Source organism: Neofelis nebulosa, chromosome X (assembly GCF_028018385.1).
Source record: "Neofelis nebulosa isolate mNeoNeb1 chromosome X, mNeoNeb1.pri, whole genome shotgun sequence".
Taxonomy (NCBI): domain Eukaryota; kingdom Metazoa; phylum Chordata; class Mammalia; order Carnivora; family Felidae; genus Neofelis; species Neofelis nebulosa.
In genome coordinates this window covers 84,677,936-84,750,024 of record NC_080800.1, presented here as the reverse complement: position 1 = coordinate 84,750,024, position 72,089 = coordinate 84,677,936, and the positions used below count along the sequence as shown (strand labels likewise).

The following is a 72,089-nucleotide window of genomic DNA, read 5'->3' as shown; positions in this document are numbered from 1 at the left end:
ATGCTCTGTCTCTCTCTGTCTCAAAAATAAATAAAAACATTTAAAAATTTTAAAAAAATAATAAAGTGTATGTTGTTAATGATTTGTACTGCACCACTCTCCTATACCTGCCCTGACAGACATGCAGGTAACTGACCCAGGATTGGGCTGTTGCTGGTATAATACCAATAACTAGCATCCATATACCACTCTACCTTGAACCAAGTGTTTTTACGTGCCATTTCATCTGACACTAACAAGAACTTCATAAAGTTGGTAGAAGTGAGGTCCTGACTCTATGCTATGCTCCAACTTAAGCTCTGTGGGAACAAGAACTATGTCTTTTTGCCCTTATTATTCCCCATAGAACTTAGCACTTAGTAGGCAGTTTCAAGTGGTCAGATCAATATGGCAGCATGGTTGAAACTACTGGCTCTGGATCCAAACAACCTGTACTTGAAGCCCAACTCTACCTCTGTGGGTCCCTGAGAAGTTAGTTCGGCTCTTTGAGCCTCAGATACCTCATCTGCAAAATGGGAGCAATAACAGAGCTTTCTTCAGATGGCTGTTGGAAGGATCAAAAGAGATAATGCATATAAAGCCCTTAGCACAATGTCTGGCCTGTGCCCAAGAAATGAGTTATACTTGGTATTGCTTGCATGTGTGGAAGCCCAGTTAATAGAAAAGAATTTTAAGTAGTCAAAGCAAGAGTTAAGATATAAAATCATGGGGATTATTTTTCCATCAAAAAGATAGCTAGAACAGTGTATGCACATGTCGTATACTCTACGTCTAAAGTTCTCTTTTGGCCAGCAAAACAGTGGATGCAGGATTAACGTGAGAGATGGCTAATGTTCAGAAAAAGACAAGCACCCCGAATAAGGGTCCTTGCCCCGTATTTATTTAAATCAGAAGGCTTACAAACGTGATTGCTGTGTACAAAGAGACAAAGAAACTGTGAAGATTAACTTGGGGACGTGAGTGAAAAAGGGGGGTTTTGAAGATATACAGTGTTTGGAGTTTGGGTCAATATAAAACAAAATCCGAGTGCAGGGCAGATGGGTAGATGGTTGTTAACAGCAGACGGGACGAGTCGTGCCTGTTTATCTTAGCTAGCCTAGGGGATAAGGCAGATAGGGGAAATAACTTCAGGGTTAACAAGGCACCTTTTCCTCTGTTAACCATCTCTGCTCTGTGCTGTTTTGCCTGCAGTGCAGCAGTCCACAGTTCAATTGGCCAATTTACCCAACGTGGCCCTATTTTCCTGTGAAAGCAGCTTTCTTCTATAATACTAAATTTGGGGTGTTTTCACCCTGAATATTTAATCTTGTTATTCCTTTGTATTGGGCACCTTTGTGCCATTTCTTTTTAAAGCCTTTGCCTCTCTCTCTCTCTCTCTCTCTCTCTCTCTATTTTGGGGGCTCTGCACCCCCTCTCTATTTGGGGGTGCTTTTACACCTCCCTAATCCTGGCACCTTTGTGCCTCCCTATTCTCGAGGTGTCTTTGCACCCCCCTATTCTTGGAGTGCCGATCTGGTTTACCCAAACTCGGGTGTGACCATTTTATGACTTTGTATTTCTTTATGCCTTGTTAACCCATTGGTGTAAAACCAGGGGATTCCTAAGCTTATCCCCTGCATGCACAGAAAGAGATTTGCACAGACATAGGCCTAGTTCCAGGAAAGGAGCAGAGCTCTAAGGGTGAAGAGGAAAAGGTACAAGGGAAGAACAGCCCAAAATAGATTCAGGAACCCGTTGCTTGGCCTGGAAACCTGAAACTTCCGAAGTCGGCTCCTCTGAATATTATTTCCCCATTCAAAAATGTGAGCTCAATTATGTTAGGATCAAAAACTCTGGCATGAGCTGCAAACAGCTGGGCTCTTGCTATAAATTCCCTGCTGTGACCAAAGCATAATGAAGTTAGGGCTTTTTCATGTGCATTTTTTTTAACCCGAGAAAGGAAAATATAGCTCTCCAAAGTAAAGAAATGCAACTGCCCCTGTTAGATTCTATTCAAATCTATTTAAATCCAGAAATGGCAAGCCCTTGCCAGGTAAAGCTAAAAGAATTCTCAAGCATACTGGTGATGTGGAAAAGGGGCACACAGGCTTAACAAAACAAGAGCATAGCTGTGAAAGGCCAGAAATGCCCACTTCTCTTCTCCAAACCCTGGGCCTGAACCACTTACCACTACCTTTCTGTATTGCTCTGAAGAGGCCATCAAATAGCCCTGCTACTTATCTCTACCCCTCACCACCCCCTCACCACTGGCCACTGGGCTTGGCATGCAAATAAAGGCACCACGGTAAATGCATCTTTCCCCTAGCTCAGTAGCATCTCTTCGTGGATGCCCAGAAAGCGTTGTTGTTCCTTTAATCTGTTGTCTTTCTGGATCACAAAAGATCTATCAGGAAGTCATAAAGTGCTGAGACATGACCTGGACCTGGGAGGAGAGGAAAGGGTAAGGAATGTAATCCCAAACAGAAGTGACACAGTACTGCCTTAGGCTGGAGAAAAGGCTCAAGTATATGGACCATTTAAAACCAACTTCCTGGAGTGAAGGGCAAAATATTTTACCCAACAAGACACTGGTCATATTTTTACTTCATCTCACAGTGATTTGTGAAAATTTGGGGCTGTCCCCCCAAAGAAACATTTATGGTGACAAAACAGTTTTCTCAGCCCAATATTACTGATTGGCTGTACCACATATAAACAATCCTGTACTGGTAGCTATCTTTTCATGTATCATACCTTATGTCTTCATGGAAGTCTACGGTTGAATCCTGTGCTTTCTATAGAAGTCCCCAAGACCTAAGAGGCTGTGATGCATTGGAAACAAGTCTTGGGGGAGCTGAGTCTAAATCTTTGCTTGGCACATGGTAGGTATATGGCATAGACTCGGTTTCAGGGCTTCTCTGGACTCCAGGAGGCCCATCTGTGTAAGACAGATGCTTTTATAAGGCCAGGAACATTCTAGAACTGGAGGAGGTAAACTTGGGATGCAAGAAGCCACAAGATGCATATGATCTTCCTGGAGTATTCATTTTACTCAAAGAGTGAGAAGAGAGGGGACAAAATTATTTGTGTATCAAAACAAACTCAGCAATATTATAGAGTAAAAGGCAAAATTCTCAGGATGCTTTTAAAGATTGAGCATGAAAATTAAAAGTAAATTAGTGATGATTTAAGATAGCACATTGGGAAAATTCCTGGTTCTTACTAGATACACAATAAATATTCATTAAACTGCACTACTGATTCTCACATATCTTTAGGTCAAATAAAAACAGGAAAAAAGGTACTATTAATCAAGTTCAGTCTTAGTCTTACCATGAAAAACTTCCAGAAAACAAATCTCAGATAAAACTGCCAGAAGACAGGGGTGCCTGGGTGGCTCAGTCAGGTAAGCGTCCGACTTCAGTTCAGGTCATGATCTCACAGTCTGTGAGTTCAAGCCCCATGTCAGGTTGTCAGGCTCTGTGCTGACAGCTCAGAGCCTGGAGCCTGCTTCGGATTCTGTGTCTCTCTCTGCCCCTCCCCTGATCATGCTCTGTCTTTCTCTGTCTCAAAAATAAATAAAAACATTTAAAATTTTTTTTAAAAAACTGCCAGAAGACAGGTACCACATCTGCCCAACTTCGCACATGACCTATACACTTTTGATAAGGGTAAACATATTTTACAACTGCCTATATGATCTGACCCCTGACTACCTCTCCAGCCTCCTTTATGCTACTTCTCATTCTTCAAACTCTAAGCCCTGGGAATCATGAACCTTTGTACATCCCTTAGCTAGCTGAATTTCCTCAAAACTCCATGTAGGAAATTCTCTCCTCCTGGCTTCCATTTTGTATTTGGTTATAAAATCATGTGCTGGGAATAATGGGAGAGGTCATGGGGTTTCCTTGACGAAACCACTGAAGTTTTAAAATAGCCTCTGTAGGGAGACAACAAGAAGCCCAGTGAGATTAACACCTTCAGAGGCCAGCAAAAGAGAACTTTCTCATCTTGCAGCTCCAATAGGTAAAGAGATTGCTAAGGAGCCACAGAAAAGGTAAGGATCCATGTGAGAAGGGGTGTGCCCAGAGAGAGTCCCTCCTGTATGTATTGTATTCAGGGCAGATACCTTGGAGTAACCTAGTCTCGTGGACTTTAGAAAAGACCACTCAACATGACTTATAAGGCTCTTTGGGTCCTGGTAGTCCCTCACCCCCTTCTTCAGGAAATCATATGTTTGTCATATTCTCTATCATCCATTAGCCTTTGCCCATTCTCCCTGGAAATATGCTTCCTTATTCTCCATCTTTCTTTGTGTGACCAACACCATTCGTTCTTTATATTTCAATTTTGCATTCCTTCATTAATTCATTCACTCATTCAACATATATGTACTGAAATTCTTCCATGTGATTGGCACCGGAGATATAACAGTGGACAAGACAAATGAGATGACTGCCTTCATAGAGTTCATAGAGTTTATAGTCTAGGGGAGAAAGACAATAAATAAGAAAAATAAACAAGATAATTTACATAATGAATCAAGCAAGGTGATGTACTTGAGAGTGCCTAGATGGTGGACTTAAATTGAAAGGTGATTGTAGTGCATTGAATGGTAGCCCCCCAAAAGATATGCTTACCCAGAATCTCAGAATGTGACCTTACTTGGAATAAGCCTTTGCAGATATAAGTTAGGTAAATATTTCAAGACAAAGTCATCCTGGATTAATGTGGGCTCTAAACCCAAAAATGAACTTCCTTATAAGAAACAGAGAAGGAGAAGATACAGACATACAGACCCAGAAGAAGGCCATGTGAACATGGAGGCAGAGATTGGAGTGATGCTGCCACAAACCTGGAACCACCAGAAACTGAAAAAGGAAAGGAAAGATTCTCTACTAGAGCCTTCAGGAGGACTTCCCTGCTGACATCTAGATTTTGGACTTTGAGCCTCCAGAATTATGAAATAATTTTCTGTTGCTTTAAGTCAATTGTGGTAATTTGACATGGTAGCCCTAGGAGACTAACACAGCCAGGGAAAGTTTCCCTAAGGACATAATTTTTAGGCTGAATCTGGAGTGATGAGAAGTAGCCAGCCATGGGAAAATCTGGGGAAAGTACACTCCACATAGAGAAAAGTAAGTGCAAAGGTCCTGAGGCAAGGACAAGCTTGACATGTTTAAGTAACAGAGATAACACCAGATGGCTGAACAGAGGGGGGCGGGGAGGAAGAGAAGTTGATACAAAAGAAGATCGTGCAGGGTTTGTAGGCCATAGTAAGGAATGTGGGTTTTATTCTACATGTGATGAAAAGCTTGAAAGCAATCACACATAGAATTAAACCCAAATTCCTTACTATAATTAAAAGACCCTCCAAGATTTGGCCTATGCCAACCTCTATCATTCTCACTTACTTTGTTCCATTCTCACATAATTTTTTCAATAAGAATAACTATTCCTTCCTTCAGAGTCTTCACATTTTCTGTTCCCTCTGTCCTGGAATGTTCTTTCCCCAGAACTATGCTTGTCTGGCTCCTTCAAATGATTGAGGGGTAAGCTCACATGTCACCTCTTAGAGAAGTCTACTTAACAGCCAATTATGCTTTCAATTAACCTGTGTCATTATTTCATGTCACTCATCACTTTTGAGATTATTTTATGAATCTATTTACTTGTTTGATGTCTATCTTCCTCATGTGATTGCAAGCTCTATGGAGGTAAGAGTATTTGAACTGTACTTTTAGGATTAAAATGAGTGTGCCTAAAAGATACATGAGAAAGGGGAATGTTCCCAGAACTGAAAAACTAACCACTTCAGAACTGTTGTAATATATAGAAAGAGGGTAAGTTGAGAGAAATAAGAAGTAATGGAGGATAAAGCAATTGTGCTTTTTTAAATGTTTTATTTATTTTTGAGAAAGCACAAGCAGGGGAGGGGCAAAGAAACAGAGACAGAGGATCTGAAGTGGGCTCTTCACTGACAGCAGTGAGCCGATGTAGGGCTTGAACTCATGGAACTGTGAGATGATGACCTGAGCCGAAGTCAGGTGCTCAGCTGACTGAGCCACCCAGGTGCCCCACACCTGCACTTTTAAAAATACCACATTGGCTGCTGAATTGTAGTGGGCCAACAGTGTAAGAATACAGACCATTTATTCATTCAAGATTATGTATTGACCACCCACTACATGTCAGGCATTGTTCGGAATTTCTCAACAAATGAAATAGACTAAAGTTTTTATCCTCTTGGAGCTTGTGACTTAGTGGGACAACCTTTATAACTACTGCAGGTGATGATGACTGGTACTAATGGTGAGACAGTGGAGATAGGGAGAAGTGATTGAATTTAGGATGTGTTTTAAGGGGAGGTAGAGTTGGTAGATCTAGATCTTGATGATGGATAGTCTAGATTGGACATCACTTCCTCCACAAGGTCTTCCCTGGGATTCCCCAATATTAGATCAGGAATCACAGCTCTCCATGTTTATTCTTTTCTACACACCCTGTATTACAAATACTCGTTCACTAGTCTGTCTTACCTGTATCTTATGACATTACATCAGAACCCATGGCATAATATTTGCCACAGAATAGGTATTCAATAAATTTATTAATGAAATAAACTTATTTCATGCTAATATTTATCATTATCAAATAAAATTACTAAATATATAAACCAAGTCTTTTATCAAGGTAGTATTCACTGCCCATCCAGCAAAAAAATCTCTTTTAATCTGCTGTTGTTTTATTCTGGTCTTTGATACAAAAATTTCCTTTCTAGATTGATATGATAAGAACTTCCATTTAAACTATGAAAAAATTTGTGCTAAGACTGGAAAATGACATCATCTCATTATGACAATTGCACCTGATTGAACATTGCACAATGTCAGAAAATTAAAAGTTCAAGATTATAAATATAGCGTCAGAGAGCACATTTATAAGAAATCAAATATTCAATCAAGCTATTATGACATTTAAAAGGTCAATGGCCAAAAGCAGTCCACATCTTTAGGTAATGGTCAATGCAGTTCTATAGCACCAGTCACAGCTCAGAAAATACTTTAAAATAAATTTTAATGGAATTCAAATTTACGGGATCCCAAACAGCAAAAAAAAAAATTCAACAAGAAACACAAAAAAATATGGCATACAGCTATACACGAAAGCCTAGAAGGTAAGGATGTTGCTGATATTTTAAAACACATCCCTCAAAACTCAGAAGATGGTGGCACAGGAGGACTCTGGGCTCACTGCGTCCTGCTGATCACTTAGATTCGATCCACATCTGCCTAAATAACCCAGAAAACCACCAGAAGACTAGCACAATAGACTATCCCAACAAAGCAGCACCACAAGCTTGGCAGTGTGCAAGTAACCCAGACAGGAGCCACACCACTCCACAGTGAGTCTTGCCCCTAGGAGAGGGGAAGATAAGGTACACACGAGTCTGACTTTGGCCCCAGTGGTTGGCTGGGGGCAGACATCAGGACTGACTGTCGCCCAGCCCACCAACACAGTTTCTCACAATAGCACAGGCGATGTGCCCTGCAGTTTGGAGCTACTGTAGGGACCACCCAAAATGATGAAATGGAAGAATTCTCCTCAAAAGAAACTTCAGGTAGTAGTGACAACTAACAAATTGATTAAAAATGATTTAAGCAATATAAAAGGCCAAGAATTTAGAATAATAGTCTTAAAATTAATCGATGGGCTTGAAAAAAGCATAGAGGACAGCAGAGAATCTATTGCTACAGAGATCAAGGGACTAAGAAATGGTCATGAGGAGCTAAAAAATGCTATAAATGAGGTGCAAAATAAAATGGAGGCAGTCATAACATGCATTGAAGAGGCAGAGGAGAGAATAGGTGAATTAGAAGATAAAATTATGGAAAAAGAGGAAGCTGAGAAAAAGAGAGATAAAAAAATCCAGGAGTATGAGAGGAGAATGAGAGAACAAAGTGATGCAATCAAACAGAACAATATCCGTATCCTAGGAATTCCAGAAGCAGAAGAGAGAGAGAAAGGGGCTGAAGGTGTACTTGAACATATCGTAGCTGAGAATTTCCCTGATCTGGGGAAGGAAAAAGGCATTGAAATCCAAGAGGCACAGAGAATTCCCTTCAGACGTAACTTGAACCGATCTTCTGCAAGACATATCATATTGAAACTGGCAAAATACAAGGATAAAAAGAAAATTCTGAAAGCAGCCAGGGATAAACAGGCTCTAACCTACAAAGAGAAACCCATAAGACTAGTGGCAGACCTATTTACTGAAACTTGGCAGGCCAGAAAATAATGGCAGGAAATATTCAATGTGATGAACAGAAAAAAAATATGCAGCTGAGAATCCTTTATCCAGCAAGTCTGTCATTCAGAATAGAAGGAGAGATAAAAGTTTTCCCTAACAAACAAAAACTGAAGGAATTCATCACCACTAAACCAGCCCTACAAGAGATCCTAAGGGTGATTCTGTGAGTAAAATGTTGCAAGGACCACAAAATACCAGACATCACTACAAGCATGAAACCTACAGACATCACAATGACTCTAAACCCATATCTTTCAATAATAACACTGAATTTAAATGGACTAAATGCTCCAAGCAAAAGAAATAGAGTATCAGAATGGATAAAAAAAAAATACCCATCTATTTGCTGTCTACAAGAGACTCATTTCAGACCTAGGCCATCTTCAGATTGAAAGTGAGGGGATGGAGAACTATCTATCATGCTATTGGAAGTCAAAAGAAAGATGGAGTAGCCATACTTATATCAGACAAACTAGACTTTAAATTAAAGGCTGTAACAAGAGATGAAGAAGGGCATTATATAATAATTACAGGGACTATCCATCAGGAAGAGCTAACAATTATAAATGTCTATCTGCTGAATACGAGAGCCCCCAAATATATAAAACAATTAATCACAAACGTAATCAACCTTATTGATAAGAATATAGTAATTGCAGGGGACTTTAATACTCCACTTACAACAACGGATAGATCATCTAGACACACTGTCAATAAAATAAAAAGGGCCCTGAATGATACATTGGATCAGATGGACTTGACAGATATATTTAGAACTCTGCATCCCAAAGCAACAGAATATACTTTCTTCTCAAGTGCACATGGAACATTCTCCAAGATAGATCACATAGTGGGTCACAAAACAACCCATCATAAGTATAAAAGAATTTAGATCATACCATGCACACTTTCAGGCCACAATGCTATGAAACCTGATCAACCACAGGAAAAAGACTGGAAAACCTCCAAAAGCATGGAGGTTAAAGAACACCCAACTAAAGAATGAATGGGTCAACCAGGCAATTAGACAAGAAATTTAAAAATATATGGAAAAAAGTGAAAATGAAAAGACAACAATAATAAAGCTTTGGGATCGAGCAAAAGCAGTCCTGAAAGGAAAATACATTGATATCCAAGCCTATCTCAAGAGACAAGAAAAATCCCAAATACACAATCTAACAGCACACCTAAAGGAACTAGAGGCAGAACAGCAAAGATAACCCAAACCCAGCAGAAGAGGAGAATTAATAAAGATCAGAGCAGAAATAAACAATATAGAATCTAAAAAAACTGCAGAGCAGATCAATGAAACCAAGAGTTGTTCTTTGAAAAAATAAACAAAGTTGATAAACGTCTAGCCAGGCTTCTCAAAAAGAAAAGGGAGATGACCCAAATAGATAAAATAATGAATGAAAATGGAATTATGACAACCAATCCCTCAGAAATACAAGCAATTATCAGGGAATGCTATGAAAAATTAAATGCCAACAAACTGGACAACCTGGAAGAAATGGACAAATTCCTAAGCACCCACGCACTTCCAGACCTCAGACAGGAAGAAATAGAAAACTTGAACAGACCCATAACCAGAGAAGAAATTGAATCAGTTATCAAAAATCTCCCAAAAAATAAGTGTCCAGGACCAGATGGCTTCCCTGGGGAATTCTACCAGACATTTAAAGCAGAGATAATACCTACCCTTCTCAAGCTGTTCCAAAATATAGAAAGGGAAGGAAAACTTCCAAACTCATTCTATGAAGCCAGCATTACTTTGCTTCCTAAACAAGACAGACACCTAGCAAAAGAAGAGAACTACAGGCCAATATCCCTGATGAATATGGATGCTAAAATTCTCAATAAAATACTAGCAAATCAAATTCAACAGCATATAAAAAGAGTTATTCACCATGATCAAGTGGGATTCATTCCTGGGCTGCAGGGCTGGTTCAGCACTCACAAATCAATGTGATACATCACATTAATAAAAGAAAAGATAAGAACCATATGATCCTGTCAATCGATGCAGAAAAACATTTGACAAAATTCATCATTCTTTCTTAACAAAAACCCTCAAGAAATTCAGGATAGAAGGAACATACTTAAACATTATAAAAGCCATTGATGAAAAGCCCCCAGCTAACATCATCCTCAATGGGGAAAAACTGAGAGCTTTTTCCCTGAGATCCAGAACACGACAGGGATGTCCACTATCACCGCTGTTGTTTAACATAGTGTTGGAAGTTCTAGCATCAGCAATCAGACAACAAAAGGAAATCAAAGGCATTAAAATTAGCAGTCATGATGTCAAGCTTTCACTTTTTGCAGATGACGTGATATTATACATGGAAAACCCGATAGACTCCACCAAAAGTCTGCTAGAACTGACATGAATTCAGCAAAGTCACAGGATACAAAACTAATGTACAGAAATCAGTTGCATTCTTATACACTAATAATGAAGCAACAGAAAGACAAATAAAGAAACTGATCCCATTCACAATTGCACCAAGAATCATAAAATACCTAGGAATAAACCTAACCAAGGATGTAAAAGATCTGTATGCTCAAAACTATAGAAAGCTTATGAAGGAAATTGAAGAAGATATAAAGAAATGGAAAAACATTCCGTGCTCTTCGATTGGAGGAATATTGTTAAAATGTCAATACTACTCAAAGCTATCTACACATTCAGTGCAATCCCAATCAAAATTGCACCAGCATTCTTCTTGAAGCTAGAACAAGCAATCCTAAAATTTGTATGGAACCACAAAGACCCTGAATAGCCAAAGAAATATTGAAGAAGAAGACCAAAGTGGGAGGCATCACAATCCCAAACTTTAGCCTCTACTACAAAGCTGTAATCATCAAGACAGCATGGTATTGGCACAAAAACAGACACATAGACCCATCTAATAGAATAGAGACTCCAGAATTGGACCCACAAAAGTATGGCCAACTAATCTTTGACAAAGCAGGAAAGAATATCCAATAGAAAAAGTCTCTTTAACAAATGGTGCTGGGAGAACTGGACAGCAACATGCAGAAGGTTGAAACTAGACCACTTTCTCACACCATTCACCAAAATAAACTCAAAATGGATAAAGGACCTGAATGTGAGACAGGAAACCATCAAAACCCTAGAGGAGAAAGCAGGAAAAAACCTCTCTGACCTTAGCCGTAGCAATTTCTTACTTGACATATCCCCAAAGGCAAGGGAATTAAAAGCAAAAATGAACTATTGGGACCTCAAGAAGATAAAAAGCTTCTGCACAGCAAAGGAAACAATCAACAAAACTAAAAGGCAACAAATGGAATGGGAAAAGATATTTGCAAATGACATATCGGACAAAGGGCTAGTATCCAAAATCTATAAAGAGCTCACGAAACTCCACACCTGAAGAACAAATAGTCCAGTGAAGAAATGGGCAGAAGACATGAATAGACACTTCTCTAATGAATACATCCAGATGGCCAAAAGGCACATGTAAAGATGGTCAATGTCGCTCCTCCTCAGGGAAATACAAATCAAAACCACACTCAGATATCACCTCATACTAGTCAGAGTGGCTAAAATGAACAAATCAGGAGACTATAGATGCTGGAGAGGATGTGGAGAAATGGGAACCCTCTTGCACTTTTGGTGAGAATGCAAACTGGTGCAGCTTCTCTGGAAAACAGTGTGGAGGTTCCTCAAAAAATTAAAAATAGATTTACCCTAGGACCCAGCAATAGCACTGCTAGGAACTTACCCAAGGGATACAGGAGTGCTGATGCATAGGGGCACGTGTACCCCAATGTTTATAGCAGCACTTTCAACAATAGCCCAATTATGGAAAGAGCCTAAATGTCTATCAATTGATGAATGGAGAAAGAAATTGTGGTTTATATACACAATGGAATACTACATGGCAATGAGAAAGAATGAAATCTGGTCTTTTGTAGCAACATGGATGGAACTGGAGAGTGTTGTGCTAACTGAAATAACCCATACAGAGAAAGACAGATACCATATGGTTTCACTCTTATGTGGATCCCGAGAAACTTAACAGAAGACCATGGGGGAATGGAAGGAGAAAAATAAAAAGTTAGAGAGGGAGGGAGCCAAACCATAAGAGACTATTAAAAACTGAGAACAAACTGAGGGTTGATGGGGGATGGGAGGGAGGGGAGGGTGGGTGATGGGTATTGAAGAGGGCACCTTTTGGGATGAGCACTGGGTGTTGTATGGAAACAATTTGACAATAAATTTCATATTAAAATAAATAAGTAAGTAAATAAATAAATAAATAAATAAATCACATCCCTCAATATTTCTAACTATAAATATCTTGTACTATAGAACTTATCCAGTTACCCAGTGGAATTTGAAGCTTGCTTTTCAGTGGCTGATATCCAGTGATTGGTTTCAAATCTGCATTTCCATTATAAATGATTATAATATAAATGAGGGTTTTTTTTCTGTCCAGTATTTGTGCATCCCCTACCCAGAGTAATGATCTATATGAAAACATGTTAAATCTGATTATAGCAGCCAAAAATATTCTAGAGAAACAAGGAGCTTAGTTAGGTGCCACGTGAATTTGTCTCATGAACTCCTGTCCACTACCCCTTTCTCTAGCCAAAGCTTCCAAAGCACCTTCCATATGAATAATTGTCATTTCACAGTTTATGTAACCCAAAAAGGGGTCATTTGGCTGTTCCCTAGGGTCACACAGTAACTAAACTACAGTTGAGACTAAAACTCAGAAACTTTGCCTTTTGATTCTCAAAGGATGATTAGAAAACAAAAGAGAGGAAGATCCAAGATGGAGAAACAGCATGGTTTTTTTGTATCTCGCATACATGAAGTACAGCCAGATCAACACTAAACCATCCTGCACACCTAGAAAACTGATTTGAGGATTAACACAACAATCTGCACAGTCTGAACCACAGAACTCAGCAGGTACATGGCATGGAGAGGTTATCTGGGGAAGAGAGAAGCCGTGGAGTGCAGGGAGCTGTTTTTGCTTGTGGAGAGAGGATGGAGATGGGGGGAGAGTATAGGAAAAGCACGCCCCCCCTCAAAAGCAGCTGGAGAGAAAGTGGAAAAGTGGAAACAGCTGCAGGGACTGAACCATAGAAGGGAGAAAGGAGAAAGAAGAGGGTTTAAATTCCATTAAGACTCTATAAACAGGGGTATCACAGAGTCTGAAACTCTGCAGCTCAATACCTGGTGGTGCTCTGGTGGGAAGAGCAAATCCCCAGGAGCAGAGTGAGGTCTGGGCGGTCCTCAGGCCACACAGGGAGAGGTGTTTCCTCTGCTGGGAGGACATTTGGTAGAGGCTGTGTGGCCATCCCATAGGCAAAGATTCCAGCAGGCCCCAGAGAACAACCACATTCGTTGGTGCTAGAACAAGGTCATTAGGGGTGAAGCCTGGTGCCAGATGTGTGTTGTGATTTTCCACAATCCCTGAAATGCTGCAACTACATGATTGCGTGAACTTTTTCTGGGGTGAGCTTACACCCAGCCACAGTCTCTAGGCATCAGCAGCAGCATGGTCCTGTGAACGTTCCTGGGAGCGACCATCACCTGGCCATTGCTTGGTGAGACCCTGCCACAGAAGGTCTGAGTGGGTCAAAGCCGCAGTCCCTCAGAAGTGAGAGATTGGGAAACACAGCCACATCTAGGATAAAACTCAGGAGGAAGGTGCCACCTGGCAACCTGACGGCTTGGTCACGGACAGTGTAAAAGCAAGGAGTGGAGGGACAGGTGCACTATTGCTGATGGGGAGAGCAGAGTTCCGATACTAGAGTCTGGGTAGCGGGAGGACCCCATTTTCACCCCTCCCACAATGGCGCATACACACCTACAAGCACCACAAGAATCCACCAGTAAGCTAAGGAACACCATCTAGTGGAGAACAGAGCTGTTACACTTAGCCCCACCCAACTGGGCCAATCTTGCTCCTCAGGAACACCACAAGTCTCTCCACCTGCTTAGTTTATGGACTATAAAGCACTTCATAGTTTGACTTCTAGGGGAAAAGGATGTAATTTCAATCATTTTTCAGTCTGTTTGCTGGTAGATCTATTCAATTTTCTTTTTTTTCTCTTTTTCATTCCTTTCCTTAAATATAGAGGAAAAAACACATTTTTACTTCCAATTTTTATTAATAATATTTTATTTAATTTTTCGTACTATATTTTTGACCTTTTTGTAAGTTTTTCATTCTATTTTACTTCCGTCATTTCCTTTTATTCTATTTCACTGTATTCATTTTTTCAAATTTTCAAAAGTTGTCCTTTTTTTTCTTCCCTTTTTTCTCTAATCTATCCAGCTCCTTTCAACAACCAGAACAAAACATACCTAGGATATGCCATCATTTATTTTATTTGTGTATGTGTTGTTGTTGTTCTTTTTAATTTTTTAATTTTAATTTTTTTACCTTATTAATTCTTTTTCTTTATTCAAAATGACAAAATGAAGAAATTCACTCCAAAAGAAAGAACAGGAAGAAATGACAGCCAGGGATTTAATCAACACAGATAGAGCAAAATGTCTGAACCAGAATTTAGAATCATGATAATAAGAATACTAGCTGGGGTCGAAAATAGATAAGAAACCCTCTTTGCAGAGATAAAAGAAGTAAAAGCTAGTCAGGATGAAATAAAAAATGCTATACCTGAGCTGTAATCTCAAATAGATGCCATGGTGGCAAGGATGGATGAGGCAGAGCAGTGAATCAGAAATATAGAGGACAAACACAAGAATAATGAAGCAGAAAAAAAGAGGGAGACTAAGGCAAAAGAGCATGATTTAAGAATTAGAGAAATTAGTAACTCATTAAAAAGGAGCAACATCAGAATCATAAGGGTCCCAGAAGATGAAGAGAGAGAAAAAGGGGTAGAAGGGTTATGTGAGCAAATCATAGCAGAAAATTTTCCTAACCTGGGGAAAGACACAGACATCAAAATCCAGGAAGAACAGAAGACTCCCATTAGATTCAACAAAACCCGACCATCAACAAGGCATATCATAGACAAATTCACAAAATATTCAGACGAGGAAAGAATCATGAAAAGAGCAGGGAAAAAAGTCCTTAGTGAACAAGGGAAGAAAGATCAGGTTTGTAACAGACCTATCCACAGAAACTTGACAGGCCAGAAAGGAGTGGCAGGATATATTCAATGTGCTGAACTTGAAAATATGCACCCAAGAATTCCTTATTCAGTAAGGCTGTCATTCAAAATAGAAGGAGAGGTTAAAAGTTTCCCAGACATGGGGCACCTGGGTGGCTCAGTCGGTTGAGTGTCCGACTTCAGCTCAGGTCATGATCTCACAGTTCGTGGGTTTGAGCCCCGCATCGGGCTCTGTGCTGACTGCTTGCTCAGAGCCTGGAGCCTGCTTCAGATTCTGTGTCTCCTTCTCTCTCTGCCCCTCCCCCACTCATGCTTTGTCTCACTCTGTTTCTTAAAAAAAATAAATAAATAAATGTAAAAAAAAAATGTTTCCCAGACAAACAAAAATTAAAGGAGTTCGTGACCACTAAACCAGCCCTGCAAGAAATTTCAAGGGGGGTTCTCTGAAGGGAGAAAAGACAGAAAAAAAAGACCAAAAGCAGCAAACACTAGAAAGGACCAGAGAACACCACCAGAAACTCCAAATCTACAAGAAACATAATGGCAATAAATTCATATCTTTCAATACTCATTCTAAACATCAAAGGACTAAATGCTCCTATCAAAAGACATAGGGTAACAGAATGGATAAGAAAACAAGACCCATCTATATGCTGTTTACAAGAGACCTGTTTTAGACCTAAAGACACCTTCAGATTGAAAATAAAGGGATGGAGAACCACCTATCATGCTAATGGTCAACAAAAGAAAGCCAGAGTAGCCATACTTATATAAGACAAGCTAGACTTTAAAAAAAGACTGTAACAAGAGATGAAGAGAGCATTATATCATTATTAAGGAGTCTACCCACCAAAAACACCTAACATTGTAAACACTTATGCTCCAAAAGTGGGAGAACTCAAATATATCAATTAACCACAAACATAAAGATACTCATTGATAATAATACCATTATAGTAGGGGACTTCAACACCCCACTTACAGCAATGGACAGATCATCTAAACAGAAAATCAACAAGGAAAGAATGGCTTTGAATGACACACTGGACCAGATGGACTTAACAGATATATTCAGAACATTTCATCTTAAAACAGCAGAATGTACATTCTTCTCCAGTGAACATGGAATGTTCTCCAGAATAGATCTCATACTGGGTCACAAATCAGCCCTCAACAAGTACAAAAAGATCAAGATCATACCGTGCATATTTTCAGACCACAATGCTATGAAACTTGAAATCAACCACAAGAAAAAATTTGGAAAGGTAACAAATACTTGGAGATTAAAGAATGAATGGGCTAACCAAGAAGTTAAAGATGAAATTAAAAAGTACATGGAAGCCAAAGAAAATGATAACACCACAGCCCAAAACCTCTGGGATGCAGCAAAGGTGGTCATAAGAGGAAAGTATATAGCAATCCAGGCATTCCTAAAGAAGGAAGAAAGGTCTTAGAAACACAACCTAACCTTACACCTTAAAGAGCTGGAAAAAGAACAGCAAATAAAACCTCAAACCAGCAGAAGACATGAAATAATAAATATTAGAGCAGAAATCAATGCTATTGAAACCAAGAAAAAAAAACAGTAGAACAGGTTAATGAAACCAGAAGCTAGTTCTTTGAAAGAATTAAAAAAATTGATAAACCACTAGCCAGTTTGATCAAAAAGAAAAAGGAAAGGACCCTAATAAATAAAATCAAGAATGAAAGATGAGAGATCACAACCAACAGAGCAGAAATACAAACAATAAAAAGAGAATATTATGAGCAATTATAAGTCAATAAAATGTGCAATCTGGAAAAAATGGACAAATCCCTAGAAACATATAAACTACCAAAACTGAAACAGGAAGAAATAGAAAATTTGAACAGACCCATAACCAGTAAAGAAATTGAATTAGTATTCAAAAATCTCCTAAAACCATGAGTCCAGGACCAGATGGCTTTCCAGGGGAATTCTCCCAAACATTTAAGGAAGAGTTAACACCTATTCTCTTCAAGTTGTTACAAAAAATAGAAACAGAAGGAAAACTTCCAAATTCTTTCTATGAAGCCAGCATTACCTTGATTCCAAAGCCAAAGACCCCACTAAAAAGTAGAACTATAGACGAATCTCCCTGATGAACATGGATGCAAAAATCTTCAACAAAATACTAGCCAACCAGATCCAACAATATATTAAAAGAAATATTCACCAGGACCAAGTGGGATTTAAACCTGGGATGCAGTGTTGGTTCAATATCCACAAAATAATCAATGTGATTCATTGCATCAATAAAAGAAAGAAGAACCACATGATCCTCTCAATAGATGCAGAGAAAGCATTTGACAAAATACAGCATCATTTCTTAATAAAAACCCTCAAGAAAGTAAGGATAGGAGGATCATACCTCAAGATCATAAAAGCCATATATGAAAGACCCAATGCAAATATCATCCTCAATGGGGAAAAACTGAGAGTTTTCCCCCTAAGGTCAGGAACAAGACAGGGATGTCCGCTCTCACCACTGTTATTCAACATAGTATTGGAAGTCTCAGCCTCAGCAATCAGACAACACAAAGAAATAAAAGGAATCCAAATCAGCCAGGAGGAAGTTAAACTTTTGCTCTTCGCAGATAACATGATACTCTATATGGAAAACCCACAAGATTCCACCAAAAAACTGCTAGAACTGATCCATGAATTCAGCAACGTCACAAGATATTAAATCAATGCACAGAAATTGGTTGCATTCCTATACAACAATAATGCAGCATCAAAAGAGAAATCAATGAATCGATTCCATTTACAATTGCACCAAATGCCATAAAACAGCTAGGAATAAATCTAACCAAAGAGGTGAAAACTCTATACACTGAAAACCACAGAAAGCTTATGACTGAAAACTATAGAAAGTGTATGAAAGAAATTAAAGAAGACCCCAAAAAATGGAAAAAAAGATTCCATGCTCCTGGATAAGAAGAACAAATATTGTTAAAATGTCAATACTACCCAAAGCAATCTACATATTCAATGCAATCTCTATCAAAATAACACCAGCATCTGTGAAGAATCACAGAGCTAGAACAAACAATCCTAAAATTTGTATGGAACCAGAAAAGACCAAGAATAGCCAAAGCAATCTTGAAAAAGAAAACCAAAGCAGGAGGCATCACAATCCCAGACTTCAAGTTGTATTACAAAGCTGTAATCATCAAGACAGTATGATACTGGCACAAGAACAGACACTCAGATCAATGGAACAGAATAAAGAACCCAGAAATGGACCCACAAACATATGGCCAACTAATCTTTGACAAAGCAGGAAAGAATATCCAATGGAATAAAGACAGTCTCTTAAGAAAGTGGTGCTGGGAAAACTGGACAGCAACATGCAGAAGAATGAACCTGGACCACTTTCTTACACCATACACAAAAATAAACTCAAAATGGATGAAAGACCTCAATGTAAGACAGGAAGCCATCAAAATCCTAGAGGAGGGGCGCCTGGGTGACTCAGTCGGTTAAGCGGCCGACTTCGGCTCAGGTCATGATCTCGCGGTCCGTGAGTTCAAGCCCCGCGTCGGACTCTGTGCTGACAGCTCAGAGCCCGGAGCCTGCTTCAGATTCTGTGTCTCCCTCTCTCTGACCCTCCCCCGTTCATGCTCTGTCTCTCTCTGTCTCAAAAATAAATAAAACGTTAAAAAAAAAATTAAAAAAAAAAAAAAACAAAATCCTAGAGGAGAAAACAGGCAAAAACCTCTTTGATCTTGGCCACAGCAACTTCTTACTCAACACATCTCTGGAGGCAAGGGAAACAAAAGCAAAAATGAACTACTGGGACCTCATCAAAATAAAGCTTCTGCACAGCGAAGGAAACAATCGGCAAAACTAAAAGGCAACCGATGGAATGGGAAAAGATATTTGCAAATGACATATCAGATAAAGGGTTAGTATTCAAAATCTAAAAAGAACTTATCAACTCAACACCCAGAAAACAAATAATCCAGTGAAGAAATGGGCAAAAGGCATGAATAGACACTTCTCCAAAGAAGACCTCCAGAAGGCCAACCAACACATGAAAAGATGCTTAATGTCACTCATCATCAGGGAAATACAAATCAAAACTATAATGAGATATCACCTCACAACAGTCAGAATGGCTAACACTAACAACTCAGGCAACAACAGATGTTGGAGAGGATGCAGAGAAAGAGGATCTCTTTTGCACTGTTGGTGGGAATGCAAGCTGATGCAGCCACTCTGGAAAACAGCATGGGGGTTTCCTCAAAAAATTAAAAATAGAACTAATCTATGACCCAGCAATTGCACTACTAGGTATTTATCCAAGGTATACAGGTGTGCTGTTTCCAAGGGGTACATGCACCCCAATGTTTATAGCTGCACTATCGACAATAGCCAAAGTATGGAAAGAGTGCAAATGTCCACCAATGGAAGAATGGATAAAGAAGATGTGGTATATATATATACAATGGAGTATTACTCAGCAATCAAAAAGAATGAAATCTTGGATGGTTCTAGATGGTATTATGTTATGAGAAATTAGTCAGAGAAAGAAAAATATCATATGACTTCACTCATATGAGGACTTTAAGATACAAAACAGATGAATATGAGGGAAGGGAAGCAAAAATAATATAAAAACATAGAGGAAGACAAAACATTAGAGACTCCTAAATATGGAGAACAAACAGAGGGTTACTGGAAAGGGTGTGGAAGGGGGATGGGCTAAATGGGTAAGGGGTATTAAGGAATCTACTCCTGAAATCATTATTGCACTATATGCTAACTAACTTGGATGTAAATTTAAAAATATATATTAAAAGAAAAGAAAAGGAAAAGAAAAGAAAGAAAAGAAAAGAAAGAAAAGAAAAGAAAAGAAAAGAAAAGAAAAGAAAAGAAAAGAAAAGAAAAAGAAAACAACAGGAACAGAAAATTTAAAAAACTAACCTGGGGGCTCAGTAATCAAGATCCTCATGAATCAAAACATTCCTCTGGAAAAAATTCCACCTTGTCTCAGCCCAAAGTTTCTGAAATCCCAGCCCCTCCATAAAACATTCCTAGATTGATCAGAAGAGAGGGGATGGTTTTTCCAGGTTCCTTGCTTTTTTCTCACCCCATAAGTGAAGTTCCCATGAGCCTATAAGAAAACTGACCTTATTTTCATGTAGAATTTTCAACATTAGTTATTCTCATATCTGTGTGTCAAAACCCATGGCCAAAACAAAGAAACATCATGTGCATTGAGTAGGATGTAACATGATTTCTATGATATTCCCGCCCCAAATGCATAACCTGATCCTCATTATGAAGAAACATCAGACAGATTCAAATTCAGGGACATTCTATTAAATACTTGGCCTATACTCTAAAAATGCAAAGGTCACGAAAGACAAGACTAAGGAACTATTTTAGATTAAAGAAGACTAAACAGACACAAGTAAATGCAATGCCATGAGTGATACTGGATACCGTGTATTTTCTATGTATATTTCCTTTTGTTTTATGTTTATTTCTTTTGAGAGACAGAGAGACTAGAGAGAGAATCCCAAGCAGACTCTGCACCGTCAGCGCAGAGCCCATTGCCGGGCTCACGAATCATGACCCTAACCAAAGTCAAGAGTTGGGTGCCTAACTGACTGAGCCACCCTATATATTTTCTATAAAGGATGTTAGTAGCACAATTTGCAAAGTTGAATCAAGTCTGAAGACTGGAAAATAGTACTGTATCAATGTTAATTTCCTGGTTTTAATCATTGTATTGTGGTTATATAAGCAAATTTTCTTGTTTTTAGAAAATACACATGGAAGTATTTAAGGATAAAGGAGCCTCATGTCTGTAACATTCTCAAACAGATCAAAAAAATATACATATTTATAATTAGAGAATGATAGAACAAATGGGCTAAAATTCTAACTTTGGGAGAATATGGATGAAGAGTATATGGGAGTTATTTGTACTATCTTTGCAACTTTTCCATAAATCTGAAATTATTCCAAAATAAAAAATGTTTATAATATCTGTGGTTATTCATCCTTGTTGCTCCAGGATGTTTTAGATGGAAAACCCATACACACAACATCTTCTGTGCCTCTATAGGTAGCTCCAGCTAATTTAAGAAACACATAATAATATTTAAACCTAAGAAATAATTTAAGTTCAGTTTAATTTCAAAAATAGACCTACCCCACGCAGCACGTGAGGAGGAGGCAATGCAGGCAGTCCAAAATAAACCTGGCAAGATTATTACGAAGATGCTACACCAATCAGCTTGAGAATTGGCACCCTAGAGGGAATAGTACCATCTCCGCACAGGTTGCCCAGCCAGGTGCCTACCAACTTGCCAAGTACCAGTGCCAATTCCGAGATGTTTGTCCACAGCGCCAACTTCCATCAAAAGCCATTGCTGCAGTATTTCATTTGGCCACCTGAGGGCGCGCTAAAATTACTTTTTCTAACTGTGGGATTTCCAGGCACTGAGGAGGGAAGTGTATAGGAGGTAGGAGTCCCAGGTGTCTTCAGGCCCCTTTGCAGAGTCTTGATGGGGTAGAAAAGAGAAGAAGTGGTAGCTCTGACCTTTAGAAAACCGTGTTGCCCTCAGAGTTCAGCTTCGTTGTCTTCTACCTGCATTACCTGCCCCCTTTTGCCTTATTGTCAGAGTGCTTTCTATACCCCTACACCCCTTTCTCTTCTCCAGCTATCCAGAACCCTCTTGGTCCCTTTCACCTTATTCCACAGTTTTACCCAAAGCACTCAATCCCACTCAGTGTAAGACTGATAATGATGGTAATCACCATAGCAGAATGTCACAGCATAAGAAACTGATAATGGTGATAATCATGATAGCAGAATGTGCTCCTCTCAAGAGAGATTTGAATGTTTGCAGGAATCCATGTCTTAAACTATAGGATTAGGCTCAGATTAGAAATTCAAGCCTCAAAGCTGATGGAAAAGAATGTGAGGGACCACAGGAGCTTTTATTACCCTCGAAAAATCATACTTTGAGTGACAAAAAGGGAGCTAAGTTATCATCCAGCTAAGCAAGGGAACAGGGTGCCTGGGACTTGTGGGACTTGGTGGGGAACATCTGAGTTTCCAGACTGAAAACTGAATTCTAGAAAAGTGCTGTCTGGAAGGCAGGAAAGCAGTTGGAGTGAAGAACAGTCACCACTAGGGGACTTGGCAAATCTCCAGGGTTCTCACAGCCTTAAAAAAAAATGTGTAATACAACTGTAAAGAAAAGATTGCTGACTCTTTTGTAGTTGCCCTTCTTCTAACCTCTAAAAGCAGAAATCTCCTTTATTTGAAAGCAGAGAGGAAATCTGGGTGTGATAGAGCAATCCTGGCAGTTAAGACTTCTGGAGAAATTGGTGGTGTCATGAAATTAAGTCTATCTAAGGGAACACTCATTTCCTAGAATAATGTTCTTTTAAAACGTCTAGTGTCCACCATTTATTTTAAGAGATACTGATTATCAATACATACCTTAAATAACCAATTTAAAAACTTGTAAACTCATCCATTTATTCATTCAATAATTATACACTTGATTTTAGGTGCCTTTTAAAAAGTTTAATTTAGGCCAAACCTTTTTAACCTGTTGTATGTGTGAATAAACTTCATGCATTATCCATCAAATTCTGTGCCCCAGGCTGGTCTGTCTGCTCCAAAACCCACTCCCTAGCCCATTCTGCCATGATTTGTTGAGATTTCCCTCCAGTGAGGCAAAGCAATGAATGCTTCTGTTCACCCAAAATGGTGAAACTATATGGTGAAATGTTTTAGACTACTAACTCCTGGAAAGCAGGTGTGCCTCTTTCATTAAGGAGACCGTCCCTTGTCATTGAGATCCCTATACTTTATACATCTCTGATACTGTGTATTTTGAGTAAGTAAATGCGTAAATACATTTTTGTGAGTTTGTGATGTTGTTTTTTTTAATGTTTATTTATTTCGAGATAGAAAGAGAGAGAGAGTGGGGGGGGAGGGAAAGCAAGAGGGGGAAAGAGAGAATCTGAAGCAGGCTCCATGCTGCCAGCACAGAACCAGATGCTGGGCTTGAACTCACGAACCATGAGATCATGAGATCATGAGATCATGAGATCATGAGATCATGAGATCATGACATGAGCTGAAGTTGGATGCTTAACCAACTGAGCCACCCAGATGCCCTAAAGTTTGTGGTATTTTTTAAAGGAGTTATGAAGTAACACACCACCTGAAGCTGGCAAATGCCTATCACACACTCAACTCTGTAACATCATTTTCTTATTGAAGTTCCAGTCCAAATCACTTTTCTAAAAATACAGGAAGGCAAATAGCTAAAATACTGCCAAAGTCAACGTTTGGGAATGTACTTGCTCCCGTAATAAAATCTTCCACATTATACATCTCATACCTTCCATTTAACTTACAATTAACTTGAAACAATTATGCCCATAAGATTCATAGCGTGAATATTCTTTTATGCCTGAAAGTAGTGTGATGTTAACAAACAAAAACACCCACAGCATGCCTCAGAACTGGATGTAAATTATCACAGAGTTTATGTCTAAGCCAAGCTGTGAGGTCCCTGTACTTTTTTGTTGCCCTCTCCTCCTCTGTGCCAGGAGGACACTGCTTATCTTTCAGGACTGAGCTTAAGGGTCCTTGTCCTCTGTGAAGCCTTTCCTTTGTACAGACCTTCCCCTCTGCCAGCAGATTTGTCTAGTAGTTCCCTCCGCCCATCCCCTGCTGTGCCGCTACTGGCTTCAGGGCAAGCCCTTAGCACCCCATTCATATTTGTCTGCTTACACATCTGTCTCCTTTGCCAAAACCCAGGCTGTATTTGTATTTATGGCCTCTCTTCCTCTCTCAGCACCTGGAATTCCATAAGCCTTCAGTATGTAGCCATATATTTGTATGTTTTCATCATTGTGCATTATGTACTTCCACTTGTCAGCTCTTTTTATTCTAGCCTTGTAATTGATTCTACAGTTAGAGCAAACTACACATGAGCAAACTCAGGACAGAAGCTTGATTGTTCAGCAGAGGGAGACCCAAAGCCCTGATCAGTTCTGGGGTGGCTTGGCAGATCACCTCTTCAAACTGCAGCCTTGGCACCAACCTTTTCCAATGACCCTTTCTCCCTGCACAGGAAATTTGTCCATTATCAAGCCTAGCACAACTCAATGTCTGGACATAGGTGGAAGCTGGAAGCACAGGGCCAGCCACAGGGTCTTTCCAACAAAAGATGTGTTCAGTTTGTAATTTAAGATGAAACAGCAGGTGAATAGCAGTGTCAGCAATGAGCACTCAACAAAGCACAAAAATCCCAAGAATAAAAATTATTGTTTTTGTTGTTGCTATAGATAACATGATGTGAGTGCTATGTGCCAAGCACTATGCTAAGTGCTTTGCCTACGATTTAATTTTCAAAATAACTCTATGAGATAGAGACCATTATCACCTCTACCTCACAGATAAATAACCTAGGGCTCAAAGAGGTTAATGTAACTTTCCTCTTCATCTCAATAGTAAGTGGTGGAGCCAGAATTCAAAGTCCAGTTTGTTTACTACAAAGTACCCACACATATCTAGTGCACTATACTTCCTTCTATAGGGAGATACCAAAAAGTCATAAATCAGGGAAGAAACTGAGACCAGTAAATGTGCTCAAATTAGAAACAAGAACATGGGTTGTTCACTGTACAGTTGATTTTTTTAAAAGGGATTCAATACTGCACCCAACATTCTCTCTCATACCACTCTTTAGGAAACACTGAGGTTAAAAAAAAAAGGCATTGTCTCCAGAAGGCCCCTGGTTCCACTGTAAATATTTGCAAATATATAAACTTAGCACCTTTAATTATGACAGAGTTGAGTATTTATTGAACTAATGGGCTTTCATAATTGGAGCTCTGAAAGGACAGGACACAGGACAAGTATCAAAGGCCAAGGGAAGTCTTTAAGATATCATGCTGGAGGGGTACCTGGGTGGCTCAGTTCGTTAAGCATCCAACTTCAGCTCAGGTCATGATCTTATGGTTTGTGAGTTTGAGACTTGCATTGGGCTCTCTGCTGTCAGCACAGAGCCCACTTTGGATCCTATCCCCCTCTCTCTCTCTGCCCCTCCCCTGCTCTTGCTCACTCTCTCTCAAAAATAAACATAAAAAATATAAGATACCATGCAGAAAAAGAGCCCTGAGTGAACTAGTGCCTTATGAACTGGTCATCTGGCTGGTCTCTAAGGATAGTTATATGCATTGCTGTATGTGTCACTCCAAGGATATCTGGTTTCCATTCACAATCAATCCCTTATGGAGGAAAAAGCCAACAAGGAGGACCCCATATGTGCCCAAGTACAGCCCCTGTGGAGGTGACTTGTGAGCTCTGAACGCCCACTCCAGCAGACATGTGGCAACCCAGCAGAATGGAAAGTTGCCAGTGGAGACATTTGCCAACCTAACTGGGGTTACAAATGTTTATATGGATGGTATAACCTTCTGTCTCAGAGTGACTGGAAGATATGTCACAGAAGCACAAATTCCTGACAAATACACTCTTCCTGAGTGGAGCCTAAGATAAAGTCTCCATAGCAAACTTTGTCTAGGAACACACACTCCAGGGGCTCCTGTGTCCATCACTGTGAAAAAGGAGGGAGCTTGACTTTTGGACCTTCAGGCCAAGCTCAGTGCTGCTGCCCAAAGGCCTGCCTTGGCAAGAGAATAACTAATACATCAAACCCATGATCGCCTGGGTTAGTACATGACTCATATTTGGGGACCCCACACTTCCGAAGGAGTACTACCATGGTGGAAATTCTAGCCCCTGGGGCAAGCCTGCTGTACAGGGGAGGACCTTAGGGCAGACTGTTATTCTAGCACCCTTCATTACCTAGGAGTCAGCCTAGCCTGCCTGTAATGAAGGACGACAGTACACACATACTCTGAAGACAGGAAGAGGGGAAAGGTGGCTCACACTTACTGGGAGGACTAGGGCCAAATTCTCCCTGCCCCATAGAAACCTGAGCAGGGCTTTGGGGCTGGGTGTCCCACCAGTCCAGAAATAGGATGATGGGTTTCATTAAAACACTGAAACAAACCTTTTTTTTTTCCTTTCTATTTTCCCCCATTTTATTCAACCTATAAAATCTTCAGCCTTGCAAAGCTAACCAGATAATGTATCTGAATTAACACTAAGGGATCCCTGTATCACACAACACAAATGTTTAAAATAAATGAATTGCCTAGTTAACTTAAGAAATGCTTTCTTTAATGGTATGGGTAAAACACTAGTGAATGGGAAGAGATGCTTCTTGCTAACCTCCCACTAAGACTACCATATTTAATAGGCTTGAAGTGGTAAAAGGAGACAGTAATAGGAGGAATTACAGCCCGAAAATGGAGGCTAACCCCTCCCATTAGTGCCAACAGGTATGATGAACATACACCAGGGAACACTGCCAGAATGCATGAAGCTTCCATCTGATCCTTGTATGCCAGACAGGTTGCCTCCCACCACTAGAGAGAAGTTCCCAAGAGTTGGCAGCATTCTAAGATGGTTCCAGCTGAACAAATGTGCACTTGGAATATACCAGAGAACATATTTTAGAAGTCCCAAACCTGTAATTCATCCTGTCTGTGACAAACCATCCATAGATCCCAGCTCATGGCTCTGGCTCCTCCTTAACAGAACCCTGTACCCAACTCATTGGAATAGAAGTATAGTTCCCATATCTTTCCCTTTGGGGTAAGATAAGAGCAGAGCTAAAATGAGCTACAGTTCTAATTCCCACCCTGTCTTCCTCAAAACACCATCATCGCCAAAAGTGTAAACAGGCATTTCTAGTCATTCTCACCAGAAATAAATGCTAGCTCTATTCATTAGGCACATGCAATGTAAATACTTCAGTGATAGATTTTAAAACGGGTGCACATACATTTTGAGTTCATCTTCTGTATGCCTCTTTCATGTTCATCTGCACTGGCATTCATATAATTACTGCCCAAACCTCAAGAAACCAGGTTACAAATCCCTTTCCTCTTCTACCCCCACCTATGAGCTAAGCAATGGGGACAGGAACCTCTGCAGATTCTTGGGGCCCTGGAAGTTAAGTTTCTATCCTTGAGTGCCAAGGTTAGCCAGCTTTCATTCAAATGATAAAAAAAAGGCAAGTTTGAGCAAAGGTATCAATATCTAAAGTGGTAATTTGCTCTTAACTTCTGATTCTATATTCAGCTGCCTATTAGATATAATAAATACCTGGAAGGCCCACCAACACCTCAAACTTACAACGTCCACAACTGAATTCATCCTCTTTATCTGAAATTTGGTCCTTCCCCTATTCCTCTTAATAAGGGGTGTCATCTTGTGGCTGAAGCCAGAAACCCCAGAAGTATCCTTGACACTTTCCTTTCCTCAATCTCTACATTCAGTCTGTCAGTAAATTCCATTACTTCCACTTCAAAAATAAACACAAAGCTAGTTTCTTCTCTCCACCTCCATCACCTGTTCCAAGCCATCATCATCTCTCACCTAATTGAGTGCGACAACCTCCAAGCTGATCTCCGTGCCTCTACAGGTTCCACCTTCAAGAATTATTTCTCCATATATCAGCCAGCAGAAAATGCATATCAAACCATGTTACAACTCTACTTCAAACCCTCCAATGAAAGAGACATATAGTATTCATAAGTTGGAAGATTCAACACAGTGAAGATGCCAATTCTTCCCAGATTGATGTAGAGGTTTAATAAAATTCCTATCAAGATCCACACAAGATTTTTTTATAAATAAAGACAAGATTATTTAAAAAATTTATATGGAAATGCAAAGGAACTATAATAGGTTAAACAAATTTGCAAAGGAAGAATACAGTGAGAGGAATCAATCTATTTGAATTCCAGACATAACTACAGTAATCAAGACTATGTGGTATTACCAGAGGAACAAATGTATGGATAAGAGAAACAGAATTAAAAACTCCCAGGAATAGACTCACACAAGTATGCTCACGTGATTTTTGACAAAGGTGCAAAAGAATTCAAATGGTGTTGGAGCAACTGGGCATTCATAGGCAAGATGATAAGCCTCGACTTAAACCTCACAGTTTATGTAAAAATTAACTCAAAATGGATCACAGACTTAAATGTATATCATAAAACTATAAAACTTTTAGAAAGAAAAAAACAGAAGAAAGTCTTCAGGACCTGGAGCTAAGCAGAGTTCTTACATATGACATGATCCATAAAGGGAAGAATTGATGAACTGGGCGTCATCAAAACTAAAAGCTTTTAATTGGATGAAGGCGGTCAAAAGTACAAATTTCAAACTGTAAGATATATAAGTACTGGTAATGTAATTTACACATAATTACTATTATTAACACTGCTGTGTGACATATTTGAAAATTGCTAAGAAAGTAGATCCTAAAAGTTCTCCAAAGGAAAAAAAGTGTAACTATATGAAGATGTTAATATTGTGGTAATCATTATGCAATATATGTATGCCAAGTCTTTATGCAGTACACCTCGCACTTATACAGGGTTGTATGTCAATTATATCTCAACAAAACTGGAAAAATAAAATAAAATTTTAAAACAATGTTTGCCCTGACAAAGACCGTGCTATGAGGATTAAAAGACAAACTACAGACTAAGAGAAAATAACTGCAAACCACATAACTGAAAAAGAATCTAGAATATATAAAGAGCTCTCAAAACTCAACAGTAAAAACAAGCAATCCATTAACAATAAGGGCAAAAAACATGCATAGATATGCACCAAAGAGGATATACAGATGGCACAGAAGCACGTGAAAAGCATCACTAGCCATTATAAAAATGCAAATTTTCTTAATGTAATATCCACAATGAGAGATCACTGCACACTTATAAGAATGGCTAAGAAAAAAAAAGTGACAGTATTAAATGTTGGTGAAGATGCAAGGAAACTCTTTTAATGGTATTGGTATAAATGTAAAATTGTACAGCCACCCTGAAAAAAAAATTGTTTGGCAGTTTATTTTAAAACTAAACATATAAGTACCATGAGACCCAGAAGTCTTATACTTTGGGGATTTATAGCAAATAAATTAAACTGATGTTCACACAAAAACTTGAACATAAATGTTCACAGCAGCTTTATTGATAACAACAACAACAACAAACTAGAAACAACTCAAATGTCTGTTACCAGTGAATGGTTAAGCAGCACTACTAAGGAATAAAAAGGAACTATTGATACAAGGAACAACCTAAAATAGATCTCAAGGGAACTATACTGAGTATATAAAAAAAAAAAGACAGTATCAAATGTTATATACGTATGATTTCACTCACATAACATTTTGAAAGGACAAAATTATAGAGAATGATAATTGATCAGTGGGTGCCCAGAGTTAGGGCACTATGAAGGTACAATATCAGGAAGTTTCTTTGGGGTTGATAGAACAGTTCTGTATCCTGATTGTCATGATGGTTACACGGATCTATATAAGCTATAAAATGTCATAGAACGCTACACACACGCGCGGGCGCGCGCGCGCGCACACACACACACACACACACACACACACACACCAAATTGGATTAAGTCCTGTACTTGAGTTAATGCAGTGGTTCTCAACCATAGGCAATGGTGCTCCCCATCCCTAAGGGACATTTGGCAATGCCGGGAGATATTTGTGGTTGTGAAAACTGACATGGGGGAAGGGTGTGTTGCTATTACCACCTAGTGGGTTGAGATCAGGGATGCTGCTAAACACCCTACCATCACAAGACAGCCCCCCACAATAAAGAATTTTTCAATTCAAAATGACAATAATGCCAAGGTGAACAAACCCTGAGTTAATAGCATTGTACCTATATCAATTTTCTGATTTTGACAAAGTATTATAGTTAAAGAAGTTATTATCATTGGGAAAACTAGATAAAAGGTACACAGGAATTCTCTGTACTACTATTTTTGCAAATTCTGTGAGTCAAACTATTTCAAAACAAAAAGTTAGACTAATTACTACTACTACTACTACACTACTATTACTACTACTACTACTACTACTAATAATAATAATAATAATAAAACCCTCCAATGACTCCTCATTGTTCTCAAGATAAAACCCAAACTCCTAACATATATTTCAAAACCCAATTCTATCTCCACCACTTACTAGCTGTGAAAACTTAGGCAACTAACTAAATCCCAGTTTTCTTATTTATAAAGTGGAAATAATAATTCCATGAGGATTATGTAAACTAATGCTCACAAAAGCACTCTTTATATTAGGAATTGCTATACAAATGTGAAGAATGATTATCACTTTTAAGCCCTGGCTCCCATGCCCCCCCCCAGCTCATCTCCAGCCAAATTGAACTATTAGCTGGCCCATGAATATACTGTTTCTGTGTCATCTTCATTTTGAGCTATCTGCCTAGACTCTCTCTCCCATCTCTCTGAATTTTACCCATTGAAATTCTCCCCCACAAATAATTCATGCACAAAAATACACTGACTATACACACACACAAACACACACACACACACACACACACACACACAGGAATACTACTTGGCAATCAAAAAAAAAAAGAGAAATCTTGCCATTTGCAACAAAGTGGATAGAACTAGAGTGTATTATGCTAAGCGAAATAAGCCACTCAGAGAAAGATAAATATATGATTTCACTCATGTGTGGAATTTAAGAAACAAAACAGATGAACATAGGGGAAGGGAAGGAAAATTAAACAATATAAAAACAGAGAGGGAGGCAAACCATAAAAGACTCTTAAATACAGAAAAAAAAATGAGGGTTGCTGGAGGGGACGTGTCAGAGGATAGGCTAAATTGGTAATGGGCATTAAGGAGGGCACTTGTTGGGATGAGCACTGGGTTATATGTAAGTGATGAATCACTGGGTTCTACTCCTCAAACCAATACTCCACTGTATGTTAACTAACTTGAATTTAAATAAAGAAATTTTTTAAAAAGCAAAATTTATATATTAGAAAAGTATAGTGATTGAAACAACTATGGCATGATGTATAATTACAGATCAATCAATACAACAAAATATATGTTTTAAAATATGAAAAAAAATGCACTGGTTAGATAACAGGTGGGGAAAGGAGGATCTTAAATGTTTAACATGAAAGAAAATGGTTAAGAAAGTTGTTACAAAACAAAGAAAGGAGAAAAAAAGAGAGACAACTCAAGAAACAGATTCTTAACTATAGAGAACAAAATGATGGTTATTAAAAGGGAGGCAAGTGGAGGATGAGTGAAATAGGTGATGGAGATTAAAGAGCCCTCTTATGATGAGCACTGAGTAATGTATAGAACTGATGAATCACTATATTGTACACATGAAACTAATAGAAAACTGCATGTTAACTAACTGGAATTCAAATAAAAACTTCTAAGCCAAAAAAAAATTAAGAAAGTTGTTACAGATCTAGCATCCTGCTGAAACCCATTCATTCATTGATTCAACAAATATTTAATGAGCATCCAATATGTGTCAGGCACCTTGACACTGAAATACAATAGTGTGCATGGCTGGCAATAAATATTGATAGAATACTGAATGAGAAAATGGATGAATGAATAACAGACTACTATGCAATCATTTATTCAAAGCTTTAAACATTTAAAAAAAATTTTTTAATGTTTATTTATTTTTGAGACAGAGAGACACACACACACACAGAGCACAAGTGGGGGACAAGCAAAGAGAGAGAGAGAGACCCAGAATCTGAAGTAGGCTCCAGGCTCTGAGCTGTCAGCACAAGGCCGGGTGTGGGGCTCGAACCCACGAACCGCGAGATCATGACCTGAGCTGAAGTAGGACACAGAACTGACTGAGCCACACAGACGCCCCTAAACATTTTTAAGGTGTAGGAAATACTTCTCTTTTTTATTTTTTTAATGTTTAATTTTGAGAAAGAGACAGAGCACAAGCAGGGAGAGGAGCAGAAAGAGAGGGAGACACAGAGTCTGAAGCAGGCTCCAGGCTCTGGGCTGTCAGCACAGAGCCTAATGCAGGGCTCATGCAGGGCTTGAACTCACAAACTGTGAGATCATGGCCTGAGCCAAGTCATACACTTAACCAACTGAGCCATCCAGGCACCCCAGAAAATACTTCTGATATAATGTTAGACAACTAAAATCTAATATCAGGTACTTAAATGGAAAATAAAACTTGTAAAAAAAAGTAGAAAAAATTGAATTTTAATTATCACCTCTGAATGATAGACAAGGTTATGGATGAACTTATTTTATTTTATATTATTTTTGGTTTCTTTATATTTTCCAAATTTATCATAGCAATAATTCATTACTTTTGTAATTAGAACGAAAAAGATTATTTTTTACAAGTTAAAAAAAAAAAACCCTCCAGGGGCACCTGGATGGCTCAGTCGGCTAAGCATCCAACTCATGATCATGAGGTCATAATCTCATGGTTCGCAAGTTCAAGCCCCGTGTTGGGCTCTGTGCTGACAGCTCAGAGCCTGGAGCCTGCTTCAGATATTGTGTCTCCCCTTCTCTCTCTGCCTTCTCCTACTCATGCTGTGTCTCTCAAAATAAATAAACTTTAATTTTTTTTTAAAAACCGTCCCAACCATACTTCAAGATTCATCTTAGATTTCACCTCTCCTATATATTTTCAGATTTCTACTGAATGTCAACCTCTCTCTCCTTTGAAATGCCATAAGATTGTTTTGCTCCTCTCTTCTGGCATTTGTCTTATTCCACTTTATCTTAAAATCTCATGTCTTTCTTTCCATGTTTTGCTCACTTCTGTGGCCCTTGTACACAGCACTTGACACTGAGCTGGGATACAGAGACACACACACACGTGTATGTGTGCACTGTAGGCAGGAAAAGGAGGATAACAGTGAAGAAGGATAAAGGGACAGGACATAAGAGCATTCTCAAAGCAGACAGGAGTTCCAAAGTCTTCCTCAGACAGAGAGGAGAATGTAATGCTACCTAGTCTCTCAAACTACATCTAAAAAGCATCATGTAAATCCCAGACCCCTCCTAGGAAGAACTTTGTCATCGCAAGGTTTGTCTCTTCAGAATGCCAGCTAAGCTGGGAGGAAAATGAGAGGCTGGAGGCAATGCTGGACAAGCTCAGCTAGAAAAGTTCTGCAGTCTTGACCTTGGACAAGACTAGCCACCCCTGCTCATATTCTCCTTATTTGCCAACCAATCAACAAATCCTTCCTGAATGCCTGCTGTGTACTCAGCACTGCTTGGGGAACACTGAGAAATGTATGAAGTGTAAAGAATTTACAAGTTGTTCAAAAAATCAAAACATACATCAATATACATACTTACCCACACATTCTTACACTCATGTCTGCATACATTTAGAGGTAACTCACACCCAGGTGGTGTGTAATAAGACTCAAATACAGAGTTCATACTGGGGGCGCCTGGGTGGGTCAGTAGGTTAAGTGTCCAACTTCAGGTCAGATCATGATCTCATGGTTCATGTAGATTCAAGCACTGCATGAGGCTCTGTGCTGACAGCTCAGAGCCTGGAGCCTGCTTCGGATTCTGTATCTCTCTCTCTCTCTACCCCTCCCCCACCACTTGTTTTCTCTTTCTCTCTCTCTTTCTCTCTGTCTCAAAAATAAACGTTAAAAAATTTAAAAAGTAAGAGTTCAAACTGCAAGGACTGTGAGAGCTCATAAGACAAGAGCACTGTTGGCTGGGTGGAATGGGAAGACATTCCGCAAGAGATAGGAATTGAGCCAGAAATGCAAAGAGCTAAAAGTCAATGGTAATTAGCACACTGTATTTTTTTTTTCACCATAAGGTAGACTGAACACAAATTACATTCCCAGATCACAGCAAGGATCAAGAAGGTCATGAAAGGCTTCCCTCTGAATGATCCCTATAAAGAATGCAGTGGTAGGGAGCAGGGTTTTTATGTTTTTTGTTTTTTGTTTTTATTTTTTAGTTTATTTATTTATTTTTGAGAGAGAGCAAGAGAAGGAGGGGCAGAGAGAGAAAGATACAGAGAGAGAATCCCAAGCAGGCTCCCCGCTCAGCATGGAGCCAACATCCCACGAACTGTGAGATCGTGACCTGAGCCAAAATCAAGAGTCAGACAGATGCTTAACCGATGGAGCGACCCAAATGCTCTGGGAGCAGGCCTTTTGAGGCTTGAGCCCAGGGTGCTCTAGGTAAAGAAATCCTTAGACACGGTGTCCGATTCATGCATCAATGCTTGTAGCCAGTCATTTCTACAAGCTTTCTGGTCACAATGGCCAAAGAAATTAGGCAGAATTTAAAGCAAAATCATGGAATCTCATCTTTGACTCCTAGTTACAGCAAAAAAGCCCAGCCTCTGGACTGGGATTTTTTATGTAAATGATTCAGTTTCATGAATGAAATCTGAAGGGCCCAGATGTTCCAAGACAGGATAGGAAATGCAAAACTCAGTCAATTTTACTGTCACATAAAATCACCAGCAGTAACAGATATGTCTAGGCTGCCTTTTCCTTCCCTCCTGTCCTCTCTAAGGGCTAGGACTATATGCAAATAGCCTCAGTGAGTTTTCCTCTCGTTTTGTGAGTATAGACAGTCTCAGTAGTCTGAAGAAATTACACAGAACTGTGGTTCTACCAAAGGTACATATGAGAAGCCTCCATATGACCCTTACATCTTTAAGAAATAATGCCTTTAAAAAAATCCAAACTTTTGGCTTCTGACATGAATGAATAATTTATGTATATTTAATAAAAACAGACATTACTTCATGGGTGTTCGTCAAAGCCACCCCATTCTTCCTATCAAGTCTTTCTGTGGTAGATTATCAGGAGTGGACAGTAGGGCTTTTGGTCAAAGACTGAAAAAATTTTAAAGCCCTATCTACAGAGTCCCCTCTTAGAGAGAAGTAAGAATTAGAAACCACACAGTGCTATGAATGGGCTCCTGTAGGCCTTAACAAACAGAAAGCTCATCCATCCCACCCTCGCCTCTAGCCACACCTTGGACAGGTGACCTCACCTGCAGCAGAAACATAATCTATGAACATGAAACTTCCATAATATTACAGCTATCCAGACTGCAAAGGTCTTTAAAAACTATCTGGTTTACAGACCAGAATAAAGATCTCTAGTCTTTATTTAAGGATCATTAGCTCCTTCACAAAGGGATTATTGCCTGGCAGAAGGACTCCTCATGGGAGTATAAGCTTGCATCAGCCAGCCACCCTTCAGCAAGGGGAAGGCAGATAAGTGTGACATCTTGGTGTGGCTAGGCACAACTCGGGCACCCCAAGCCTCTGAATGGGACATCAGCTCCAGATAATCCTGGCACTTAGCTTCTGGAAGCTAGTATCTGATGCCTCCAAGTAAGAAAAATGAAGTACTGAAGTACTGATTCATGCCACCATGTGGATGAACTCAGGCAACCTTATGGAAAGTGAAAGAAGTCAGACACAAAAAGCTACGTATTGTATGATTCCCTTTATACAAAATGTCCAAATTGGCAAATCTATAGAGACAGAAAGTAGATTTATGATTGCCAAGAACTGGGGGAAATGGGAATGGGGAGTGAGTATATACGGGTACAGGTTACCTTTTGGAGTGATGAAAATGTTCTGGAACTAGATAGTGGTGATGACTTCACAGTGTTGTGAATGTACTAAAAGCCACTGAACTGTACACTTCAAAATGGTTAAGATGGTAAATTTTACATTATGTGTATTTACCACAATAAAAAAGAAAAATATTAATCTTTTAGTTACTTTTATAGAAATTCTTTTTGTTTCTTTTTTATATTTGGTTATTTCTCCCTTGTGTTTATATATCCTCTCATTTATTTAAACATGATAATCATGTTTTTAAACAGTTTGCACCTGATAATAAGTCTTTGGCAATCTACATCTTCGGTTTATTTGTGATAATGGTGGCTTTTTAATTTTTTTAATGTTTTTTTTTAAGAGAGAAGTGGGGAGAGAGAGAAAGAGAGAGAGAGAGATCAGGCAGGGAATGGGCATAGAGATAGGGAGACAGAGGATCTGGAGTGGGCTCCAAGCTGACAGCAGAGAGCCAGACGCAGGGCTCAAACTCACAAACCGTGATCATGACCTGAGCCAAAGTCAGCTGCTTAACCAACTGAGCCACCCAGGTGCCCCAGTGGTGGTTTTTGAAAAAAGAATATATGTTTGGGTGTTGTCTGTGAGAATCTTGTTAAAGCTTCAGTTAAGGGTAGACTCCTCCAGAAAAAGAAAAATCAGATTTGCTTTTGCCACACACATGTCTGGATTTGCTACCAGGAGTGAATTAGACTGTGCTCGTAGTGTTCATTTAAACTCCAAAGCCACATGAGGGCAGGCTTGTGACTGGAAACATCAAGGAACACTATCAAGAAACTGAAAAGGAAACTTAAAGAATCATATCATAGGAGTCTAGTGTTCAGAATATATAAAGACCCTTACAACTCTACAACAAAAAAGACAAATGCTCAATTAATAAAGGGGCAAAAGATTTGAACTGGCATTTCTCTAAAGAAGATATATGAATGGCTAACAAGCACAAGAAAAGATGCTCAACATCAGTAGTCATTAGAAAAATGCAAACCAGAGGTGCCTGGGTGGCTCAGTCGGTTAAGTATCTGACTCCTGATTTTGGCTCAGGTCATGATCTCACAGTTTTGGAGTTCAAGCCTCACATGGGGATCTGCACTGACAGTGTGGACCCTGCTTGGGATTCTCTTTCTCTCTCCCTCTCTCTCTCTCTGCCTCTCTCTGCCCCTCCCTTGCTGATGCTCTGTCTCTCCTTCCCTCTCTCTCTCTCAAAATAAATAAAAATTTAAAAAAGTAAAAATGCAAATCAAAGCCACAATAATACCACTGCACACCTACAAGGATGGCTATAATAATAATAATAATAATAATAATAATAATAATAATAAAGCAGAGGCACCCAGGAGGCTCACTTGGTTAAGCATCCAACTCTTGATCTCTGCTTGGGTATTGAAAAAAAGCAGAACATGACAAGAATTGGCAAGAATGTAGATAAATTAGAACCCTCCTACACTACTGGTGGGAATGTAATATGGTTGCAGCTGCTGCAGAAAACACTTTGGTGGCTCCTCAAAAAGTTAAACATAGAATTACCATATTACCCAGTAACTCCACTCCTAAATATATATCCAAAAAACCCTAAAAACTCATATTCAAACAAAACTTGTACACAAATGTTCACAGAAATCGTAGCAGCACTATTCATAATCACCAAATGGTGAAAATGTCTATCAACTGATGAATGGATAAACAAAATGTAGTATATCTATACAATGGAATATTACTCAGCCATAAAAAGGAATGAGGTGCTGATATATGCTACAAATGCATGAACCTCAAAAACATGATGCCAAATGAAAGAAGGTAGACACAAATTGTCACCTATGGCTTGATTCCATTTGTACAAAATATCCAGAATAGGAAAATTCACTGGGATGGAAGGTACATTATTGTTCACCAGTGGCTGCAGGGAGGTAAGGACTGGGAAATGACTGCTAATCAGTACCAACTTTCTTTATAGAGTGATGAAAATGTTCTATAATTAGATAATGGTAACAGTTGTACAACACCAAAATGCTAGAAATGACTATTAGATTTATTTTTTAAAAATCATAATAGTACCATTATTGAATATGTTCTTTCTATAAAGCATCATTTTAAGAAAGTTCAAATCCAAGGTCCAACACTTACCAGCTGGATGCCCTTAGACAAGTTACTTAACCTCTCTGTGCCTCAATAATATTATCTGTGAAATAAGGATAATAGCAGTATCTACCTCGATAGGGTTGCTTTGAGAATTAAATGTGTTAATATATAGAAAGCAATTCAAATAGTGCTTGCTATACAACAAGAATTAGCTAAGCGTTAGCTATTGTAATCACTTCAACTAATCCTCACAACAACCTCCGGAAGTAGGTATTAATGATTCCCATTTTACAGATGAGAAAAATGAAGGCACAGGAATAAACAACTCACTAGGTTATCCAGCTAGCAAGTAGCGATCAAAACTAGGATTCTGACACCAACGTTCTGGCTTCAGGGCCTTTGCTCTCAACTACTGTCAGATTCTACCTCCCATAAATCTGGCATATCAAACCCTTGAAGTCATAGCTATTTTTGCTTAGCATGGGGTTCAATTGGGTATTTAAGGTTTACAAGATGTGAATCAATTTAGGTAAACACATTAATTAAATACTACCATGGCTGGTATCCAAGTCTGGCAAAACGAGCAAGAGGCACATGAATGAGGTTTAGAAAACACTGGAGTAAACCATGGAAATCTACCATGCGAGAAAACACACCTGAGCTGTTACCAATATACTAGGTAAGCTACTGCACACCATAATTAAAACATATATGGATCTCTTGTATAATAACTCATCCCAGGCCAAAATTATTCACCAGGTATCTAGCCCAAAGAGAGGGAGGCCAGCAGAACTCAGCAAGAGCAAGCCTGAGGAAGAAATATCCTGATTAAAGTCAGAGAGGGGCTGTGGAGTTGTCATCCCTTGACCTCTTTTGGAAAATGAATTGGTCAGTCAACCATCTTATTAGCTGGTTTCCCACCTGCCATCTCTGGGAATGTGAGGCAGGGGAATTTCTCCATTAGTCACAGTAATCATGATATCCACGGCCCACCACACTTTTAGGGACCTAGGAAAATGCTTTAATTTCTTTTGAAATCAAAAGAAAAAATTAATGTAATCCAAGCCAAATTATATTTATCTTTATACCAATATAGTTGTAAAGTATCGTCTTAAAAATTTTTATGGAGAAGGGGTGCCTGGGTGGTTAAGCTTTGGACTCTTGATTTCCACTCAGGTCATTATCTCACTGCTCCTGAGATCAACCACCACCCCCCCCCACACACACACACACACACCCCTGTAGGGATCAGAGATGACAATGCAGAGCCTGCTTGGGATTCTCTCTCTCTCTCTCTCTCTCTCTCTCTCTCTCTCTCTCTATTTTTCTGTCCCTCTCCCCCTCACAAAATAAATAAACATTAAAAAAAATTTATGGAGGAAGGTGCCAAAGAAGGCAAAAATGCCTAGGGTCCACAAAAGTCCTAATGTGGCCCTGACATGAGGGCGGATCATCTCACCTCTACCTCCTGTGTCTTCAAAGAACCAGCTCAGTCGGTTAAGCATCCAACTCTTGATTTTAGCTCAGGTCATGACCTCTAGGTTCATAAGTTCTAGCCTGCATTGGGCTCCATGCTGACAGCAGGTAGCCTGCTTGGGATTTTCTCTCTCTCTCTCTCTCTCTCTCTCTCTCTCTCTCTCTCTCTGCCCCTCCTCTGCACTATCTCTCTCTCTGTCTCTCTCTCTCTCTCTGTCTCTCACTCTCTCTCAAGATAAATAAACTTTAAAAAAAGGAACCAGCTCAGCAGCCAATGCATGTAGTACCCTGGTCCTGTTAGTGTCCCCTTAGTGTTGAACAAAAGTGAAGAGATGGGGAGGAGGAGGAGATCCCGGGCACTCCGATTTATTTTAAGACTCTGCCCAATGTTCTCCTTCCCCCTCCTTCACTTCTGCCTTGGAACCTCACCATTATTTACTCTTTTGAAACAACATGGCAGTAATATGGTGAAAAGTACACAGAATTTGTAGTCAAGCTTTCTGGTATGACCATGTTTGGGTGCATTGCCTGGCTGCCCTAGGGCTCAGTGTTCTGTGTAAAAAATGGAGATGGTAAAAATGGTGGTTGTAAAGGTAAAAGTAGGATAAATTGTGTACAGTGCCAAGCAGAGGGCCCATTATTAAAAGTTATTCTTAGATATTAAGGACATTAACATATCCTGGAGCACCTGCAAACACTGTTTGGAGGAACCACGAGCCTTCAGTTATGGCCTGATCCTTTTTTATTTGGCACATTAGTAGAGAAAACCAGCTCAGAAAGATAATTGTATTAAAGGAAAGGGGTGGATGGGGCGCCTGGGTGGCGCAGTCGGTTAAGCGGCCGACTTCAGCCAGGTCACGATCTCGCGTCTGTGAGTTCGAGCCCCGCGTCGGGCTCTGTGCTGACAGCTCGGAGCCTGGAGCCTGTTTCTAATTCTGTGTCTCCCTCTCTCTCTGCCCCTCCCCCGTTCATGCTCTGTGTCTCTCTGTCCCAAAAATAAATAAAAAAAATAAATAAATAAAGGAAAGGGGTGGAGAAGTAGTGAGGAAGGTGGGAACTCTTCCGAGGCCTGCAATACTGGTCCTGGAATAAGGCGCGCTCTCAGCGCCTTGCAGAGCAGGGTGCTATAAGAAGCAAGGCAAATGCGTGTGCCAAGAACTGAAGGAAGGAGCCCGTGCAGCCTAGGCATTCTTGGATGCACTAAGCACTTGGCAGGTTTATACACTTGCACTCTGACGTGGGTTCATTACTAAATATCTGAAGTCCTTGGAGATTTTTCAAGAGGCAGGTTGGATTTCTTGCAATGTGCGTCTGAGCACCCGGACTGCTCTGCAAACCTAACTACCGCTCCCTCCAGAATGCACGGTGGGATCTGATCGCAAAAACCCAATGCAAGCAGCCTCCAAACTAATCGTTTCGTCTTAATCACTAGCCAGATACGCAGGCTTTGGGTGTGAATGGAACGGAACCAGACAGTCCTATCCATCATTCACCAAGTTCTAGGAGGGGTATGCCGCTCTCAGAACCCAACGCAGGATAGACTAACAACTTCGCTTCAGTGTGCTTGGGCTGCTGAGGGCTCTGCGCTTTCCCAACCGCCCCTATCTCTCTGTCTTTTCCCCTGAGGAAGCAAGGCACACTGCGTCCTCTGCAGTCTGGGGAACATCGAAGGTTGAGCGGAGGAATATGTTACAAACATTTCGCCGCGAACTCCTGGACCGAGAGTGAAGTTTTGCCTCTCGCCACCAAAAACTGCGTTCTCGATACAGCACAGCCCCATCCTCCAATCAGATATTTCGTCCGAGTTGGGAGTAGTCAGTTAAACTGCAAGTTGGAGTCACGGCTCCCCACACAAGCATGCCCAATACCAGCACCACTCTGACAAACACTCGCCCTATTTTACTAACACGCCCTGGCAGCGAGCGCGCCCCCGTCAGGTCCCACTGACACCAACTAGAGGTAACGTTAACGCTAATTGAGGACCTCTAACTGACTCGAGCGCATACACTTTGAACCTGCTGGGGGCAACATACCCCCTATATAAGGCGCGCCAGCCTCAGACTCGGCGCCTGAAGAGGTCCCGGAGCCAGAAGTACACCCCACCGGGTAGTTCGTCCTAGCTCCTGCCGCCACCCAGGGTTCGCCGCGGACCCCAGGAAAAAGTCTATGTATGCGCTAGGCTTCATCGACAGTACTTCGGCCATGGAGCGTAATTTCGGGTGCAGCCACTACGACGTGGGCTTCCGCAGCCTGGGGGTCGGTAGGGAGGAGGAAGAACCGAATGGTCAGTGCCTAGACGGGGACAGGTGCTTTGGCAAACTCCAGGGGAGGAACTTTCCCTGGGAGGGGTGGGTGCGCGGGACGCTGCGAGGCTGTCGCCACTATCTTTCATCGTGACCCCACGGCCCCTCCAGCTCACGTACGGTGGGCCCCTACCCTACGGTCTCTCTTTTGCTTTCGTCCTTTCCCAGAGACGAAGCCTACCTTGGCCTCGTTGCTTTTAAGTGGAAGAGAGGAGAATACAGCGTCCGAATCTAAGTGCGGAGCGGCAGCAGTAAACTACGTTGGCACGAGAGAGCCGAACCCCTTCGACGACGAAAACCTGGAGGGCGGCTTTGGCGGCGGCTTGGCGCCCCCGCAGCAGCTGGAAGAGCCGCCCCCCCCCCCCAGCTGCGGTGGGGCCACTGATCGCTGAGAGGAAGCAGCGCCGCTACCGCACCGCGTTCACCCAGTTGCAGCTGCAGGAACTGGAGGACATTTTCCATCGCGTTCAATACCCCGACGTGTTCACGCGGTAAGTGGTTTGTTACGCTAGCGCGCAGTTCTCCAGGGGGCTCGGGCCCATCCCCGGGAGTCTTAGGCTCTTTCCCAGGACCCTATTCTTCCTCTCCCAAGCCAAAAGCCGCTTAGGGGGGTTGAGGGAGCCAGGGTCCGTCTTTGATCTCAGGGGTTGGGTCAGTGCTTCCAGAGAGCTTGCTAGGGTGAAGCGAGTAAGAGAGGGTCGAATTGATCGTGCTTTTATTTAAAATTTGGATAATTTTTTCATGAGTCTTTTGCATTAATTTTTATATTTTAAATATTGCATTAAAATATTTATCGTGATTGCTCAGTTTTTTTCAAGCACTTTAAGTTTTGCGCACCAGGCGAGCACCTCGCTTTCCTCACTCTAGTCTCTGTCCTGCCACGTGGAGCGCTGTGCTAAGGCTTCACAGTTTCGAGCGTTTAAAAGCCAGCGAGGTTTTCCCTTCAACTTGCCTTCCGGGGAGCCCTTGTGGTCCCCATCCCGGTAGTGTATGAAGGGGCAGGCCTATTCGGGGCCGGCAGGAATGGGGGACCAGGATGAGTCGGTGTGCGGTTTAGGGGCCTTTCTTCTGGTTCTGCTGCATTCAGCCTTCTCCCGCCAAAGAGCACAGAAAGAATTTCCCTTGAGCCGATGGTTTGGAGTTCCTCCTTGAGAGTTCCCCTCTGCGTTTACAATAAACTGTGGAAATACTCTGGTTCAAAACTCCGCTTTAAAGGCTTTGGCGTTTTATGTATTTTCACGGAGGGAAAGATTCCTTTCCCAGGGAAAGATTTCCAGGATTATTCTCTGCTGTTCCACAAACAGAAAAATCGGTGGAGACATATTTAACTAACAGACACACTACCAGGGACTTTCATATATATTCCTTTTCTATCTTATTTAGTACAGGTAAGTTGTCCGTGGGAAAACTCCCTAAAGCAAGCCTCAAGCTGTGTTATGGAAAACTGCACTGGGAGGGGAGATAGAAATAATGTGTGTGATATATTTATTTTAAATACTGAACATTTGCAATTTTCCTCCCTCAGAGAAGAGATCGCAGGACGTCTAAATTTGACTGAAGCCAAAGTGCAGGTCAGTAAATCTTAAAAGAGCACATGGGAGGGCAGCCATTTAAAACATAGTTGAGATTTTGTCCTGGATATTCTGAAGTTGGTGTGTTAGTTGTCTTTCCATGTTTAATAAATAAGTTTTGAACATTGAGTGCCTTGGGGATGGGAAATGGGATAAGTAAGCTTCTGGAAATTGCCCATTACCAGAGGAAATATGATTTCCTAAAGGAAAAAAAAATAGAGCACACTTCTCCCCACCGCCACCCCACACACACTTTTTTCCCAATAAAGTTCACCTCCTTTTACACTGGTATCTTTCAGAAAGAATGTTAGTCTTCCCTAAAGGAATATTTCTATGTATAATCATGTTGGGGCTTAATCCTACCTGGGAAGTATACAAATTAATGCACTGAAGAGCTAGATTATAAGAAGGTTCAACAGTACTAAATTATTTGAAATATTTAAAACCAGGCATAAGCTTTTGGCTAAATGAGTGAATTTATAAGTATTCAGACATTGGGGTGAAGGAGTAATTCACACACAGAACACAGTGCATGAGTAGCATGTTTAGTTAAACTGAAACTGGAGTGGGAGGGTAGCTTAAACTTCCAAGTGCCTGGTCCTTCTGCCATTTTTAAGTGTTTTGTAAAGCAGCATAGAAAATGAAAGCCTTAAATTTTATTTTTTTTGGAAGACTTTGATATCAGCCCCAAAACATGGCTAAAATGTTGGGATTTTGTTAGTAATGGGGAAAAGTTTGCAAACTTTGGAAAATTGTCTTAAAGAATTGAACCAAAAAAGACAACAATTTTTAATAAAGTTCCACTGACCTAAGAAGGGGTGAAAGTTTAGGGGAGTATTGTATACATTCAAATATATGCATTGCAGATGCCTCACAAATTCAACTATATGAAACTACCAAATGTGTAAATGAATATTCTCTTGAGGAACTTTTAACATCTAATAATTTTTCTTTCCTTTTGGTGACATTATTTTGAAAAGGTGGGGTTTTCTGGAACTTGATTTTCAGGGTGCTCTCACTTCAGACCATATTCTTACATGTGTAAATTTAAATACTTTTCAGGAAATGATTATTAATTTGTTGGTCATGGGATCAAATGGTGACTGTTTGAGGTCATAGAAAATCATAGTTACATCAAAGAAGTATGTGCCCCCTCAAGGTAATCTCAGAGGAAAAGAAAAACAAAGTTTGCTAAGTAGCTTTTCCCCCTCCCTGGTTGCCTTCTTTTTGGATTTCTGAAGGGGAAATGAGCCAGAAAACCCAAAAAAGGAAAAACACTATGTTCTCATATATTTTCAAGCTCTGCAGCATGAATTTCCCCCAAGAAACTAAATAGATGCTTTCCCTCACCTTTTGCAAATATAGTAGACCTCTTTATGAAACCAGTATTGGGAATATGTATCTAATATTGGCCCATACCAAAATTTGCCAGATTTGGGTTACATTTAGGGAGATTTGACCACTGATATATTTGAATCCTTCCAAAATGAACTCTACTATACTGGCCTTCTTCAGACTATATATTCATGCAGCAGAAGGACCCCAAATCCTAAGATGGGAAAGATAAAAGGTGACAGCAGACAGAGAGAAAAGGCCCTTTGTCTCAATTAAATAATATTGCAGTTTGGGAACTTCCGAAAGGATTAAATACAATAAAAACCCTATTAACTAGTATACCAAGAGAACAGTAAAGTCTAAGTGACAGCTTTTTTTGTCTGTTGGTTTGTTAATATTTGGCAAACACTCAGGGAGGAGCCTCTTTTGTGACCCCTACCCCCACATTGCTGTTGAACATTTTCCTAAAATGCATAATTGGACCTTCCTGCCTTAGGAATGAGTGATGGGATTGGAGTCTCCTACTTAAGGAATGGAGCTGGCAGGGCCAAACATGCCTCACCCCTCTGAGAAACAGCAGCTTCTGTCCAGGATCCTAAAACTATAGCTAGGGCTGAATGACCTGACCTTCTCCTGAGCCCAGGAAGGTCTGGAGGGTAAGGCAGATGGGAGCGTGCAAAGTTGACAGTAGTGACAATGGGGTGCCCAATCTCTTATCTGGGGAAAAGGATTTTGAGTTTAGTGAATTTGGATTCAATTAGGTTAAACTTTCCTTAACACTAAAAGCTAAACTACCAAGGCAGCGTCCGGGGCTTCAGCGACTCTCCTATCCCAGCAGTCCCTGAGACCCCATGATCAGGCCTCTTTGGATATACCACATGTTTAATTCTTAGGAGGTTTAGGAGAATGATCCCTTAAATATCACTACAGGAAACTTTTCTGGCTAAAACTGCAATGTCCTCCTAGTGGATTAGTTACTTTAGACTGCAGATGGGTTTTTTGAAAAGGGGGTCATTCCTGTCCATATAATTTTAATCAGGTCCTCCTTTATACCATGCTCAGCTTCCCCCATAACCAGGATGACACTACCCCTGGTGAGGAGGGGGTGAAGCAACCAGACAGCTGATGGTCGAATGTCCCTTTACCCCATTGCCAGGCATGTGCATTAATGTTGGAGAACCAGTGCAATTTATCAGTTAGATCTGCATCCGAGACCTGGGGGGGAAACATGAAAGAATACTAAAAATTAGAAGAGAGACAAATCAATGTGCTCAAGTCTGGACTAGCCATGGGGTTAGCTGAGAGGAGGTATGCAGTTTACTTTCCCAAGATACTTTAGCAATAAGGAAATAGCTTCTCTCACTGCAGTTTACAAGTTCAGTGGCAGCATTGCATGTTGTCGTGTTTTCTATTAAGACATTAACTGTTCAGTGTACTAAACCAATCCCTTTTTTTCCCTCTGATTGAAGGTTTGGTTTCAAAACAGAAGGGCCAAGTGGAGAAGACACCAGAGGGCAATGATGCTCAGAAATGTGGCCCTTGTTGCCTTGGGGCCTCCTGTGGGAGTAATCTTTGATGGGCCCTATCATGCAATCCCTGTTCTGGACCCGGCATGGAGATGTGTTCCTCTGGTGCCTCGGGGCCTTATGCCTCCTGGGCCATCCCTACACCCTGGGCCTCCTGGGCCACCTCTGCCACCAGGGCCACCCATGATACCTATACCACCCCTGCCACCTGTGCCTCCTTTTGCACTGGCCCCCGTAGGGGTGGCATGGGCCCATGTCATCAATGGTTATTTCACAGGTCCCATTTTCTAAAGTATGGTCTTTGTGACAATTTTTCCAAAGTGTTTTTTTCTGCCAGATATAAATCGTGCATAGTGCAATATTGAGTAATTCTTCAAATACATGTTAAATGAATTGAATAACTGAACAAAGTCAGTGCCTGTTGTTCTTGTAGAGTACCTTTTCAATAAAGCATTTTCAATAAAGTTTCAAATAAGTAATATATTGGTTTTGAGTGCCAAATGAGATAAGTAGGGTATTCCTGCAAATTATAAGGAAATAGCATTCAAACAGAATGTCAAATAGGTCTCCTTCATAACATAATAGCCCTGAGTTACCATCAATAGGCCATGCACATCACAATTTTCCAAGTGTCCATGCTGGTTTACACTGACCACATGTTCTCCTTCCACATCTGTCCCCTCCCCAACAATCCTCAGCTCCACTCTGCCCTGTTTGGAGCACATCTCTGTGCAAGATGAGAAGGGGTGCGTCTCTAGTGAGAGAACAGTGTGTTTCCAGGCAGGGCCATGTTCCATTCATGCCAGGAAGTTCAACAGCCATGGACTCTAAGGGAATCTTCCTAAGAGGCTACTCAGGGCTGTAAGGGACTGTGGCAGCCAAACTCCAAATTCTGTTCACTGCTCTCCATTTTGTGGAAGTCATAGGGAAATATGAATCCTTCTGGTTCACAGACATAAGAAGGAGTTCGGCTAAGGTCAGAAAGGGGCTGTTCTCTGTTTTCTTATCCCCATCCCCAGCCTAAGAGAGCCTATTATAGTTTCCCCGGCTCAGAAGCAGTCACACCTTGAACTATATTTTGTCACCTTCAACATCCAAGAAATGGACCCCTGAACAATGCTCTGGAATTAGCACTCACTGAAAAGAAGCACACCTTAGCTTTGTTCATGCTTACTTCATGCAAAACTGCCAGGGGAGAAAATAAAAACCAAAATGGAAGGGAGGAGGAAGCTAGGCCCACTATTCCTAAAACATCACTTTCTTTTCAGTAGAACTTTTGCTTTTCATCAATCCCTATCAGTATATGGTCATTTTATGACCACAGTCATGAAATGATTCTAGTGACTTCAGATAAGGGTATCACAGTGACACCAGAATTTCATGGGAGGTGGAGTGGGGAGAGAGGAGGTCCCAAAGACAGGTTTTGCAGCAGTTGCACATTCCTAGCTTGAAGTGAGGCTTTATTTTCATGTGAAAACGATTTTTGCAGTGTTGTCCTGTCCAGTGTTCATTCCTTCCCTCCCTTCACATGCACAGATGGCAAAGGTCAGCAAAGCAGTATCTAATAAAGGACTTCAGCAGTGAGGAGGAGGTGATTAGGAAGGAAGAACATCCAGGAATGCATCTGCATGCTTCACCAGGTAATTTTGAAACACAACCATTCTTATCTCCCATCATTGTCCACGTTCCTTCTTGTTAAAACATCAGGTCCCTGAATGTTGTAAGTCTTGGAAATACAGGGTCTATACAAATAAAAGTTCAAGGACCCCATCCAGCCTTGCCATCCTAAGATTCAAAATCAAACACTACCCAGAACACAAATCCTGCAGTTAACTCTCATATGCAGTCTGACCCACACAAACCTAGAATGTTTTTTTTTGACTCAGGTTGCCTGAGAAGGTGAACATCCTTTCCCATAAGGTGGGATATTCAAGAGTAATATATACTATTTTGAAAATTATATCTACTTCTTTCAAGTGCCAGATCATTTAAGGAAGGGAGGTGGGATGTGAACAGAGGAAATAGGCAAAACATTTCTGCAGATAATAGGTTCCCCTGGTCTAGGCTTTAAAAAGGAGAGGCCTTTTAAAATAATCCCACAAAGAACATTACTCCTTGAAAGTGCATTTCAAATATCCCTAAAGCATAGATAAATTAATTTATTCTAATATAAGGAAATTATTTTGGTAAAAAATCTTTAGAAACTGGCCATTAGCAAATAGGTTTATCTGAGATAGATGGTCTTTATAGATTGCAATTTGGGCTGAACTGTAAAAATCACAATTTCAGGAGGAGTACAGGAGGTTCAGCATTTTACAGTAATATGGATATGCTTTTTCTAAAGTTTCGTATTGAAGACTACATGACAGGGAGCTTTCACAAGAGTGACTTTCATGGTCAAATAGAACAAGATATGAAGTATTTGGGGTAAAGTCTTTTTTTTTTTTAATTTGAGAGAGAGCACACACATGAATGGAGGGGAGGGGCAGAGGGAGAGAGAGAATCCCAAACAGGCTCCATGCTTCAGGCAGAGCTGTATCTCACAACCCCAGGATCACAACGTGAGCTGAAATCAAGTTGATTGCTCAACCAACTGAGCCACCCAAGGTCCCTGGCAATAAAGCCTTTTTGATTAAAACTAAACTTATGTAACCTCGATCTTGTTTCAAACAAATATAGTCAGAACCTTGGAGATCTAACTGGGAGGTGCCTGAGAATCAAAATCCCAGCCATCACTGGTAAGACAAGTAGGGGAAAAAGGCAAGGAAGGAAAGGACTAGAAATAATTCTTTAGCTGAGCATACAAGGATTCTCCCTTGAAATGGGTGTGAGAAGTGACTTTTTAAACAAAGAGAAGAACTACTATAAAAACATAAAAAAATAGGGGAGCCTGGGTGGCTCAGTCTGTTAAGCATCCGACTTCGGCTCAGGTCATGATCTCGCCATTTGTGAGTACGAGCCCTGCATCGGGCTCTGTGCTGACAGCTCAGAGAGCCTGGAGCCTGCTTCAGATTCCACCTCTCCTCCTCTCTGTGCCCCTCCCATGCTCATGCTCTGTCTCTCAATAATAAATAAACATTGTTAATTTAAAAAAAAAACGTAAAAAAATAAAGGAATAGAGTTTGATCAAAGTTGTTTTCAAAAGAATAATCAGACATTTGCCTGAATTCAGATCATGGGGTTTTATACCTAAAATTGGACATGCTCTGAGAACATATGGATATACGTGTTTTCCCACCCAGTTCGGTGCTGGTGTGATTCTAGGAATTGGTGAAAATATGAAAATAAAATAATGGTGTACAATAATAGAGTTATTCCCTGAATCTTTTGTTTGGTAAATTCAACTTTGTCTAATTGGAATCCCATAGCTCATAAACTGGGGTTCTCAGACCTTGAATGGACACCTGCCGGAGGCAGATGATATCATAAAACAACCCTTATCACACACTCTTCTTTCTAAGAATGATGATTAAAATTATTCTTATTGGTAGCTTTTCTGATGTTCCCTCCCACTTAGTCAAGGTGATAGGATGTCCCAAAGAGAATGAGCCCTTGCCTCAGACAGCTCCTCTTCTTAGCAGGTACTTTTTCATTTTCCTTCAAAGTATTTTCACACAAGATCACGTCAATTTGGCAAATGACACAGACATTCTTAATTCTTGCAGTAAAAGGATGGGACAGGGGACCAGTCCCATCACTTCATGCCACTTTTCCAAGCAAAGTGCCTTGCTTCTGAGGGACACTCAGCTTAAAGGAAGAGACCCTGGTATTCTACTGGAACTGGAGGAGGCTTTCACAGTAATCCAGCCCATCCCCTTAATCCTACAGATGAGGGAACATAGGCCCTCATAAGAGGTGGAATGGTCTGCCTGAGGTAGTGTGCACAGTTCATCCTGGAGAAGGCCAGGCTCTGTATGGCCATGCTCTCCCCTAGGCCTAAGATTTCCCAGCTAAGGGCTGCTTCTCAGTGCTGTTCACCTCCGTCTCCCCAGAACTCTTTCCTTCAAGGGGCTACAAACTCAAGGCCCCTCCCCAAGTCTTGGCACTGGGCCATTTTACCTCTAGGAAAAGTAAGCAACTTCCCCTGAAGGCATGCAATATCCTGGTGTCCACTCTTGAACGCTGAACAGCAGGGGCTTGAGAGAGTGATGCAGTTTGTACCCTCCTCACAAAAGACCAAGTGTGCTTCCACTACAATAACCCTCATTTCCCCCAATCCCCTTGCAAAGCTGTGCCTGCCAACTGGCAGCATAACACATAAGAAACAGCCAGCTCTGGGCTTGTGTTGAATTAACTTTTTTTGTAAAGCAGGCTAATAGTTTAGAAACTGTCATTATGCAATTAGTATTCATTTTGAAATGTGGTTATTTATGCTTTGGCTTAATCAATGTCACACTCTCTCCTTCTCAGATGTCACCACAATGCTATGAGGCAGGGACACAAGGTGCGATGGTGTAAATTTAGTTTTCGAATGCACCCCAATGGTCTGTATGCCTCCCCATGCAAAGTGTAGATCTTAAGGAGACTGTCTGGATTCCCAACATTTACATGCAAATATTTTTAGACTCTAGGGATACAAAAGACTCCTTCTGAAAGCACACTCTGTTGTGTTTCACGAACAAGGGGACACAAGTGATGGAAGAAGCGGCATACAGGCATGGGCAGCATAATTGATACACCTGGATCCTTCTGAAGCACAGCTCCCAGACAAAAGTAGGGCCTCTGAGAACTACAGAGTTGGAGCACAGTTTTTCTATTTTTGGCCCAAGATTCTTGGTGTAGGGGGAAAAAGAAAAACCAAGAGGTGGGGTAGGGACCAAAGAATAGTCTCTGACCAATTCTCCATGAACAAGGGAGAAAAAAAGATGAAGCAAAAAATGTTGTAAAGTCAGGAGTGGAAAAGGAGGTTGTGGGTACCCAGGGGAGAAAGAGACCCATGTCCATGGCTGGGCCCCAAGATGTCGCTGTGGGGTAGGAAGCTAGGTAGTGAGTGGCAACTGGGTAGTGTCCCTGGGAGGTAGCCAGTGGGGCACAAGGTGGTGGCCCTGGCCAGCTGGGCTTTACAAAAAAGAAGAAAGGAAAAACAGAACTCAGGTTAATATGCAAATAAGTCCCCTTCCATAGTCCCCATCTCAAGGTAAAGCAATGGGACTGCTCTCTCTCTTATCTTTTCATCTCTACTTCCCCTTAAATGATCACCTTAAGGGGTATCACCAGGATTGAAATATTCATGAGGCATGAGGGAATGTCAGGACAGAGACTGGGTTCTACTATGTGATTTCCTATGACCCAGGTCCCCAGCCCCAACACCTCAAAAAACACTAAGGATTTTATTTCTTCATTTTAACCAGAAGGAATTTTCAAGGATGTCCAGTGAATTCCATGGGCTCACATACCATTTCAAAACCTCAACTCCAGCAGGGAGTCAGAAAGATACTGCAGTGTGCTAAACTGGTTCCTCTATTTATTTAACACAGAGGTTTAGACTTCAGACATCCCATGGCCAAGTCTGTTCTTCCACAGATGAACATATTCTATAGCTTTATGACTCTGCTTAACACTCTGTTTCAGAGAGTGGTTAATCCATTCACTCCAAACAGAAAGTAAGGAGACTGGATACAAGATCCTAGTAAACATGTGGGATGAAGATGAGGAAGTCATCTTTACAAGTTATGAGGTCACTGCCCAAGAGTAACAAGCAAATCCAAGGCCAGAAATCAAGGTCCCCTTACCTCACCATACTCCTCCTTATCATCCCCTCCCCTGGGAACCATGAGAAAGCTTCAATCCACAGGCAAAATTCAAATGATATTTTTAATAACTATTAATAACTTCCCCACAACACTTCAGGGACTGCTGCATAAGTGTAGCTCATCCTCCCACATAACTGATAAGTTTCATAATGTTATACACCCATATCTCAATTAAATAAAACGATGCCTGCAGGGAGTTTCAGTTTATCAGGATTGTATATTTATTGCAGGAAAAAGCAGGTTGCTGGGAAAGTCTTTTTTTCCTCTTTCCCTTCTTTTAAATTTAAAAAAAAAATGTTTATTTTTCAGAGAGACAGAGCACAAGCAGGGGAAAGACAGAGAGAGAGAGAGACACAGAATCCAAAGTAGGATCCAGGCTCTGAGCTGTCAGCACAGAACCTGAGGCGTGGGTCAAACCCACAAACTGTGAGATCATGACCTGAGCCGAAGTCAGACACTTAACCGACTGAGGCACCCAGCAGCCCCTCCTCTTTCCCTTTTTTAAAGTCTTTTTTTTTTAATTTTGGGGTTTTTTTTTCCTGTTGTTTTCATTGTGCTGTACTTTGTATAACCATTTAAAGAAAGTCCCAGGGATCGGCACACACTCAGTATAATTGCCTACTCACATCTGAGTAAGGAATTTTGATCTCCGGAATGATAACACTGAGACACTACAACCTCACACAGCAGAAACACAGAAACTGTCACGCTCATCTCTTTTTTTTTTTTTAAGTTTATTTATTTACTTTGAGGGTGGGGGGGAGCACAAGCAGGGGAGGGGCAGAGAGAGAGAGAGGGAGAGAGAGAATCCCAAGCAGGCTTTGTGCTGTCAGTCCAACATAGGGCTCGATCCCAGGAGCCATGAGATCATAACCTGAAGCAAAATCAAGAGTCAGATGTTTAACCGACTGAATCAACCAATTGCCCCATGCCATGCTCATTTCTGACCCTACACCTCTGCTTGTGCCATGCCTGTGTGCCCCTTCCTCATCTAGCTGGGTCATTCAGTGCTTGACCACTTCTCTGTTGCCTTTTACTCCTCCTTTCTTCATTCCCCTCTTCTCAATCCTGCCTACCTAGCTATTACATCCTCTCCCTGAATCTCTATAGGCCTGAGGCATAAATCACTCATTTGACCAGAACCTTCATAATTTATGGCATTCCGCTGAAACTTAACCATTGGTGGATGCAATTCTTGATTCCTTTACCTAACACTAGTGCCTGAAGCTTCCAGCTGGGTCTCCTCTATTTTCTGGATGCCTCATTGCACCCACTCTAGTGCTTTACATTTAAACAATAATAAACGGTGATAATGGTAACAGCTAAATTTTTCTGAGGGTTTACAATGTGCCAAATACTGTGTTGAGCAATATGCATGAATGACAACTATTTCATTCTGCAGATGAGGAAACTAAGACACAAAGAGTTTAAATAACCTACCCCAAACCAAGAGACAGACTCTTAACTCTAGAGAACAAACTGTTGGTTACCAGAGGGCAAGTGGGTGGGGGAATGGGTGAAAAAGGTGATGGGGATTAAGGAGTGCACTTATGATGATCACTGGGTGATGTATGGAAGGGTTGAATCACTATATTGTACAACTGAAACTGACATTACACTGTATGTTTACTAACTGGAATTTAAAAAAAAAAAAACTTAAAAAAGTTTTAAATAAATAACCTGCCCAAAATGACACAGCTGAAAAGTGACTATGATAGACTTCAAACCAAAAGTCTTTTGTCATTTTGATGTATACATAATCATTGAATCGAACATTGAATTCATTGAATTCCTGTTCAAATTTGAGAGGAAAACAGACTAATGGTTTCACATTTTGTTCAACAGAAATACACAAAAAACATGAATCTCCTATTAAATTTCAATTCATCAGTAAGTTCCATTAAGAAGAATAACCCTATGGGTCACCTGGGTGGCTCAGGTGGTTAAGTGTCTGACTTCGGCTCAGGTCATGATCTCACAGTTTATGGGGTTTGTGGGTTCGAGCCCCGCCTCAGGCTCTGAGCTGACAGCCTGCTTTGGAGTCTGTGTTTCCCTCTCTCTCTGCCCCTCCCCCTCTTGCACTCTCTCTCTTTCTCTCTCTCTGTCTCTCAAAATAAACATTAAACATTTTTTAAAAAGAAGAAGAAGAATCCCATTTCTTGAGCATTCTGATGCTTTAAGGATTTATTTCAATATATCATCATGCAATATTTCTGGACAAATATTAACCAGACAAATTTATTAGGTATCAACCTGTTTGGTTTTTTTTAATTTGCTCTCCAACTCATCATTTAAATGGGTTCCCTTTTCTCTGTTTTAAGCTCTCCTTTTTAAAAGAGAAAGGGGGGCGCCTGGGTGGCTCAGTTGGTTAAGTGTCCAGCTTTGGCTCAGGTCATGATTTCACAGTTTGTGAGTTTAAGCCCTGCATCGGGCTCACAGTGGCCTTTCGGAGCCTCCTTTGGGTTCTCTCTCTCTCTTTCTCTCTCAAAATAAATAAACTTAAAAAAAAAGAGAAAGGGAATTTCCCTTTCTCTGGGTGAATGATAAGCAGTCTGTGAACACACAATATCATTGGAATCTGGAAGTGTCATACTTTAAATAAGCAAGGCAAGATCAGAGCATGAATGTGGCTAACTCCTCCTTTCAATCCAATGTTTTCAAATTGTGCTTATTTTAGTGTGTTTTTAAAAGTTTATTAGTGTAGTTTATCTGACAATAGTTATAAAAGTAGTCCATGCATCACGTATACTACATAGTCAAATTGTTTTCAACGGGGGTTCCAAGACCAATCAATAGGAAAAGGGCAGTCTTTTCAACAAATGGTGCTGGTTAAACTGTATATCCACATGCAAAAGAATGAAAGATACCCTCACCTTACACAATATGCAAAAATATGTCAGAATAGATCAAAAACCTAAATAACCTCTTCCTTTAGGGGCCTGGTATGCATCAGAGCACTCACAGAAATGATTTATCCAGGTCATTCACTGGCTCTTCTCTCTCTCTCTCTTTCTCTCTTGCACACATGTGCACATGAGATCTTTAGATTGAAAATATCCTGAAATGGTCACATCAGTCCATTTCATTGGGTGCTTCTTTTGGACATTAGAATGTCCCCACCAGAATGCAAACTGGTGCAGCCACTCTGCAAAACAGTATGGAGGTTCCTCAAAAAGTTAAAAACAGAACTACCTTAGGATCTTGCAATTGCACTACTAGGTATTTATCCAAAAGATAAAAAAAATACTATTGGAAGGGGCACATGCACCCCAATGTTTACAGTTGGCAATGTTACTATTAACAATAGCCAAATTATGAATTGTATAAATGCCCATTGATGAATGAATAAGGAAATGTGTATCTATACAATGGAATATTACCCAGCCATCAAGAAGAGTGAAATCTTGCCATTTGCAACAACATGGATGGAACTAGAACGTATTGTGCTAAGCGACATAAGTCAGAGAAAGACAGATACCATATGATTTCACTCATATGTTGAATTTAACAAACAAAACATATGAGCATAGGGGAAGGGAATGAAAAATAAAATAAGATAAAAACAGAGAAGGAAGTAAACCATAAGGGACTCTTAATGATAAAGAATGAATTGAGGGGTGTTGGAGGGGAGGGGAGTGGGAAGATGCACTAAATAGCTTATTGTGCATTAAGGAGGGCACTTGTGATGAGCATTGAGTGTTGTATGTAAGTGATGAATCACTAAATTCTACTCCTGGGACCAATACCACAGTATATGGTAACTAACTTGAATTTAAATAAAATCTTGGAAGAAAAAAAAGAACATCTCCACCAGCTGTTGAGTCGCTCCCAGTGAGGTCAATTGTCCACTTATGGCAGAATTTTTCCAATGTGGAATTAAAATTGGCTGAGGGGTTAGGAAAATATTTGATTAATCTAGCGGGCTAATAGTTTCATGAAACTCCTTCCTATAAAAAGCAAGAGCAATTCATCATCAGAGAAGAAAGCCTGGTGATCCAGGTGTTACACCAACAAAGCCGGTGCCCCAGGAAGGTGTCAGGACCCAACTCTGTATTGACTAAGAAATATTCAGGAAGAAATTAATTTTTTTTAATCTTTTCAAAAACAAATTAGTGATTAAAAAATCATTTTAGTCTTTTCAATCTCTTAAACAATGCCATAACTGGCAAGGACCTACAAATTCAAATGGACACAAACTATAAAAAAGGTCCCCACCCCAGCCGCTCCAACCCCCTCCTCTTCCAGTCCCACCCCCCACCTTTCCAGAACCCTGACTCCTGTTCTGCTCTGCCTGCCGGCTTTGGCCACTAGAGGGTTTCTGCTTGCAAAAAGTGGATAGTGAATGTAATATGAATGCCCCCGTAGCCCACGACACAGGATTTAACTCCGTCATAAAAAGGATCAGTGTAGTGACGTGAAACTGAAAATTATTCCTTCCTCTGGGTTGGGCTGAGCTATCACAGGAGCTGCCCTTCGCAAGCGCAAAGCCACTGACCGCCCGAGCACCTACTTGCCTGCGCGTCCCTTCGTCTCCTAACTTCCCATTGAGAAGCACAGGCTGCTCCCTGGAAACTGGGTAAGAGCAGCATCGGCCAAGGCCACTCTAGGGCGGAGGGCGAGCGGGGGGGAAGGGGGTGTTCTCTCAGAGATTAAAGCGTTTACCCACCAACCTTGGGGCACACAGACCATTATTGCAGAGTTGTCTTCTATAGAGAATCAATACAAAAATGTGCAGTCTGGTTTCGCAAAAGTCAAGCAGTAGGTGTCCCCACTGCAAACGTTCCTACTGAAAGTTTCCCCCCAGTTCCCATCCCAAATCTCATAATCTGACAAAATTTATCTCTTAATCTCACCCTATGACCAACTGTTTGTTTCTACATGGAGGATAGCCAATAGTGTCCTCCATTTTTTATTTAACAGTATTTCATAAATATTTTCCACATTTTATCATAGTCTTCACATTGATCATTTTCATGTTTGCATTCATATACTATCATTTATTTATGTTTTTTTCTGATGATGATCAATCAGTAGCTATTTGTTGAATTACTAAACATCTTTGTGGGCAGAGACAGACATATATATAGATATATATAGATATAGATATAGATATAGATATAGATATAGATATCTGTATAATCTTTTTTTCTTTGAAATTTTTTTCTCAGGCCAAAGTTCTGGGGTCGGGAATACAATAGTCAGAGGCTAAGGATTTCTTCATTGCCCTAGCTACATATTGCCATGGAAGGCAGTGTACACAGACTTTTAGTTAAGAACACAGGGTTTGGACTTCAATAAAACATTGTTAGGCTGGTTCTGCCTATACTAGCTATGTGGGGATAGACTAGTTACTCCACTTCCTTAAATCACAGTTGCCTCAATTATGAGATGGGGGAAATAATATTACTTCTGCACAGAAATATGGGGAAGATGGGCACAATAAATGTTGGCTACTGTGTTACTATGATCACCACTGCCAACACACATATTTACCCACAGCCTCACGAATATTGGGATTTTATCTTTCAAAACAATGTTTTGGTGGATTAAATGGGTATAAAATGGTACTTTCTTGTATTTATACTTCCTTGTCGCATAATGAGATTTACATTTTTTACAAGTGTTGACTTATTCTGTGTGCCTTTTGTTCTGCAAATTGTTTTCTTCCCCACAGTCAGGATTCTGTGTTATCAAATAGTTGTGCTCATGAAGGATAGTCTATTCTATTCTTTAGATCTGATTTTACTTGATTTTAACTCAGTTAAAATCCCAGATGAGATCATTTGTGCCCGGTAGTGGAAGATGCATAATTCTAAATTAGCTTTTCCCATCACTATCCAGTTGTTTCAAAGCACTTATTAAATATACAATATTTTGCTCATTGTTTTATGGTGCATATTTGACATTTGTTCATATTATCTGTGCTAAAAGCTATTTCGAATCTCTCTTCTCTGTTCCACTGATAAATATTTCACTTATGAGCCAACAACACAGTCTTAAAGATTACTGCTTTATAGCTTGTTCTAATGTGTGATGAGATGAATCTTCATTTCTTACTCTTTAGACTAGTCTTTTTGTTTATTTGCATATTTTTCCTTTTTTTTTAGAGAGAGTGAGTGTGCATGTGAGAGCAAGGGAGAGGGACAGAGGGAGGGAGAGAAAGAATCTTAAGCAGGCTTCAAGTTCAGCACAGAGTCTAACATGGGGCTTGAACTCACAAACCGCGAGATCATGACCTGAGCCAAAATCAAGAGTCGGATGCTCAACTGACTGAGCCACCCAGGCGCCCCCGTATTTTTCCTTTTTAACTGAAATTGTGTTAAATTTAGAAAATCATTGGGAGCAAATTGTCATATTTGCAAATATTCTGTCTTTCCATTTAAGAACAGATCCATAGTGGGCCATTTTATAAATAACACCTGAATCTTAAATATTTTGTCAGTATTGCTGAAAACTCACACCTGCCCCTAATGTATTCTGTTTCTTTAAATTCATTCATTTATTTTTTTTTTGAGAGAGAGAGAGAGAGAGCAAGAGAAAGAGAGAGACAGAGAGATAATCCCAAGCAGGCTCTGCACTGCCAGTGCAGAACCCTATGTGGGGCTCGAACCCACAAACCGTGAGATTATGACCTGCGCTGACACCAAGAATTGGGTGCTTAACCTACTAAGCCACTCAGGCACCCCTAATCTATTTTATCTTCAATAACAGAGGCCAATTCTTTCTATGACATTTGGTAGCTGTGGTAAGCAGAGTAATACCCTCCTCCCAAGGATGTCCATGCCTTATTCCCCAGAATAGTGAATATGTTATGTTCATGGCAATGGAGAATAAAGGTAGAAGATATAATTAAGGTTGTTAATCAGCTGACTTTAAAATAGGAAGATGATTGGGGTGCCTAGGTGGCTCAGTCGGTTAAGCAGCTGACTTCAGCTCAGGTTATGACCTCATGGTTGGTGAATTCGAGCTCCACATGGAGCTCTGTGCTGACAGCTTGGAGCCTGGAGCCTGCTTTGGAATCTGTGTCTCCCTCTCTCTGCCCCTCCCCTGCTCGTGCTCTGTCTCTCTTTCAAAAATAAAAAATAAATAAACATTAAAAAATTTTAAAATAAAATAAAATAGGAAGATGATCTGGTTTATCCGGGTGGGCCCAATGTAAGTACAGGTATCCTTAAAAGTAAAAGAAGAACACAGAAGAGTAGGTCAGAGCTATGAGATGTGAAAAGGACTCAAATGGCCATCGCTGGCTTTGAAGATGGAAGAAAGGGGTCATGAATCAAAGAACGTAGGCTGGAAACAACAAGGAAGCATATTAGTTCCCAGAGCCTCCACAAGGGAACACACAGCTCTGTTGACACCTTGACTTGAGCCTAGGGAGACTAATACTGGACTTCTAACCTACAGAGCTATAAGATAATAAAGATGTGTTCTAAGCCAGTTTGTGATAATACATTACAGCAGCCATAGGAATCTAAAACATTAGCCAAGTGAAAGCTGTGCAAGGGAGTCCCCTTACACTGATCCTGGTGCTCTCTGCCCTTAACCTTCTTTTCCTGAGGCCAGCAAACATTAGCAGGCCTAGCCTTGGCCCCCGCCTTTTCTGTGTCCCAGAACATTGGAGACATCTTTCTAGAAATGAGTTGCTTCTGCTTGGTACATTCTGTACCACTTTGTTTATTCCTGCTTGCCCACTTTTTGTGCTTCTGCCTTCATCCTTAAAACACTGGGGAACCTGTAGGTACTCAGAGATGGGGAAAAGGGGACAGGGGAGCTTGAAATCACACTCCCATTATAGCCTTGCTTCAGGTCTATCAGATCTGTAAAATTTTCACACCATCCCAAGACTTTCTCAAACATGCACTGCTCCCTTAAATTCCAGAAAATATTTTCTGGCCGCACTAGGCACTAGTTTTTGAGTATATGATAGGTTAGCTCTTAGGATGAAAAGCCAAGAGTCCATCCAGCTTGTGGCAGACTGAATTTGGAATTTCCACATCAAACCTATTGTGTCTCTGACAATTAAAATCTTTAGTTATGAGAATGCACTTTCATTTTGAAGTATAAAATATAATTTAATTGTATTTCACATATAAAAAATGTATAAAAACATGAATCATGAACCACATATTGCTGGGATTACATAAAATGGGACTAGCCTAAGGGGCTGGCCAGAGAAGGAATAAAATTTCCTTTTTCTTGGGCACATTGGTCAAGATAGTACTATAAACACCTCCTCTTGGTAGCTTTCATTTATTGAGCCTTTACTCTGTGCAAAGTGATGTGCTAAATAATTTTAAATGGATGATTTTGTTTCATCATCACATTAACCTTAAGAGTTAGGTACTATTATCCTTACTTGAAGATGAGGAAGTTGTTACCCACAGTCACAAAGTGAATAAAAGCTAGGATTCAGAGCCACGTTTGTCCAACTCCAAAGCCCTTGCCATGTCAAGTTTAATACAGTGGTAAAGCACTGGGATGCTAAGGTTAGAGTGATCTGGCTTCCAATTCTAGTTCTGCCAATTGTTTGTTCTAAGTGTTTGTTCCTGGGAAAGTTACTTAATGTCTATGTATTTAGCATCTTTCTCTATAAGACTGGAAGAATAGAGAACTGATAAGAAGGATAAATAATACTAATATAACTTAGGTACCTCACACAACTCCTAGCCACAGAGTAAGCACTCAGAAAATCTTCACTGCTATTACTCCATACTGTCTTCTATCATCACAATACAACCTGTCATGTCACCTTTCCTATATGGCACAACTCCCACCTGGGAGTCAGGTGGTCTGAGTTCTTGTCACAGCTCTTTTACTATGTCTGTAATTGAACAAGCTACTTAACCTTCTGCATCTATGTTGTCTCGTACAAAATTATGACAGCAGAACCCATATAAAGAGATAAATGTGTTATGTAGTCATAAGGAATCATTCCATCTATTACTTTCTAGAGATCAGAATATAATATTCATATTTCTATTCCCATCCCCCTTTCCTAGACCAACGCTTCCCATTCTTATTTCTCCCCCAAAGAAAGAGAAAGGAAATCAGATGAGGTGAATAACATGGAAAATAATTAAAAAGTTAACAGAGTGAGGGTGCCTGGGTGGTGCAGTAGGTTAAGCGTCCAACTTCGGCTCAGGCCATGAGCTCATGGTTTTGTGAGTTTGAGCTCTGCATCAGGTTCTCTGCTGTCAGCACAGAGCCTGTTTTGATACTCTCAAACATGTGCTGCTCCCTTAAAGTCCAGAAAATATTTCCTGGCCTCACTAGGCACTTGTTTTTGAGTATATGATAAGTTAGCTCTTAGGATGAAAAGCCAAGAGTCCCCCTCTTTCTCTGCCCCTCCCCACCCCCACACATGTGTGCTTGCTCTTGCACTCTCTCTCTCTCAAATACATAAACAGTTTTTAAAAGTTAGCACAGTGGATATTTGATTATAATAAAGAATTGATAATATTTTGGCTGTGATAATGAAACTATGGTTCTGTTTATAAAAAAAAGTCTGTCTTTTAGAGATACATATTGAGATATTTAGTGATAAAATGGTATGATGTCTGATATGATGTCTGGATTTGCTTCAAAATAATCCAGGGGTGGGGGATAAGAGTATCGGATAATGGGTGAGGGCATTGATGTAATAATATTGGCTATGAATGACAGTTATTCAAACTGGGTGATGAGTGCTTGGGGTTCCTCATATGATTCTCTCTGCTTTTGTATGTGTTTAATATTTCCTATAATACAACTTTAAAAAAATATCAAGGGTTGCAAACTCAAATGCCTACTGAGCAAGGCAGGTAAAAAATGAGAGAAGCAAACCAGATGGGGACTGTGAAGAACCAAGGAAGAATAAGTCTCATCCAGAGGGGATGGCCACACTTAGCTCCAGCTGACTGTTGCTGGATGGAAATGTGGGGCTGGGCTGCCAGATTCTCCAGTTTTTCAAGAGAATCCAAAACTAAAAAAAAAAGTATATGTAATATTCCAATCCTTAAATGTTGGAAACTAATTCAAATATATTTTATCAACACTGTGGTGGCCAACTAAAACAAGTCTGAGAACCAGATTCAGCCTACAACTGCCAATTTGTAACCTTTGCCTCGAAGGCTAATTTTAGGCAATTTTCACAACTCAGAAGCACTAGAAAGTGATGGAAAGCCCTTCCACAATCGATAAAATTAGAATGCCATAACTCTGCCCTGATCTGCTTCATTGTAGATACTGCTCCTATATATGCTTTGTTTTCTACCCTCCGGCCCCCACCTGAGTTTCTCTAACTTTATCTTTTACTCTTATTGCATAATTCTGATCTCAAATCGGTGACCACTGAGGACTAAGACATCATGGAGTTCCAAGACAAGAAGCCTTGCAATAACAAATGAAGCTTTAGGCTCCATCTGGCCAGACCCTTCTTTCTGACACATTTTGCTCCTCTTCTCAATGATAAGCAGGTAACTTGGGAGAGTCTTAAGAAACATTGTGCTCAAAGGGGCAAGAAATTAGTCTGGGAATGGCTGGGCATCCTAGTGAAGGAGCAGGTCTTGTCTATCCTCTAAATCCAAGATAGTCACTTCTGACTGACAGCCCACGGGGCAGGCAGTTACTATGCATTTCTTAGTCATGGGGTGGAAGGAAAAGGTGGGTCTGTTTTGAGACTTCCACTCTCCATCATTCACTTCTTCTTCTATGACTACAAGCTTATGAGATGCCTGGTAGGGTGATAAATGTATAGTTTTTTTTGTTTTTTTGTTTTTTTTTTTCTGAGAGTTCAGGGCGGGCTTCCTTGAGAACTAATGTTTTAAGCTGAGGTGAGAAGGATGAGCAGGAGTTAACCAGATGAAGAATAGATGGAAAAGCATTTCAGGCAGGGAGGACTGTGTGGGCAAAAGCCCCAAGGTAGGAAAGCACTTAGCATTTTTGAAGTATTGACATAAGGCCAGTGAAGCTGCAGAAAGGAGGAAAGTGGCTGGAGATATGGATAAGATATGGAGATAAGCCAGATCATGCAGAGCCTTGTCAAGCCCCAAATGGAGAGCCCAGTGTTGCATGACACCATGACGGACACCATGGAGGCTACAGACACAATGCAGACTTAGTCCTTGCCCTGCAGTAGCAGACAATAGCCAGTAAGATATTAGGCAAGTACCACCAGGGTTGCTAAAGAATGTTGTTGGAAGGTCCTGGGGAGGAAGTGATTATTTTGAATGGAGAGATTGGGGGATGCTTCAGAGAAGAGGGGACAATTACTTGAACCTTGAAGGATAAATGGGATTTCAACTGACAAAGATGGTGGGCAGAGAATTTCTAGCAGTGGGAGCAGCTTGGAAAAAAAAAGAGGCAAGTCAGTTCAAATTATGTGTGGGAAGAAAGCGGAGCAAAGTTGGGGTTGGGAACAGTATTTGAGAAATAACACTATTATACAAAACAACTTTGGGGAGGCCTTGAGTGCCTAGCTAAGACGTGTTGTCTTCATTCTGTTGGTAATGGAGAGTTATTGAAGGCTTTTGAGTAGAAGAGACCCATGTTTTGGGAAACTCTGTCTGGCAACAGTATGGTCAGGGACGGAGGCCACACCCTCAGGGCTTTTCTAGCAATATAACAGTGCCTAGACTCATTGGCTAGCAATAAGGAATAGAACTTACCCAAAGGAGGTCTAGATCTAATGACATCTTGGGGGAAAAGGATACTTTTTGTGACTGCTTACGATGGTCCAATTTGGGGAAGTAGAGGGTGGTGGTTTCCAAATAATGAAATACAGGACGCCTGGGTGGCTCCGTCAGTTGAGCTTCTGACTTTGGCTCGGGTCAGGATCCCATGCTCTGTGAGTTCGAGCTCCGCGTCAGGCTCTGTGCTGACAGCTCGGAGCCTGGAGCCTGCTTCAGATTCTCTCTCTCTCTCTCTCTCTCTCTCTCCTCCTCCTCCTCCTCCTCCTCCTCCCCTACTTGTGCTCTGTCTCTCAAAAATAAATAAATATGCAAATAATGAAATACAATGGCAGAACACAGTCTGTTCTGTACAAGTGACAGTACTGGGGAGGGGGAGGGAGGACAGCAAGACGGGAGAGAGAATGAGAATATTATTTTACCCTGTGTCACAAAAAAGAATAATCTGCCTGACTTTTCACGTGGACATCTGCCCTGGCTGGGAGATTCGATTAGATGATCTCAGAGGGGCTTCTCCCAATTCTAGGATTCTTGGAATGTAAAGTGGGCAATGAGTCCAATGATATCAGAGTATAGCAAATGCTGAGAAAAATACTGGGGAACTGAAGCCAGTCTCTTCCAACAATTGAGCTGAACCAACACAGTCATTCTGGAGGAGGGAAGGGAGCTGATATTGAGGAAACCAACTCCCAAAGGAACCAAAGATAGGAGCATCCTACCCAGCATACCTGAGAGGAGCCAACAAGTTCACATGTGGCCAGCAGGCCTAGAGGGCTCCTCCCACCAGACCCATGACTCTGTTCTCCCAGCTCTCCAGACCAGTCAGGCACAATAGAACCACTGGCTCTCTTTCCTTTCAAAGATGGCATCTTGTAGTACAGAACTTGACTGTCTCCAAGTTTTAGCCTAAACGTATTAAGCTCACCTAAGGGTTGGGAGTCTAGGTTTGAAAAACCCTTACAATTTGCTGTTTCTTGAGAGACAATAACATTTCCTACATTGGAGTAATTGTTGACTCCTATGGTAAGTCAATGTCTGGGATAAAAGGTTGGGCATTCCTCCAGGGCCCTGCCCAACCACCTTCAATGTAAGAAGCTGGGAGAGGAAATTAACCTGAAAGGTAGTATAGTCTCACCAGAGCCCCATGAACGTGCAGTACAATATCCCCATATTCCTGTTAGCCCTAGGCTTCAGGAAGGTCACTTATGGTCTTCTTTTTTGGCAATTTGTTGTTGGTACTGAAAGATATCCAGCCAACATGTACCTACTTAGTGTCGGATTATTATTTTCATTCATGTGTATGTTGCAGCCTTAACACATGAAATCCACCTGTTGATTTGTAATTGACAAGTCCATCTGTAGATGGCTGGCTTGGTTCTGCCCAAAGGAAGATGGAAAAACACCTAGGGCCCCCAAATCTATTAGAGCTAGTAGTTCTAATGTAAGATATGAAGAATAAACACACTTCAGTTTAAACAGGAACTAATTTTACTTTTCTCTGTCTAGCAAGGTGATCAAAGCAAGTTTAAAAGCTTAAATACCTCAGAAGTATACTGTAAGTATAATGGGCTCATTATTTTTTTATCCTGCTTATCAAAAATCAGAAATAACTTTATGTTTCCATTACTAATAGGACTCTTTCTGAGTATATTGACATTTAAGTTGGTTTTGAATGGTCCTAAAGCATTCTCCATCTTGGGCTGATATGCATATGTACACAACATATACATATAAACATAACATTTTATATTAAATGCACATGCTTGAACACACATCTACATGCAATCATATACATAGGTATACATGCACACACAACCTACACAAACATATAGGCAGATAGATAGATCTAAATGTAGGTATTTACACACATATAAACATACAGATTTATATACACACATATACACACAGACATATGCACCTAAAACCAATACCGTGGTGAATGCTGATTGTATAGGAAAAATTAGCAAATGCATTTATTATCTTGTTTATGTTGACAAACCTTTCCCCTGTGATTAAAAATTTGTTACATGTCATTAGTGATAATGATGAGTCCATTTTGTATTTTTCAGGTCTTCTTGGATTTCACAAGTCAAATTCAGTTCAAATTGTATTAAGATCAATGTTCAATTAACTTAATAAATATTTTTCTTTTGTAATTGAAGAAGTATAAGTCAAACGCTAATTAATATGTTTAAAATATTTTTTCTATTGTGACATTAGCCAACATAATATTAAGTTCAGTTAAAAAAAACTTCCCAAATGTATGAACTAATTTAAACATTAAAAATATAATAGTTCTTGATAAGAAAGTTAGTTACTTTCTTTAATTATGAGGGGTGTGAGTGAGTATAATGGGTAGTAAATGGAAAGTTTTAGTTTATTTATTGGATCGATTATCTATGTGATATTTTCCCTCAAAATGGAGTATGCTGTGAATGAATTGCTGTCTAATCTTTATGCTATAATGCAAAAGTTATAAAAATAATAGCAAATATATTTTCACCTTATCAGGCAAAGTAGCTCAGGGATACTTCATAAAATCTGTATATGCACCATCACTTGTTTTGAGTGCTACAAGCTGGAAATAGGGATTCCTAAATGCAAGTTTTTTATTGTACATGATGCTTTAAAATAATGCAAGGTTTCAGCTCCCTGTCCCCAGGGCCTGTTCAGGGTGCCATGTGCTCATGGCACACTGCTGGCTGAAGGAGCCCAGTCCTGGGATGTATAGTCATATTCCATGGGTGTGCCTGTTCTCCATCACATCCTCCGTAGTTGGTGTTCATAGCATTTGCTTTCAGGAAGACAGAATGTCGGTCTTGTGTGCCACCCACAGTGCATCCCTCCCTTACCACCTATGTGACTGAGGTTGGCTTCTGTGTTGACCTTTATAAAACAAAACCCTCAAATCAAGTTGCTATAATTAGAAAAGAAAGAAAGGAAGGAAAAAAAAAGGAAGGAAGGAAGGAAGCCAACAAGCAAGCAAACAAACTGGGTTTGAACAAATAGGTTACAAAATTGTTTGTGTCTTTTCCTACCACAAATGATCATAACTTATGATTTTCTTATAGAATTGATTTTTACATAACTTAAAATTATGCTCTAAAATCAAAAGTTAAAAAATACAGATAATCCAAATAAAGACTGTAAAAATTAAAAATACAATCCTAGAGAGAATAACTATGAAAATTTTGGTGTATATTATTCTAATCATTTCATCTAAATATAGATATATATGTAAATATATATAATTTTAATAAAATTGAATCATATTATAAGTTCTGTTTTGTAATATCATTTTTTCTTAATAATATATCATGAACATACTCATTTGGTAACAATAAAAATACATTTAAATCATTATAATTTTATTTTTTTTTAATTTTTTTTAACGTTTATTTATTTTATTTTATTTTTTTTATTTTTTATTTTTTAATATATGAAATTTACTGTCAAATTGGTTTCCATACAACACCCAGTGCTCATCCCAAAAGGTGCCCTCCTCAATACCCATCACCCACCCTGCCCTCCCTCCCACCCCCCATCAACCCTCAGTTTGTTCTCAGTTTTTAACAGTCTCTTATGCTTTGGCTCTCTCCCACTCTAACCTCTTTTTTTTTTTTTCCCTTCCCCTCCCCCATGGGTTTCTGTTACGTTTCTCAGGATCCACATAAGAGTGAAACCATATGGTATCTGTCTTTCTCTGTATGGCTTATTTCACTTAGCATCACACTCTCCAGTTCCATCCATGCTGCTACAAAACGCCATATTTCATTTTTTCTCATTGCCACGTAGTATTCCATTGTGTATATAAACCACAATTTCTTTATCCATTCATCAGTTGATGGACATTTAGGCTCTTTCCATAATTTGGCTATTGTTGAGAGTGCTGCTATAAACATTGGGGTACAAGTGCCCCTATGCATCAGTACTCCTGTATCCCTTGGATAAATTCCTAGCAGTGCTATTGCTGGGTCATAGGGTATGTCTATTTTTAATTTTCTGAGGAACCTCCACACTGCTTTCCAGAGCGGCTGCACCAATTTGCATTCCCACCAACAGTGCAAGAGGGTTCCCGTCTCTCCACATCCTCTCCAGCATCTATAGTCTCCTGATTTCTTCATTTTGGCCACTCTGACTGGCGTGAGGTGGTATCTGAGTGTGGTTTTGATTTGTATTTCCCTGATGAGGAGCGACGTTGAACATCTTTTCATGTGCCTGTTGGCCATCCGGATGTCTTCTTTAGAGAAGTGTCTATTCATGTTTTCTGCCCATTTCTTCACTGGGTTATTTGTTTTTCGGGTGTGGAGTTTGATGAGCTCTTTATAGATTTTGGATACTAGCCCTTTGTCCGATGTGTCATTTGCAAATATCTTTTCCCATTCCGTTGGTTGCCTTTTAGTTTTGTTGGTTGTTTCCTTTGCTGTGCAGAAGCTTTTTATCTTCATAAGGTCCCAGTAATTCACTTTTGCTTTTAATTCCCTTGCCTTTGGGGATGTGCCGAGTAAGAGATTGCTACGGCTGAGGTCAGAGAGGTCTTTTCCTGCTTTCTCCTCTAAGGTTTTGATGGTTTCCTGTCTCACATTCAGGTCCTTTATCCATTTTGAGTTTATTTTTGTGAATGGTGTGAGAAAGTGGTCTAGTTTCAACCTAACGTTTATTTATTTTTGAGACAGAGAGAGACAGAGCATGAATGGGGGAGGGTCAGAGAGAGAGGGAGACACAGAATTGGAAGCAGGCTCCAGGCTCTGGGCCATCATCAGCCCAGAGCCCGACGCGGGGCTCGAACCCACGGACCGTGAGATTGTGACCTGAGCCGAAGTCGGACACTTAACCGACTGAGCCACCCAGGTGCCCCTAAATCATTATAATTTTAAAGACTTCATAGAATTCTAGTATATGTGTTGCCATAATTTATTTCACCAGTATCTTATTGTTGGACATTTCAATTACCCCAAGTGATCTTCATCATAATTAATACTGTGATCAACATCTTTATATCACATTGAAACATATATAATTTCTGTTTTTATAGGTCCAAATGGTCAAATATTGGCAATTTCATATTAGTCAACATAATACATACAACGCAATGGGTCTATGCCAAACTCTGATTATTCATTTGGATAAATTTCTAGAAGCAGAATTACAGGATCGGAAGATATGCACATTTCAAAAGCTTACAATATATTACCAGATTCAGAATTAACCTTTATTACTTTTTATTTCTGAAGCATCTCTTCTTCGTTATCATGAGAGGCTCTTGATGGTACTGTAGAGAAAAATACAAATTAACTAGTATAAAATGGATTCATCTAATGTTTTAACAATAGCTAACTATGACAAAAACAAAGTGTATATGTTTTATTAAGTAAAAATAAACTTTCATGAGATGCTTTTCAGTCTCATACACTTATTTCAATCTCATTGCAACCAAAGAGTTTGCGTTTCCCTGAAATCTACTCTTCTTTTTTTAGCAGGTGTTTTTTATTATTTAAAATTTATTTATTTTTGAAAGAGAGAGAGTGAATGAGAGAGAGAGAGAGAACTAGTGGGGAGGGGCAGAGAGAGAGGAGATAGAGAATCCCAAGCAGGCTCCATGTTGCCAGCACAGAGCCCAATGTGGGCCTTGAACTCATGTACTACGAGATGGTGACCTGAGCTGAAATCAAGAGTCAGACACTTAACCAGCCAAGCTACCCAGGCTCCTTTTATCTGAAATCTACTCTTGCTGTCCAACAAGAATGTTTACATTCTTTATTTGAAGTATCAGTTAAAAATCTCAGTTGAATTATTACCGTGAGAAATACTACAATCAAGTTGTCCTAAATATTGTATAACAGGTAGATTCCACCTGTTTTTATTTCCTGAAAACTGGTATTGTACTGGAGGATATGTCTTGAGAACATGATTCTTTATAAAATAAAAATGTTGCAGAGAAAAGTCAAGTATAAGAAAATAATGTCTAAAAAAATTTAAAGGAACATAGATCTTTATGCAATCTTTAAAAGGAAAGGGAAAACATGTAAAGTTATCTAAGTGTTGTTTTCAGATATCTGAATTGAATATCACAATAGGGTAATGACCAGTTGTTCTAGTCTGAATTAGCCCTAGGATATGAATAAATATGAATAAAAAGAAAAGGAGGAAATGTCAGGGAAGTGTATTAGATTAAATTATTGACACAAATTCTTTACTCCACATTGCATCCATACCCACTGCCACGTGAATTTGCAGTTCCTCCTATTAAGGCCAAGTGTATTTCCTTACCCTTTGAATTTGGGCTCAGCCATATGACTTGCCTTGGCTAATGGAAGATATATAGAAGTGATAGTGTGCCAGTTCTAAGCCTAAATTTTAAATACTTTTTTTTACATTTATTTATTTTTGAGAGACAGAGAGAGACAGAGCATGAGCAGGGGAGGGGCAGAGAGAGAGGGAGACAGAATCAGAAGCAGGCTCCAGGTTCTGAGCTGTCAGCACAGAGCCCAACGCGGGGCTCGAACTCACAAACCGAACTCACAAACTGTGAGATCATGACCTGAGCTGAAGTCAGACGCTCAACCGACTGAGCCACCCAGGTGCCCAAAAGCCGGGACTTTAAAAGGCAATGCTTGTTGGAGCACCTGGATGGCTCAGCTGGTTGATCTCACTCTTGATTTCACTCAGCTCATGATCTCACGGTTCATGAGTTTGAGCCACACACCAGGCTCTGCGCTGACAGTGCCAAGGCTGCTTGGGATTCTCTCTCTCTTTCTGCCCTTCCCCTACTCACACACGTTTGCTCTCTCTCTCTCTCAAAATAAATAAATAAAACTTAAAAATAACTTTAAAAAGGCAATGCATGTTTTTACATGTGTGTGTACATGTATACACTTTTTATTGAGAAATAATTCACATAGTGTACAATTAACCCATGTAAAATATACAGTTTAATTAATTTAATGATGTTTGGTAAAACACAGTTGTGCAATGATCACCATATCAATTCTTGGAATGGAATTACTGGATCATATAGTAACTGTGTTTAACAATTTCCTCAAATGCTTTATTTTTTTAATGTTTATTTTTGAGAGACAGAGAGACAGAGCATGATCAGGGTAGGGGCAGAGAGAGAGGGAGACACAGAATCTGAAGCAAGCTCCAGGCTCCAAGCTGTCAGCACAGAGCCCAATGCAGAGCTCAAACTCACAAACCATGAGATCATGACCTGAGCCAAAGTCAGACACTTAACCAACTGAGCCACGCAGGAGGCCGTCAAATGCTTTATAAAGTGGATACACCATTCTACATTCCCACCAGCAATGTACTGTTTTTCCATATCTTCACCAACACTTCCTATAATCTTTTTGATTTTGGCCATTCTATTGTGTGTGAGGCCGCATCTCACTGTGGTTTTGATTTGCATTTCCCTGATAACTCATGATGTTAAGCAACTTTTCACGTCCTTATGGATGATTTGTATAACGTCTTTGGGAAATGTCTATATAGATTCTTTGTACACTTAACTCTTGTGCCTCTGCCATGGCCAGGAGAACAGCTTGCCCTGGGTATCCAGTACACCCAGAATGAAAACACTTGGACCAGTTAAGAGTCAACCAGCAGCAATGAGCCAACCCCAGTCAGACCTATGGCTTGAGGCATAGCCTCCTAACCCATCTGCCCAGATTAGACAACCCCTAATTGACATATAAGAAATAAATACTTGTTATTCTGCCCCACTGAAATTTTGGGCTTATTGTTACTCAGCAAATAGGTGACATTACTAATTACACATAGTAACATCTTTCTTTACCTCCTACCTCCTTTCTGCCTCCAAAAATAAAACAGGTACATACCCTCTACCCTTAGAATATTTTCTGACAGCTCTCTAGGTACTTTTCAAATTATCTCACCCCACACTTATTACTACATTGCTACTACTTCCTTTTAAGAAGTTCCTGAAGAATAAAACTAATTCGATAATAGAAAATTTTAAGTCATCTGAATATACAGTAGTATTCTATCTTCATATAATACTATTAGTACTTAATTAGGTCTTCTTTATATCCATTCACCCTTGTGACTGAGCACTCCTACCCCACCAAAAAGAAAAATTGTCCCAGCTGAGAACAACGTCACTTTTCTTCCTTTGCTCCTTACTACTAAGTGTTCCGGGATGTTTTCACCAATCCAGGAAACTACAAACAGTTAAAAATTTTGAATATGACTTTCATATCCAGTAATGCTGGGTATTTATAGCAAGTCGTTGCCAAATATCCTCCCCTTGGAACATGCACTGAGTAAACAGGAGACCTGAGGAGAGGGATGGAGAATAATAAGAGACGCAAGCCAGGTAAATTTAAAAAATAAGTTCACCAATGAAGTCTTTTTCAG

General features: G+C 40.2%; 2 long non-coding RNA genes across 3 annotated transcripts; both read left to right on the top strand.

The window, feature by feature from the left end:
* Positions 1-41,449: 41,449 nt before the first annotated feature.
* On the top strand, positions 41,450-46,775 carry LOC131502216 (uncharacterized). Of its 2 annotated transcripts, none has more exons than XR_009256974.1 (4): positions 41,450-41,727; positions 42,031-42,353; positions 43,388-43,433; positions 46,238-46,775. It is a non-coding gene; the product is annotated as an uncharacterized LOC131502216 (long non-coding RNA). The 2 variants fall into 2 exon arrangements; XR_009256973.1 differs by having other exon boundaries at positions 41,450-41,843.
* A 13,423-nt stretch (positions 46,776-60,198) lies between these two features.
* On the top strand, positions 60,199-66,910 carry LOC131502788 (uncharacterized). Its single transcript, XR_009257187.1, has 3 exons — positions 60,199-62,501; positions 65,220-65,268; positions 65,783-66,910. It is a non-coding gene; the product is annotated as an uncharacterized LOC131502788 (long non-coding RNA).
* The last annotated feature ends 5,179 nt before the right edge of the window (positions 66,911-72,089 follow it).